General features: G+C 36.7%; 1 protein-coding gene across 1 annotated transcript; it reads left to right on the plus strand.

Moving 5' to 3' along the window:
* Window positions 1-8152: 8152 nt before the first annotated feature.
* LURAP1L (leucine rich adaptor protein 1 like) lies at window positions 8153-54897 on the plus strand. The gene is made up of 2 exons (XM_061199058.1): window positions 8153-9150; window positions 54156-54897. Exons 1-2 carry the CDS (start codon window positions 8839-8841, stop codon window positions 54528-54530), a joined length of 687 nt encoding a protein of 228 aa, XP_061055041.1. The 5' UTR covers window positions 8153-8838; the 3' UTR covers window positions 54531-54897.
* The last annotated feature ends 17192 nt before the right edge of the window (window positions 54898-72089 follow it).

The following is a 72089-nucleotide window of genomic DNA, read 5'->3' on the forward strand; positions in this document are numbered from 1 at the left end:
ACAAGTTTGCCATGAGGTAGCCAGAGAGTGATCATATTATTGGCATTGTATAGAGTTAGGGTTTTAATATTCAGTATTAACAAAGGCTAATTAGAAAATTCCCCCGGATTCCCCTTCAAAAATATTCCACTTAATTTCTTTCTTTAGGGTTAAAAAAACCCTACTTGTTTTAAAATGTATGCATAAATATTTAAGAATAAAATAGAAGGCACTAAAAAGAAATTTTAAAAACAATGTTCTGAGGGTTTTTTTATAATAATTATAGTTAATAAAAATAGAAAAGCACAGAGATTAAATGAAAACTCCCATCATCTTACCACACAGCGATACTTTTGATAAATTCGATAAATTTGCATACACATTTTATATGACTTTTATATACATCTAATATGTGAATGTATGTATGTGTATATACATATATGCGTGGCAGCTTTTGCTTGCTTGGTTGTTTTTCTTTGGGATTTTGTATTGAACATATTTATAAATAAATCTCTCCACATATTGCTGATTACTTTTTAGAAATAAATTCCTAGAAAATGAATTGCTGAGTCCAATGGTTTGCCTGATTTAAAACCTTGAACACCGGCTCACTCAAAATGTTATCAATTTACATGTACATCAACAGTATATTTAATTCATCCCAGATATAGTCACAACTCGAGTGTTTTGAAATCTGAGATGGTAAGTAAACAAACAAACAAATACTTTGCCTTCTGTTTTTCTTGTAAAGCAGTTGTAACAACTTGCTTACGAGAAATCAAAACTTGTCTTTTCAGAATCCCGTTATCCCCCTAAATCATCTCCAGCACAAAACCAAATTTCAGAAGATGAGAATGAGAATGAGAGGTGTTTCTGCTCCCAATTTGTACACGGCTGTCTGATGAAACCGGCTGCCGTTGCAGCAGAGTGACCTTCACTGCAGGGAACTGTTAGGTTTGCGCTTGTCAGAAGCGCTCTCTGGCTCCCTCTATCTCTCCCCCCACCTCCGACACCCATCCTTTTTTCCTCCTCCTCTCCCTCCCTCTCTTTCTTTCTGAGACCATATCTTGTCCTATGGCACCTCAGATATTTATGATCACATTTTTCCACTGACCCCTAAGGATCAGCATTGACGCAAACTCAATTCAAATATGAAGTGTTTCTGGTACAGCATACTGAAATTTACCTATCGATAGAATTGAGCAATGTTCTTAAATCAAACCTTGACGTGTTTGAACTACCAAAGTATAGCCTAAGGTAATACGTCAAAGGTTATGGAACGGAGGGTCAGCTACTGCAAAACCAGCTACAACACGTGGGTTGGGTATAGCAAGAGCACAAAAAGAAGAGATGGAGCAATGGCCGTCTCATCTGCCTTTTATCTTCTGGAATGGCAGTGTGCCTTGGGCTTTTTCTTTCCCCTGTGAATTTGCCTTGCCCTTGGCATTTGCCACATCAGACTGGAAAAGAGCAGTCGCTCTTGTCAAAAGGTCATAAAACCTTCTGCCCAGTGCTGATTATTGCACAAGCTTTCCTACAGCACCCTTTCATGATTGCTCTGCTCATCCATTTCCATTATTTCTTGTAGAGCTATCTCCCTTTGAATGAAAGGATTAATTCCCACATCTATTCAGATCTGGGCTCCACCGAGTACCAGATTCGGTCTCAAATACTGGCCCCTTGCTGGAGGAGGGAGTGATAATTCACACGAAACCAAAGGTGGAGAACAGGAACCTCCTAATGTCCCTTAATGATGCACTGTAAATGAATCTCCCATGAATGCACTTATTTTTTTCTAATCTATTTCACTTTTTAACTCTACCTCATTTGGAATTTGAGTTTCCCCAATAACATAGGAAGCAACTCAGTGTTGACTTCTTAAAAATATATGTGTAGCAGTGGAACCCCTTCACAGTTGTGAAAGAGGGCTAATGCCCATCTTTTAAAGAAATGGAAACAATAGGAGTTTAGGAGTAAACTATAACTTAGGGCAAATCCCAGCTCTTCCACTTATGCTAATGAAACATTAGGTGAGTAGTTTCACCTCTTGGAGCTTCAAATTAATCTTATGAGAGCAGGGTTAATAAAATTTGCTTCTCTGGGTTGTTATGAGGATTAAATGATACAAAATATGTAAAGAATCTGTCATAAAATAATGTTTAATATATAACACCTACCCCTTTAGCCAGTGCTTTTTCAGAGTTTCCTCCACTTTATTTTATCACTGTGATTCGTGCTACTCTGATTTAAAAGTGCTTTTCTACTTCAAAAAATGTTCTTGTTGATTCATCAGATGGGCATTATAACCAGTAACTATCTGCCTGAATATTCTGAGGACATAATTACAGTATTTATCTTTTATATAAGGTGCATATACTCAGTATGTCTCATTATGGTCACAAAAGTATTCTCATTGAATCATACATACTTCTGAAAGAAAAGCACATTCTCTCTCTGACTCTCCATGCAGCAAGCTTACTTAATAGCTTAAGAAGGCTAAATTTCAACTGTTGAGTAATGCTCTTAAGTCCTAAGACTAAGATCTGCAATTCTGCTACGGGGAGTTCTTGAGATTTCACTCCCAAATAATACTAACTAATTTATGTGTGTCTTTACATATAATCCTTATGATCTTTTCAAAATTAAAAAATGCATAAAACTTTTATTTCTCTTCCTCCCAAGACTTTTGAAAGGCATTTCTGCCTTTCCTTCTGTACCTATGATGCTAAGAATAAGGAGAAACTAGAAGCCTAAAATACGGACAGGAATTGAGATATTCATAGGACATTACCAGAAGTGGGCATTGATCCTGAAGCCATGACATTCAGGTGGGAATTCTATGGCGTGTGCCAAATCTACAGGTCAAAGCTCTTGTGGAAAATCATAGTTCTCTGTAAACTTCTTGGACACCATCCTCTCTGTGAGCATTCACCATTGCTTTTTTCTACCCTGATTGGGGTTCTAGTTCAATATGCTTAGCTTCTGTGTTCCATAAAATCAATACTTCAAATAAAATCTGTCAAATAATTTTCAAATCAATTCATAAGTTTGCCTCTAAGCTAGGACATAGAAACAGGATATTTCTTTAGGCCTTTTATTTTTATTTTTAATGTTTATACTATATACTGTTAGAGCCCACCTCAAATTCAATTTTAGAAATTGTCAAGGTATTTGGTGAAAGATATCAAAAGTGGATTTATGAATTATGTCCAAGATTATGTAGCTGGATTTCAAGATAGGGATGTTTCTGTGATCAAAGTTTTCTAGTCTATGAAAGCATACTTTAAAAAATAAAGCTAATAGCTGTTATTAACTAACTCAGAGGTGATTATTAATAAAGGAATAAATACATTTTTACTGATTAGAAAAGAGACTGTTAACTATTTCTTTTCTGTGGCTTTAAGCCTTCAAGGTGACCTCCATACATCACTGCCAAATATAAAAAAGTACCAAATAAAAAGAAGATTCCAGTTCTTTCGTATTATTCACAGCCTCATGTCTGAAGTGGACCTGCAAGACCTACTTCATTCCACAGTGTTATGGGTTGAATTGTGTCCCCCCAAAAGATATGTTGAAATCCTAACCCTATCATACCTCAGACTGTGACTTTATTTGGGGATGCAGTTGTTGCAGTTTTAATTTGCTAAGTTAAGATATACCAGAATAGGATGGGTCCCTAACCCAAAATGACTGACATCCTTCTAAGAAGAAAGAAATTTAGACACAGACACAGAAGGAAGACAGCCATGTGATGATGGAGGCAGAGACTGGAGCTATGCTACCACAAACCAAGGAATGCCTGGGGCTACCAGGAGCTGGAAGAGGTGAGGAAGGATCATTCCCTAAAGTCTCCAGAGGGAGTATGGCCCTGTCAGCATCTTGATTTTGGACTTCTCATCTCCAGAACTGTAAGACAATACATTTATTTTGTTATAAGCCACTCCATTTGTGTTACTTTGTTATGGCAGCCCCAGGAAACTAACACAAACAGTTTTATGAGACCCCTCATCTTCCTACTTTGACTTTGGGACTCACTTCCCCAATTATCACTTTACCCAACCCTTAGACTTAAAGCTGAACTGCTTTCTCTGGCTTTGAGTTTTTATCTCTTTTCTTAACTAGAATGAATGATCACCCCCCAAGATTTTATGAAACAGAGGTACACTGGAGCCAGCCCATACCAGTTTACAGCAGCCAATTGTTAAATTTTTAGGAATTTTGTAAGCCAACTGCTAAACACAGCCATTATTTTAAAAATTACATTGTGTAAGTTTTAAATTAGGTAAATTATACTAAGACAAATGTAATAAATATCAAAACTCATCACTTCCTAATTGTTTGACTACTTTTTACTATAATCTGTGCTCTTGAGGCTATTTACGTCAAATTTATCTGTTTGGTGGAAACAGTTGGGGAAAAATGTGCTACAGCTCATTTTTTCCCAACTTACATTGGTAGCTTGAAATTAGCCATGGTGGGAATACTTACACCATGAAAACTGTCAAAAGCCACAAGCCAGTTATTTTTATACTTTCCAAGAGTTAATTGTAAACATTGACCAGCACTCCACCAAAATAACCTTTAAGTCCAGTCAATAAGCCAAACTAGGATGACTATAGAGGAAAAGCTCGTGGTTAGCTTTATTAAAGATATCTCTTTTCTGGGCCCTGCTATGCACCTCTCAGTAGAAATTCAGAGCTCAGGACAGCAAGTAAAAGGAAATAAAGGACTCTATTACAAACAATGAAGACAGAGAGATTTGACAGGGATTATGAAGAGGGGATAAGGCAGACTTAGATGCTGGTGACCTATTTTTAGTATTGTCTAGAAAATCTCTCAGGAAAGTGTTTAGCTCTGATTATAAATATTAATTAGACTCCAATCAGAGAACTATTTAAAGGATCTGTGCTCCTTAGGGAAAGATATTTCAGATAGATAGATAGATAGATAGATAGATAGATAGATAGATAGATATAGGGATATATATGGCATACACATGTATAAGTTGTTCAAGTTGGTAATAAACCAGATGATTTTTCTTAGTAAAACAGACCCAACCAAGCTACAAAATTATAGTTGAATTAAATGACTCTATAGACAGGCAGGGTAAAATCTTCATAGCTTTAGCAGATATGTAATTCCACTACGTATGGATAGGATCAACAGTCTTTAGTTTTGCTATGACACCTTCCTTGTTAAACACGTCATCAGCTGAACAAAAATATTTAATAGGCACAGCACCTCTACACATTTAAAACAAAGATTTAAAGAACCTGATACCCATTACATAGTTACTTCCTAAAATTCTTAAAGGTAACTTGAGGCTGTTAACTGTTTGATATTACTCTGCACTGCGGGGAGTGGAATCTCAGGCTAGAGACTCTGCCCTAATCCTTGAACTCTGTGCCAGCGAGAGTTGGGAATGCTGCAAACTTTCAATCAGTGCCAGAGAGAAGGTAGAAGGTCTTTTTTTTTTTCTTTTCACCTCAAGGCCGGCAGCAGATTCTGGAGTGGCATTACTCACACCATACAAAGTCTTGCTGAGTCTCCTTTTGCTCTAAACACTGTCTCATACCAGGAAGTGTTCTAAGGGTGGAATGTGTGAAGCTTGCATCACATCACTCTGTTTTTGTGACTGAGGCATTCTTTTAAAACCTGTCATCTGAGTCCAACAATGCTCCCACTTCATTAGCTACCAGATTTTTTTTTTTTTTTAATGATAAATAAGAGTCTCTCTTTCCTTCTTTGTGAACACAATCCAACTGGGGAAGAAACCCAGGCTCTTAAAGTTCTCCATAGTTTAATACCCATTCTTAGATTCCTTAGGCATTCTAAATGGAAAAAAGGCAAATCCAGCTCATACATAAGGCAGTCAGAAAAGGACGCGTATAATAAGGTAGTCTGGGTCTAGAAAATTATATCACAAACACAAATAATAGAGTAACAACTTTTATGATTTTACTTTTCAGTATATTAGGCTTGGGGAAACAAGCTGAGTTTAGGTTGTTGCTGGAAGATGCTATCAATTAAGGAAACAAAAGGTGGCTGGAGAGGGACAAGAAAAGCAGAAGCAGGAAGGAAGCACTGCTGAGAGAGAGGGACCAGATAAATATAAAGAATTGCTCTGCAGAGTTTTTCCCCTCCTATTTCTTTCTCTGTTCTCCCCATGGGCCCTCTTTTTTGCTGATGACCTCACTTCCTCCCCAGGCCTGTTACTGCAGTTCTTGTCAACTAAACCCTCAAATCAACGTATAATATAGGGCTAACAGCAATTAGTTAAACCTCTCACACATTTTTTTTCATCACAGAAAAATCTTGAAGACAAACAAAATATTCTCAAGACCCAAAAGTAAAAAAGATCCTTATTTTTGAACATTTTGGGCAAGGAATTTTCTCACATCAGACAACATAAAGCAGTAATGACAGGGTTAACCAGTCTATTAGAGGCCTAATAAGATTACTGTCATTCTAATATGTTTTGAAAATTATCATTTTGGCATTCAAAACATCTCTATTTTAAACTAAAATGTCATAAAGCATTAAGTTGAGAAATTTTAAAAGGCTTATCATAACTAAGCTTTTCTTAAAAAGCTCACATTTGTTTTATATTGCACCAGCACAAAATATTAATTTACATACAGATCATGTTTTTACTTTTGGAGATGTTTTCTCTGCAGAAATCTAAAATGAAAAAAATAGTTTTCTATTTTTGAATTATCTTCGGTATCAAATACAATTTTACTGTCTGTGACTCACAGCAAAGGAGGTGTTCCTTTTTTGTACAGTTACACTGACGATAATTTGACAATAAACTATTTTTATGGACCAAGTTCAAGTTAGATAATGTGTTTGCACGCTACTCTTCTCAGCCAGCCCTATGCTGAACTTTGTAAGGACTTTATGACAAAAAACAAAACAAACAAACAAACAAAAACAAAGCAAAAACCTCTTTACTGAAATTCAGGCTTTCCATAATTACATGTTAGAGTGCAATTCTTATCCAATGAGCTTGTGGTTTTCCAAATTTAGGGCAGAGCATGTAGTTTTATCAGTGAGTTGAGATTTAGTTTTGTTTTCCTTTGATTCCATAAATGGTTGTTCCAACTCTAAAATGAGCCACTTAATTTACAACTATTTTCTTCATTTCTTTTTAAGAGAAGAAATAACATACAATTTCTGACATGTTGACAAAAGAACTTCAGCAACTTTCTCCCTGACATGAAATATTTCACTCAGAAGGCCTGTTTCCTATCTATCCTTAGGCTTCCTGGATGAGGCTCAGCTAAAAATGTACTCTGAGATGTATTTGCCCATGTGCTTATAAGTGTAAAACCTGAGTGATGTCTCTGGGAAGGACCAAGAACACAAATACTTATTTGTCCCAGAAAGAGAGGGGTCCCTATTTTGAAATATCTTAATGGAACCCGAAATATTAGAGCTTACTAGATTGAAAATAGTACCCTCTACTTTAAGATTCTTAACACGAATTCAATGTTGAATCAAACCTATAATCCATATAGCTCATAATAACTTCCTTGGTAGAAGTATCTCAGATCAATAGATGGCAGGCTTTGGGTTTCTTTGAAATAGTTGAAAAATATAAATTATCAAAGATAACTTTTCACTAGTTTTACCTTAATTATGGAGAGAGAATATTGAGTATAAGTATCTCAGCAACTTTCTCCTTTTAAAATCCACCACTATTCTCAGTAGTCATATAGATTATTCTGGCTATTTAATTTTTCACATCTGCTTGTGGTGACAATGTAACATTTGGTAAGACAATTAGCTTTGGTTGCACATTCTCACTGAACTTTTGGTGAAATTGTTATGCTGTATATTAGTACAAAATTATTAGGAAAGGCTTCTAAAGCTAAATTTTTGTCATTTAGGAAGATGGGGGGTAGGGAATGACACTACATTTAAAGTCATTCTTCTGCCTCTTTTGTTACCAGTCCTAAAAGTTGTAGCTATCCGGCAATGTCGCTGGGAAAACTGAAAATCTAATCCCCGTATTAGGTACTCCCAACTAAAACAGGATGTTGAAACTACTACTGGCAGCAGGGGTAGGAAATTTTCTGTTGCTCTTCTTGCCTGTGTTTTACGGTACAGGGGTTGGCCCTGGTTTGGTCCACCTGCCAGCCGAGCTTAAAGTTTCCGAGGCTTGGGGGAACACAATGACTTGGATCTAACAGCTTAAATCGGAAGAAGGGAATTTGTGCTGCATCGAGGAAGCCGTTAAACTGCTAAGCGAACTCGCTTTTTTATGCGTCTATGCACACGACCGACCTCCTCTATCACTGACTAGAAATAATTTCTGACAATCCAGGATATTCCGAAAGCTTGGAGACATATGGCTGGAAAATGAAACTACCCTGGAGTGTGGCCACATCATTATTTTGTGTCGCATGGTACCAGATGCGCAGTTGGTGAATGGCGCTGGGATGTGAACGGACAGTTTAACAATGTGAATTTTTTCCCCCGTAGAGCTAAGACAGACTTCATTTCCCTCTTGTCTTTCGGTCTCTAGTACTTGGAATTTCCCCCTCTCTGCAATATCAATTAACTCAACTTTGCAGTGAGGTAGCCAAAAAGGAAGAGGATGAAGAGGGCTCTATAATCTTAATAAGTGTCGAGGGAGTCACTGCGCCCCGGGAACCGCGGCGGCGACCCGCCCATCCTGCGCGGATTTCGGGGCTGATACCGCGCGGGCGGTTATGGAGCGGACCGTGAGCTTGATCCGCCGAGGATAGAGACCTGGGCTCGGTAGGGGTGTGCTGATCTTCAGGCAGACTTGGAGTCCCCTGCTGCCTCTCATCCGTAGCGTTTTATAACCATTTTCATCGTTCTTCAAAAGTCATGGACGACGGCCCGCTGCCCGACCTCCGAGACATCGAGCTGAAGCTAGGGCGCAAAGTGCCCGAGAGCCTAGTGCGCTCGCTCCGTGGGGAGGAGCCGGTGCCCCAGGAAAGGGACAGAGACCCCGCCGGGGGGAGCAGCGGCGGCGGCGGTGGCGGAGTCTGCAGTAGCAGCAGCAGCAGCTGCAGTTTCCCTCTCTCCCTGTCATCCTCCTCTTCGTCCTCCCCAACCTCTGGCTCCCCACCACCTAGCCATTCCAGTAGCGCCCTGGAGAGGCTGGAAACCAAGCTTCACCTCCTCAGGCAAGAGATGGTGAGTGTGGTTCTCCAGCTGCGGGAGTGGGAGCCCGCGCAGAAGCACCGGGGGAGATCGGAAGATGCGGTCGGGGGCAGAGAGGGCGGCCGGGGCGGCAGAGCTGAGCCATGGGTGCGTGGGAAACACGGGGAGGGGAGCGCGCAGCGGGTGCGCATCTGGAGGCAGCAGCCGGGAAGCTTGTTTACCCGAGACTTTGCTCGGTCACGGTTTGCTAAGACAGCAGAGCCTGCCCTGCTCTGTGTACTTTCTGACGCCCGTCCACTCCCTGCTCCCGGCTCTGACCATTGAGATGCCAGTCCGCAGCCTCCCAGGCACAAGCCCGCCGAGGGGGTCTGCAGTTACTGCACGCATCTGGAGCCTGCTGTGCGCCGTTTACACTTTCAGTTCAAAAGGTGGCTCGGTCCGCTGCACTTACTGCAAAAATACTTCCTGGTTTGCCGAAAGGTGGCGCGGCGGGGTCCCTGCAGCCCTTCTTCCTGGCTCACTCCTCTTCCACCACTACCGCCCCGCCCCTTGGTGCAGCAGCCGAGCAGTTCCTAGGCCACTGTTGAGCTGATTCTCCACAGCTGGTTCTGAAAACAATGGCCCACTCGTCCTTGATGTCCTTATGAATAGCTTGTCTCATGGTTGATCCAAAAGAGCAGGTGATCCCCAGGCCCAGGGATTTGCTAATGACCACTTGCTACCCTCCCCCGTCAGTCCTCAATCTGCAATTGTTTTCTGTGCTGTTTGCAAATGTTAGCCTAAGAATAGGACAATGGGACTAGGAAGGGTCCGAGAATACTTGTTATTCCGGATGTACTTAGAGGGAGACACTTATTTACTTACCATGAACTCAGGCAAGTCACTTAACCTCTGTGGACCTTGGTTTATTCGTACAATGAACTGCTTGGAGGAAATGATTCCTTCCTTAATCCTTTTAAGAAGATGACCACAAAACAACAGCATTTTCCACCAGCTTGGAAAGGAGGAAAGTTACATCTGGGGCCTCAGCCACTTCTACATAAATGACCCTATCTACTGGGGCTTTGCATGAAAAAGAAGTAACCGGTGGTGTTACTTTAGCTCCACTCTTTTTGCAGTTGGAACACTGGGAGGAATAAATTCCAAGCATAAAGTAATCTTGGCAAATATACTAGTGCAAAAAGCCATTCTTCAGAGATCATGTCCTATGCTCAGAATTTTTACCACACTATCAACACAAGGGCTCTAAAAACCTCTCTCAAGATCTTTTAAGCTGGTCTACTTAAGAACTTTAGTTTTTATGTCTCAAGAACGCATTTTCTTCCCAGTTTGAATGCAAATATATAGAGACAGACATATATAGGTCTATGTATGTGTGTGTATATATATGTGTGTGTATTCATACACCATGTGTAATGCAAATGATTTTATTACTCTATTCATGTTTCACTAAATATACACACACACCACAGGTTATACATGTTAGTTATTCAACAAGTATTGACTAAGCGTTGACTATACCTGGTAATTAACTGGGTGCTCAAAATACAAAACAAAAAGTTCAAGGAGCCTATTTAGGGCTCTCAACTCTCTTGCACTCATTTGCCATTTATTATTTGTAGTATATCAAGCCAAGTGTGCTGAAGAATTTGGTAGGGTAAAAAAAATCTGGTTATTTTCAACAAAAGACATTTTCTAGCCTTGTCTATTTTTCTTAATGAAAATGTCACAGAGTTAATAAAAATCTGTTTCCCCAAGCCAGATCTTGTTATGTATAATGATTATGGTATATAAATAAATACATTTTAAAAAAGCAAGCAGAAACAACAACAACAGGAGGGGCAGATTATTAAACTGACTATTCATTATATTTTCTACGTGAAGCATAGTTATCTATGAACCTAGGAGAATTTATGCCAGAACAGATGTTTTGTGTTCAACTCTGTACTCTAATAAAGGTCTCCTTTATTGAGCAAACGATAACATTGGCTATGGGAGTTTAGAGGGAAGGGATCGAAAACAGGTATATTCCCCTGCCAATGAGACAGTTTTCCCCCATTTTACATAACTCTTATGGGTACTAAAAACCCCAGCTTCAGCATAATTGCAAAGCAACAGATTTGTTTTTATGCAGACTTGGCAGTTTAGTTATAAACATGGAACAGATGCAGTTGTGCAGTTCTTCCTGTCTCCTGGCATCCCCATGTCGAGAAGTTGGGCGATGCCCCTGTGAGTTTTATGTTCTTTTCTGCTCTCTTCTACGAGCATTGAGTCAGCCTCCTTGATCTTATGCTTGACCACACATTTCATGCTCATTACTTTGAGTTGTTCACAGATTTTTCTTTTGGATGGTCTGGAGTTATCAGGCTTCGTTCGGTCCTGCCCTCAGAACTCCTTCCTAAGAAACACCTTAGCCATGTACAGGATTTTCTAGAGACTTCCAGGAATTAAGCCTTCCTTCTTTGCCTATTAGGATGGATGTACTTACCACTGACACAAGGCACCATAGACTTGCAGGGACAGAGTCTCAACACTTAAACTTCTTTACATGCACCTGATCTTCTCATTGTCTCTCTCATCTCCTTTTATGGTTTTATGAATCATTTCCTTAACTCTTATCTGTAAATATTACAATCAATGCTCTTGAAGTCTGTAAGATGCAGGTGGAAAGGAAGCAAGATGAAAGAGATTGAAGTTGGGGGTGGGCGGGGGACTGTTTCTGTGGCCAGACTTCTTCACCTTGAAACCCTTATTAATAACATAAATAGCACGATACGTAATAAAGGGTGTGGGAAGGAAAATATTGGAAAAGAAAATTTGCAGGCATATATTTGATACAGTAGGCAAATTCAAAGTAACCATTCAGGATGTTCTGGAGAGGGAGCACATTTTCCCAATGTGTAAAATATTTTTTATTTTTAATTTAAAGATAAGGAAATTTGACAATAAGCAAATGCAGGGATACACATAGGAAGTTTACAATGAAATCAGAAATAGATGTCAGACTTCTGGTACAAAGTCTGCCCAATTATATTTGTTCACTACTTTTCAATTCACAGTGTTTTACTATCTGTCATATTATTTGAGCATAAGGTCATACTGGGAAAGAAGTATTTTCATCCACATTTTGCGAATGAGATCATTGTGGCTTAGAGATGGTTGAGAAATCAGGCCAAGGTCACATAGCTAATTAGTCAACAGAATCACAATTTGAACTCATATCATCTGACTCCATGTACTGTGCTTTTCCCCCATTCTCGTCTGCATCCCAATAATTTCTCTTCAAAATACAGAATAGTTTTTATAAATCTGTGGTAAGTCAGCAATCCCTAGAGTACTAAGGGACCAACAAAAAGAAGCCATCAGGATGCATGTCAAGGGTTGTTTCAGATATGGGTTCATTCAATAATCAGCAAATATTTATTGAGTGCCAGCAATGTACCAGGCCAGCCTGGAGACCTTGGGAATATAGTACAAAATGGCTCCTTTAAAAAGTCAGTCTTCGGAAGAGGTCCTGTCCTATGTTTGGACTTTTCATTCCACTGTCTATGCAGCCTCTTTTTGCAAAATTTTCTTAAGAATAAGACTTTAAGCATTACTTATCAAATACTGCTCTAAGTTTTAGAATGCCTCATAACATCTGAAATATTTTTCCAGTAAATGTAAATAATCTCTGTCAAAGTCAATGTTTACCATTTAGTAATACATTTTATACTGCACTTTTCTTTTACAAGATGCTCAAAGGATTTTAGTGCTATCTCAATAATCTCATACCTCTAGTTTAAGAGTGAAAATTATTTTCATCGATTTACTCTGGAAAAAGTTTGAAATGCATAAGATTATAAAGGCAATCACTAAGAAATCAGAGCCTGGAATTAGAAGGGATCTAATGGACCCTCCCAAGTTTGCCTTCCTAGATAATTACTGTTCAGTCATCAAAGTATAGTTTGAAATGAAGTATATACTACCTATTGATGCCGTATTCCAGATTTTAGTCAATTCTGTGTCACGCTGGAATGGTTAATGCAGTGCCGTTATGAATAACTAATTTGAAGATATTGTGTCCTGATCCCATATTTTTAGCAACTACATATTTGCACAGCAGCTCTGTAATAGTGAGAGATAAACAATTTCAAGCTCGTTACTTGTCTTACTATTAAAGCATTCAAATACCCCACCTGATTCCTCAACTCTTGCTTTAATAAAGTTTTCTAGGCAATACATAGGGCTAGACACAAACACACATAAATGATACCAGAAGAACATGAATCAAAATGTCAAAATTTTTGAGGATACACTTGTACTTGGTTTTTATCAATATTTTCTCTTATTGATCTTTTCCATGTACCCCCACCCCCATATTAAATGGCTTGCCTATTTTGTAATAAAAAAATTATTTTATATTTCCTCAAAAAGAGATCATAATTTCATTACATTAACTTCACAACTGCTTTGGAAATGATTCAGAGTAGGCTAGGAGCTTTCTATCATTTGTTCCATAATACTTTCAATAGTATTTTTACTATTTTATCATTTAGGTTTTTTTTAATTGAACAAAACTTTAAGGAAAACCCTTAGGTATATAATTGAGAAGCCGTAAAGTGGAAGGCGTCTTCCTTGATGAGTTCACAAGATAGCTGAAAAGATAAAATGGGGATATAATTTTGCCAGAGAAAGATTACAAACCAGCACATCAGCACGTACAGGATGCCATAGTGGAAATCAGACATAAGTGTTGAGATTAAAAGATAAAGCTGAGGAGATTTGTCATGGCAAATGTGCCTTGTACAAGGAATTAAAAGTGCTGATAACTATGCAAATTAAGGGCCTAATATTAGTGATAAAGATATCAAGGAGATGAGAAAATGTGATTCTTAAACAGTGGCTTCTTCTGTCATTTTGCACATGGAATGTTATTATACTTACTCAATCTAATAAATCTTGTTGATACATGTTTCCTTACATAGTGGCTAAAAATTGACAGCAATGCAGACAAAGGTAGTAACTTTACTTTGCTTGAAACACATAGATAGAATTCAGAAGATTTATACACAACTTGAAAACAGTGACATATCCAAAAACTGATGAGCCTTGCCCTGTCCCTAGGAATGTACGTTGAATGGAAAGAATTACCTTCCATTCCATTCAAGTTATACAACCATATTGCTCTGATCTTGAGAGACCACAAATTTTATGAGAATTTTTTAACTTTTCGTAAAAGATTATGTTTACTTCCTTGGTAGCATAAAAACACACAGTTTACTTTCCATTTTATAGCGATGAGCCATAATTAAAACACTTTCTCACATATTAAGACTTTTGTTTTTGAAGATACTACTTCTGAAACTGGGATTCGTGGCTGGAGTCTCTGGGGTCCCTGAGAATTTGTTACTTTTTTCTTTTCTTTTTTTTGGTTTTTCTTTGAAGAGCATTCCTTTTTGGTTGTCTTTAAAGCTTGTTCGTTCACTACTCAAGTGGTAGACCTCTGGTTTGGGGGAAATCAGCTTTGGAATCAGACAAGCTGGGATTCCAGTCAAACCTAGAGCAAGTCAGGGTACAAAGAAACCACAGGGCCCACCAGGTTGCCAAGACTCCAAACCCTACCCTTACAGAGACTTTTAGTCCATCCTCCCTGGTGGGAGGGCCTGTCCAGCTCTCAGCGGCCTTCCTACTAGTCTTGGCTCTTTCACTCACTGGCACATGGCATCGAGCAAGTTATATAACACTCTAGGACTTGGCTTTCTGTTAACACAGTGATAAAAGCATCTCTAGTAAGGCATCACAAGAATCCAATGAAATAATACAAGAACATCAACTATTATCAATGCAGTCAAAAGCAGTAAGGATGATGACAGTAATAGGTATTATGTCAGTTACATGGCTGTTCTGTTGATCTTACACAAGTAGTCCTAGATGAGACTAATGAACGTGCAGGCATCTCCTCTACCAGACTGACTCTCATAGCACTTCCCGTGTCATCAGATCTTCTGCAGAGACTACCTTTCCATGCAAATGCAAAAAAGAAACATGTGCAGCCTTTCCCCAGCTTCAGTACAAGCAGAGTATAGTAGCACAGATTAAGGAATTGTAGAACCTAATCTCTGGTAGTTTAGGAAGTCTGAGGAATTGAGACTGGTATTTGGTTACTTATAGTGAGACTTTTCTATGTACAAGGTACTGTGTTAGTTTAAGACATATGTATTATCCCGTTGAAACCTTACAATAATCTTAACTAAACATATTTTTCACAACAATTTTTATAGATAAAGCACTGAGGTTTACTGTTAATGCTCAAGACTACTGAGAGAGTAAAGGAATGAGCTAGGTTGAGGTCACAATCTGACCTTTAAACCATGACTGCTGCTACATTTCATCCTTTAGACTCTAAAGTTTAGAGAACACTGCTGCTCATGTTGACACCCAGGAGAAAAATGTATATATCTGATCTTCTTCCAGAATTTAAAAACATTAAATATGGTAAACTATGTGGTTATTTACCAGAAGCCCTTCAAGGAGGAACAAGAACTAAAGATATCTGTCTTAGGAACATGCAACATTTGGATGAATACATTCAAAAGTCACCTGGTTTCCAGCAGTTGTACCCTTTCTTTTTGTCTCCATCACCCACATCTTCATAAATACTTCTTCCCACTCCACAAGAGCTGCTGGTGAAGAATTCCCTGACCTGACCAGTTCAAGGTTCCCAGCTCAGTAGTGGAGCTCAGCGGTGTTCAGGACTTGGAGCTTAAAAAGCTTGCTATTGGTAGCATTTTAGTTCCCTGAGACATCCTGTTCAGAATAAAGCTTGGGTCTTAGATAACTCACTAGAAAGTAGTAGAAACTGGGAATCCTGACCCCTGCCAGGACTTCCCGGCTGCGTGCTTGAAACACCTTGATCCAAAGAGTGCTCGGTGTAAACTATCCATAGAATTCATAAGGAAAAGATTATATTTTCAAACATATTTCAAAAGTCTCAGTCTTAGACTTTAAAATAAAACCCAAATAACTCTCCTTTTTAAGAAGGGGCTAAACATTGTGCTGGATGTTTATATATAGCTATTATGTTCATTGTACAGATAAGGAAACTATGGCTTACAGGGGTTAAATAATTTGACTAGGTCACCGTAAGTGGTTTCCCAGCCATTCATTCAAACAAGAACCACTGGCAATCTGCTGGATCCAAATTACTCCCAAACCGTACTATATCTCAGCACCATGAAGTGTGCCTATTTATTGTGAATGAATATTTCTACAGTGATTTCATCCCACAACTACCAGTGGATCTTTTGGTATTCTTTTAAAAATGTTATTGTTTCCTTTTTAAAATTAAATATATGCTCTCATTAGAAAACTTCCAGAAACATGATATAAAAAGAAACAAAAGTCCCTTTTTACCTACTCCCAATACATCTTCCCCATATTACTCTTTACCCCAAAAGAAACCACTGCTGACAGTTTGGTGTGAATCCTCTCAGGTCTTTTTCTACGTCTTTGCCTGCATATATAGGCACATATACATTTACATAATTTTAAAATGTCTGGATTTCATTTTTCTTATTTTACATAATAATATTTTATTATGTCACCTGACATTTATTGGATGATTACAATATGTCAGTTGGCACTGTAAACAGTTTTCATGTATTATGTCATTTCATTCTCACTCCTCACCCACTTGTGAGGTAAGCACTGTGGGTCGTTAGGTAATATAAACAGATTCCTGATAGAGTTTAAGAAATGTTTAGTTAATATTTACTTATTCTGTCAATTCTCTTATATGAACCTCAGCTAGTTACTAATTAAAATGAAAAGGTCATTACTTTGCTTTTTATAATAAATGATTATCCAAATATTCAATAGTTCTTTTAGAATCAAATTCCATCCATAGAAATCTGACTTAATCAGAACACTTCAATTCCTCTATTGAAGAAATAACCAAGTCTTCAAATTGGAATGTACTTCTCCTCCAGCACATACCATTTTAACATAACCTTCTTGTTGAGGTTTTTTTTTTCATTTTTGATAATAATAATATCAGTAAAACCTCTAAAAGTTGGATCAGAATGCTAACATGGCACAAGATGATCCATACCACATGGAGAAGGCAGAATGGCCACCAAGAAACTATGGCTCAAAACCATCTTAGGTTTGTTCAGACGTTGGAAGGCTCATGATGACAAAACAGATTCTGCTCCTAGAGATCTGGCATAATCAGAACACTGGATTCTTTAGTTGAAGATATAATTAATATCCTTCAAATCGACTCATAACAAAGTGATGTATAAAACTGGAACTAGGGACTTCCCTGGTGGGACAGTGGTTGAGAATCTGCCTGCCAGTGCAGGGGACACGGGTTTGATCCCTGGTCCGGGAAGATCCCACATGCCACGGAGCAACTAAGCCCGTGTGCCACAACTACTGAGCCTGCTCTCTACAGCACTCGAGCCAGAACTACTGAGCCCAAGTGCCGCAACTACTGAAGCCCGTGTGCCTAGAGCCCGTGCTCCGCAACAAGAGAAGCCACCGCAAAGAGAAGCCCGCGCACTGCAGCAAAGAGTAGCCCCTCTCCGCTGCAACTAGAGAAAGCCCGCATGCAGCAATGAAGACCCAACACAGCCAAAATAAATAAATAAATAAATTTATTTAAAAAACCCAAAAAGCTGGAACTATAATATATTACTAATTTGCCCTCTCCCTGAAGGCCCATTTTATGGACAGTTGGAAGACTGGTGAAGCAAAGGATCAGCACAATAGTGAGATAGGAATTTGGTGGTGTCCTGGCACTACTGGACCCAGCGCTGCATTTGGCATCTCCAGGACAGCCATTTCCCTTAACTGTCTTGGTTGGGTCTGCCAGCATGTCCACTGCTGTTCAGCCTGTATTCTAACTGACACATCTTATTCTTCAAAATGTTGATCCCATCAATCAGGAGTTGGTCATATTGGACGTCTTTAGGGTGAGTTTTCAATCTTGATCTCTGATGTCTTATTATTGATTTCAGATTTTCAGAGGATAATCAATTTCCCTCATTTCTAAGTGCTAGGGGGCACATCACATTGCCATGTATGCCCCCTCTACTATCAGCATCCCATTGCTGTTGTAGAATAATTTTTAATTTTTAAAAAACATTCTGGATAATATGGCTTATTTTTATGTAAAAAATGATCAGATTATCCATTTGTAATTAAAATTACGGAATGTTCTTTTTTTCTCTGTATTTTAAATTAGGATGCCTGAAGTGAGCCAGATGTAAGTCTTCGACTTTCCGTATATTTGGGAGCAGAACAAAATTGTTGCTATATTAGTACCCACCTCAGGAAACACATAGAAAGGTTTTAACACCAGCACCCCAAACAGTGAGATATATGTCACAACTCAGGGATTGATAGCCCAGGATATGATTATAATAGTTTCTCTGATTTTTTATTTATTTATTTATTTATTGCAAAAGACATTTAACTAAATTTACGTTGATTTTGTTGTTTTGGTGCCGACCAAACAAAGCTTGAGACCAAAACTGAGAAGGAAAGTCCTTCCTCATGGTGATAAAGTACAACTTTCACAGCTGCTCAATTCACAGAACTACCTGTAGTTCTGTTGCTGAGAATTTCATCATAAAGAGCTACTACTAGCTCTTTATTGGTGTGATGTTAATTTTGTTTCCAGGTCTTCCCTTAATTTCATAAAATGTTTACATTATTATAATTGAAGTGATACATGCTGTTATTAAAACATGCAAATAGTACAAAAGGATCTAAAATGGAAAATGAAGGTTCCCCACATCCCCTTTCCCAATTTCCAATCCCTAGAGACAACTACTATGAATAATATTCTATGTATCCTCCTAGAAATTTTCTGAATATATGTAAGTATACCTATAGTTTCTTATATACCTTTAGCTGTAATTATAGACATATATTTGTGGAGGCATATGTGTGTGTATAATTTTAAAATTGAGACTCTCAGGAGCTCATGTTGCAGCTAGTTTTCTAGATTCAGTAAATACTCTGGTATTGAATATGTATCTAGAGCTTCAAAACACAACTTACAGTGCTCCCACTTTGGATGGATTACTGGCAAAGGACAGCAGTTAGAGTCTATTTGTATAAAAACATACTGCAGTTGGTGAGGCAAAAAGACAGAGTCAATAATCTCTAGAAATAGAAAAGACCATTGTAGAACCCTAGGGTGGGAAAGAACGTTAGAGGTTCCTTGGTGCTTTTAGACCAATTCCCCACTGGCATCCTCACCCATTGATCATCCATCATTTGATGAATTTCTTCAGTGATGGGGACTTCACTGGCTCCCAAGGCAGACCATGCCATTTTCAGACACTTCTATTCATTATACTTGTTAACTGGCAATTCCAGTTGTTCATCAAAAAGACAAAACTATAACCATTCAACAAGAGGCAAAAAAAAAAAATGCTCCAGCCTGTTGCCTACAAGCCGTGAGTTTATAACTTAAGATGGATGCTCTATCAGGTGTAAAATACAATGAAAGCTCAGTGAGTTTCTCCTAGTTTGATATGTACATGACTAAAATAAAAGCCTTTCTTGCCTTTCTTGCAAAATGAAAAAAAGAACAGCAATGCCATGTATTGGCAAGGATGGGGAGAAGTGGGCACTCTCCTGCACTGCTGCCGGAAGTGTATATTCAAAGCACCGTTTTTAGTGGTAAACCTGACACTGTATTTAAAAGAGGGGGGACTTCCCTGGCGGTCCAGTGGTTAAGACTCCGCGCTTCCACTGTAGGGGGATGGGGTTCGATCCCTGGTCAGGGAACTAGGATCCTGCATGCCACAGCTCAGCCAAAAATAAATAAATAAAAATTAAAAAGGGAAAAAAAAGATACTCGACACAGCAATTCTGGTATCAGTAATACTTAAGATAAATATAAAAATTTACCCTAAGAAAATAATTATGAATTTGTACAAAAATATAGTTTGTGTGTACCTTTGGTATTATGTCTGATTGAAAAAAAATGGAATAATCTAAATGACCAATAATGGTAGGTAGGCTATTTATCTGCATATGATAGAAATTTGTGTAGCTATTAAAATTATATTGTAAGATTATTTATGGAAGACAGAAAATGGTTATAGATATTTACATACATGCTTAGAACAAAAGGCTGGAATCAAATACTACTGTTAACATTATAGGGTATCATTGGATGGTGGGGTTATGAATGACATTTTAAATTTTTTCTGTTGTGCTCTGTTGTTCTATTTACTTTATCTTCACTAAGTATACATTGTACTTTGATAAGAAAAAGTACAAATAGGCAGAATTTTAGAAAATAAAATAGTATGGGCTTTAGAATAGGTAAAGGTGAATTCAAGGAATCACAGCCCTGCCTTTTACCAGCTATGTGTCTTTAAGCACATAATGAGTTTAATATACATAAAGTAGCTGGGAGTCTGCCTACTAAACAGTAAGCACTCATTAAGCATTAGCTTTTTGGTCTTTCTCATTTGATTAATGGCTTAACTATTTCATACTTATAGGAAAAGATGAGATTAGAAGTTGTCCTATTATCTTTCTCTTCTGTCCTTTTATTGTATTTCATAGAAGAAGGGGGAGGGGCATGGCTACATGTAAAATAACTTCTTGTCCTTGACAAACTACATCTGGGTTGCTAAATTTGGCATTGAGCATCCCAGCACAGAAGCAACACCAGGAATGATTAGTGCCCAAGTAAGAAATGACCACTTCAACTCTGGCGAGTCCTTTCTGTTGAATAAGGTGAATTAAAAACCAGCTGACCCCTCAGGATCTTAGAGTGGCTGATGCTAATCATGGGCAAGACCACCACAAGAAGGTAATGGATTGGACATCTACTCTCAGAAACATTTACCAAGCGTTCCACAGTCTCCTCCTATGAGCCTTATGCCTCCTGCCAGAAACATATGGGTAGAAAATATTAAGACTCTGATATATGTTCACATAGGTTTTAAGAGAGAAAAGTAGTCACTGCTCAGAATACAGAAAAGGATAAGAAATAACTGATTACAGACAAAGCCCTTTTTTGGATTTCATGGGTAAGAATCTGAAACCATACTCCAGCCTTCTACCATCTTACAAGGTGATGATAACACAGTAGTGCAAAAAATAATACACAGAGCCACCAATTTAATCACTTAGATCAGTGATTTTATACTCACACTATAAAACTTAATGATTTAATGGTATTTTAAATATCGTTCATTGACACAGTCTTTCCGCAGTAAAAGCACATGATTATTTAAGATATATTTATAAGTCTCTGGGGCTACAGATTTCCACAAGGTGAAAGTCTGACAAAATCCTATGTACATGACTTCGTTTGTCACTTTATTATTGGGCCAAATTTTCAGCTGTATATTTCAACTTGGTTAATAAAACTGCTGTCTTTTTCTCCCTCCCTATAATCACCCTGAGGGCAGAAGCTATGATTAATCAATGCTGTGTTTCTCTAACACCCAATCATTTAGGGACTCAGCATTTGTTTAATGTGTAAATTAAAGTACACCTTAGTCCTGGTTCGAATTTTGGGGTTTGGAATGCATTAGCAATGTTGCTTTTTCGGACAGGAACATAGAACCCCAATCCCTCCTCTGCTTCCCACTGGCCACTTCCAGTCACCTGGAGTTTAGGTTCTTGGTTAAGAAAGACTAAAACATTTTTCTTCCTATTACCTGTTATTGTGACATTTGACTTAGAAAGAGAGAGGGAGAGAAGAAGAAGAAGAAGCGGGGGCGGGGGGGGGGGGGGAAGGGAGGAAGGAAAAGAGAAGAGAAGAGAAGAGAAGAGAAAGGAACCTTTCTTCTGCTGTGAAGTGATACAGCAGAATTTCTTCTTGGTTGCAGGACCTACTCTATCCTCAGATATGGTCAGTTTCAGAAACCATTGCTGTCAGGGGTACTGGCAACACATAGAAATGGAAGAGTTGTTTTGCTTCTCTGTTAGGTGCACAAAGAAAATGCACATTTTATTGATAGTTTTTGCCATCCTCTTTTCCTACTCAGGAATGAGGTTTTGAAGTTCCAGAGTGAAAAGAAAGAACTTACAAGAAAAAGAGACATCATTTATAATTGTGTACCTATTGATATATGGTACAGTCTATGTGGTTTGGGTTGAAAATAAATAATAGTCTATTTTGGCAGCCTACGTTAGTACCCAGATAGCATTGATTGTTTGGGCATTACTTCTCTGACTATCCTTAGCACATCCTCAGTATAGACTTGGGAACTTAGGACTACAATGTCACTTGGGCACACTGTATCTGACGTGTTTGAGACAGTTAGCAAACTTGCAGTGAACCTCATCAGTGATGACCAGATGGATAAGTTAGATTGACAGAATGAGAAAAGCTAGGTTTCTTGAGTATTCATGATAAGATTCTAGAACTGGAGACAGTTTCAAGGAATCAACCTATTTTTCTGTTTTTAATTAGTAACTAGATTTGAAAGATGAAAAATGGCTATCAAATATTCTAGTATTGCTACTAAAGCAGCAACTGCATGGGTTTCCTTCTGAATATTTTTGTCCTTACATGAACTTTTACATACTATTCACTTTCCCAAAGGCATTGGTTTTACCACCTTGCAAGAAGCTATACTACATGGACTTTTGCTGCTTTTAATCTTCATATTTCTTATTTATATTATCTGCAGGAAAAATTTACAAATATGTGGAGAAATATTTTTTAAAAACTTTTTTTAATATTTAAATATTAAATATTTAAATATTTAAATACTTTTAAAAAATATTTTTAAAAATTATTTTAAAATAATTTTGGACTTTACATAAAAGCTACAAAAACAGTACCAAACATCACTATATACCCCACCCAGACTCTCCCACATGTTACCTTTACCTTCTCATTCTCTCCCCTCCCCCTCCTCTCTCTCTCTCTTCCCCCCAAACACACACACTTTTCCTTAAACATTCTTCAACTTAAAAGTTGCAGACATGATATTACTTTACCTCTAGATATAATACTTCAGTGAGCATTTCTCAAAAACAAGAACAATTACAAATGTTGTCCTTCCTCTCTCCTATATACAGTACAGTCATAATTAATGACTTACATCATTTTTTCCTGCTGAGTTTAGACCTGTCCTAAGAATATTTTTCAACAGAGCACTACAGGTGGCCACCTTGCATCAATCAGAAGCCTACCTCAGGCCAGCATTCAGTTAAATAATACAAGTGGGCCTACCTGAAGCATAGTAGGGGCAATTAGAAGAACATGCCCTCAATTTCCCACCTTCCTATTGACTTAATGTCAGAAATCCTGTTCTCACAAAATCATCTTTTGAGCCAGAGCTTGTGATCCATATGAAAAAAATGAAAGAGTAACTGGGAGATTTTGGACCGTGGGTGGTATTCAGTAAATGCACTTTGAACGTTGGCTACACTAACAACACTATCACCGTCTACCATTTAAGCTGTATGGGGGTAAGGATGCTGGGAGCCAGTTTTGTTAATTGAGGAAGAAGAGAGAAGAGGACACAGGAAAATGAAATATCTTTTAGCATTTTTGTCTAAGAAAAGATTTCTCCTAGGAGTCATTATTTTGTACTGTACACAATAGTTTACAAAGCATTTTCTCATATGCTACCTTCTTTCCTCAGTCCTGGGGTTATGAGGTTACAACAATTAGACAATGAATATAACATCTGCAGCATATGCTGTTATACCATGTTTACAGCATGTATTTGCTAGAATATAGTATTTGTCCAGTAAATGTGACCAATAATAATAGGCTTCCGCCTGATATTATACTTGCTTGGCCAAGGAAGTACTAAACCAAGCTATGCTATGACTGTCACTATGTGCTACATTAAATTTAGTTCTTAAAATTCAGACAAACTCCTTTTGGGGATTATATTGAATAGTAAAATCCATTTGTTGAATTAACTCTTGAAAATTATCCACTTGTTTTTCCTTTAATCTGGCTATGTTCCGAGTTTGCCAGGAACTATGGCCCTGACAAGCCTGATGAAATGAAACAGAATTTTAACTTTTATATTGTGTTTCTTAATTTTGAGTTTATTAGTTCAATTTCTAAATTTGTTTTGTGTTTGCTTTATAAAGTAATACTTGTTCCAATTATTCCTTATTTGAAAGTTTTTAAAAGTTAGTTTGGGAACGCCAGAATAAATATGCGAGAAGAAAGTCAGGATAACGAAAAGATGAGATTTAGGGTCTTCTCTCTATGTGTGTTTCTGTCAGTGGGGAAAAATGAACTAGAATATGACAAGGATTATTTTGGTAGACATTGGACTCATGATGATGAGCCCACATGTTTTTTATGGGCACCAAACTTACATAGGGACTTAGAAATGGATCTTGAAATTTCCCCCACTCAGTCCAGTTCCCCTCCCTCCAACCACCATCCTTCAGTAGCCTGGGAAATTATACAAATATCTGCCATGTCTACCAACATGCATCCTACTTCAAGATAATCTGGTACCATAGGGAAATGCAATCTGGATTCTCCTTATCAGTATGCTTAATGTAAAATGAAACTATTTTCTTAGATGTCCATATTGGTATGATTTCTTTGGGTTATCATTTGAGTTGATTTTTATCAGCATAGTATTGTCCATGACTTTGATCTGTACTTTGGAGTGGAGTTTGATGAACATCCTGTGTGTCCTGCTAACCATTTTTTGGACTTGTTCAGTTACTCACTGGCAGTAATTTTTAATTGCCCTCCTTTCCAACCATGTTACGATTTACATTTATAAGTGGGATTAAAAGAGACCAATTTCATAGAAGATGGGAAACTTGTTCAGTGAAGCAACTGACTACTTCTACACTGTTGCAGTTGAAGTCTCATATGGATTCATACATGATAAGATCAGGAATTTTGAGATCTTAATGGTTGTCATGTATTATATTAACGTGTACTATAACTTTAAAGGGAAGTTAAGAAGACACAGTGAAAACATTTCTTTAAACAGTATTCCTCCCAGGCACAAACAAAGCAATCTTTTTAGTGAACCATAACTTTACTTGGCACTAGATGTGGAAAATCAACATGATTTGAAGGGTGGTGCCAGCACAAAATGGAATTCCCCAAACATTTTGATTTAATTAATAAACGAAATGTGTTCAGAATACTGTCATTAGCAGTCAATAAATAAAAAAACAAGGCTAAAGTCACAAATGCATACTACTTTTTGTGTTGGAGACTTTTAAATAATCACAGCACCACCATATTATCTTATTGGCATTAATAAGCAAGTGGGTTAAAATGATTATTGTTAGAGTCTGTAATACTTTTATTTAAAACCACTAACCATTAATTAAGTCTCCTAGGAGAACTATCAAATGATCACATTGCTGAGTTGGACGTGGAGATACGGAGACAGAGTGATTTACAGTAGATTAAGACAAGCCCAGATTTCCCACTTTCCAAACTGATTGTTCAGGATGCCGTGGAACAGCCAATACAAATAGAGGAGATGCATTTCTATTTACACTTTAATTCCAAAAGTCCACACATCATTACTGGGACTGCTCAGTAATTTCCTAACATTAAGTGTTGTGTTATTTTTGTTTGCTTTCAGTCTTAAGACAAACTGATTCTATTTGGATTTCACCCAATATTCTTTAAGGAGGAATGCACTGTTCCTTTTTATTTTTTTACATCTTTGATTTGATTTTGTGTCAATAGGATCAAATAATTTGAAAATTTTATCTACATGAAACCCAGTGCCTTTTTGTAAGCAAAATTTGGTGCTACTCAAAGGCACTAATGCTTCTGAGAACAAATAAAATAAGTTAAGTACATACTAAGAATGTCAAATTGATTCACGCACTTGGAAATGAGTCAAACAAGAATCTATTTTCCATCTCTTGACCTTACACATGAAATTAATTTTGCCCCAGCCAAAAATCTTAGTTGTTCCAATTAAACACTGATGATGCATATCTATAGTAAATATACATATTTCCAAATCCTCACTCCTTGTTGGGCCTTAAAGACAGATGGAAACTCTCAGTTGCACACCATTTAACTATGTAAATGTCCACCCTGGACACTGTTCCCCATCTCTGCTTATAGAAATGTTTCTATAATAGAAATCAAGTAAATACAACACATTTTAAAGCATCAACTATATCCCACTCTTGTATAAACCCCAGAAGAAATACAAATGAATTTGAAGACATGAATTTCACGGAACTTGCAAATCAATCAGGTAAGTAAGGCATGAGGTTACTACTAAAACAATAGCAATATTTAACTTCCATAGTATTGAAAATTCTGATCTAATACCAAAGGCTCAAGATCCATAATAAAATGCAATTTTTATTTGAAACAAATTATATCATAACCATTTAATACTGTGCCTAGGCGCTTGTCTTTTACATCATAATGTATAACCTCACCTCAGCTCCTGAAATGTGCTATGTATATACTCTTGTCTCTGGACATTTGTACGTGCCATTCCTTTTGCCTGGCTCTTTCTTCCTCTCCCACCCTTATCCCTCACACCTCATCCAGTTAACTCTGACTTTTTATCCTTCAAGTCATACCATTGATAATATTGTATTTTGTTTTGTTTTCTATGTCCCTCATTAAGACTATAAGTTCTCTCATAGCTAGAACCTTGTTCAATTATTTCATTTCTAGAATTTAGCAGACTGTAAGAGCTCAGTATTGGAGGAATAAATGAATAAAGCTCTCTAAAAAGTTATTACAGAGGAGGGTAACAGTAGGTTGAAGTAACAGCTTGAGCAAGTTTGGGGTTATAAGCATTGACTGCCTAGGCAACAGTAATGATTGTGAGAGTGATTGAAGTAGATGGGAAGGTTATGTTGGAGCTAATGAAAAGAAGATTGGAATGGTAAAATATTCCCAATGAATAGAAAATACTATTCTAAGAAGTTTGAATACAATTTGATAGGCAATAAGGACCAACAGTAGTTGTTATTTTAGAGAATTTATATAATGAAAGCTGTGTTATATTTTTTAATACTTACTCTATTTTTTTCTTATAGTTGTCTTCTTGAGAACTAAATGGTTTCCATGTGTTTTATATTATGGGATCCTTAAAGTATGCTGTCCTTTTGAAATACTCATTAACAATAAAGCATGCTGTTTATTACTGAGGAATGAAAGTACGCAACAGAATAAAAAATGACAAAAATATTTTTGAAACAAGGAAAGAGAAAAGATTATATTCATTCAAGATACAAATATGTCAAAATTGTTTGTTTTCTTCCTACTAGATATAATTTCATAAGTACACAGATTTTATGACTATGTGTCCTCAATAAATTTAAGTTGCCTTTATTAGTATGTTGACGTTTTCTAAACAACAACAAAAAATTATGTTTTAATCATCCAAATGACATTTACCTGCGAACAGCTATTTATACAATTCTCTATGTTTAGGATTGTTTGATTTATTTTGAAATTAAGGGTTTTTCTGATTAAAATGTAATATACTTCCCTGATACATACTTCAGAGAGTACATAAAATATAAGGAAAGGAGGGAGGGACCAAAAAAATATGATTACATTACCCTGAAGCCACTGTTGTAACATTTTTATCTTATTAAAGTATTTTTCTTCTGTAATTTTTCCTTTGCATTGTTGAAGTTATAATACATACCTTATATCTTACTTTTTTGTAGATCCTGGTTTTTTGTTCAACATCGTATCATAAACCTTTTCCTATATGATTTTTCTAAATTTAATTTGTATTGCCTGAAAAATATTCAATTTTGTGTGCATTTCTCTAATATTGGATAGTTAACTTGCTTCTTGTATTTTTGTTGATGATGTAACATTTCAGATTATTTCCCTAATAATTCCTAGGCAGGGAGAATAAATGTCATTCCTTTTGCAACATGATTTTCCAACTCTTGATTCCTTTTTCTCTTGTCAGACTGAATATTGAGTAGTTTGTTTTTTTAAAGGGTGCATGAATCCTGTTTTCTTATCTCTTGCAAAGGAGAAAAGAAGCAGGTAAGCACAAGGGCTTCAGAGCCTGATAGATCTCAGTCTGAATCCCAACTCCATCACTTATTAATTGTGTGACGCTGACAAGTTACAGGTCCTTTCTGAGGTACAGTTTGAAGATAATAATATCTATCATTTAAAGTTTTGTAAAGATTAGGTGAAATATATATATATATACTCATCATAGTGCTTGGAACTAGTGCTTTATTAAAGACTAGCCATTATTTTGTATGCTATTATTATTGTTGGAATTCTTTGTTGTCACTATGGAAGTTACCTTGAGTTAATTAAAAATTTCTGTGTGGGATTACAAAACAATAAGACAAAAATCAAAACAGCGAATACTTTATCAAAACAAAAACCTCCACTACCTTTAAAATGCATTGCTACCAGGATTCCTCCTACTTCTGACATCAACACAGGGCTTCACTTACGGTACCTATGCTTATTTCCCAGAATTCAATATACAACCTCCAGCTGCTCTTTATCTGAGAAGTAAATTCTGATCATTGCAAAACCGGCCTAGAAAGATGCTATTACTATTATTGAAGAGTGGCAATGGGAATCACTCTGATTAGTTTATAAAAGCTGTACATACAGACTGTTAGGAGGGAGCAATGTCAAGTTTTAGTTGATTGCAAGAATTACATTTCTGAATCAGGAGATAGACAGTGGGAAAAGAAAATAGGCTTTTTTCTACTTTTAGAGGAACCTAGGCACATCACCGATTATGTTTTAAATTGCATCCACCAGGATTTTAATTAGCAGACAATAATCTCAAACTCTAGTGATATTTGAGTGAAAGTTTGAGCTGTTATTATGGTAGTTTTGTCTTCTATTCTGTATTATAAGATAAGCTTTCAAGTTTTAAATTCAGAAAATTCTTCAAGGATTTTATTTCAGTTGGAATTATATATTTTCTTTAATAGAGAGAGAGCAAATCAACCCAAAATAGAGCCTTATTTAGAAAATTCACACCCAAGGAAAAATATATGATTTGGCATCATCTTTGCCAATTATATGGCAAACACTTGTATAAAATCAGCTATTATTTACTATAACATGTGTGAATATAAACACTTTGGGTTTTTTTATCATCTGAGTTGACGAATGGTATTTATGGAGCCAACTCCATAGATGATGGACTATCTCTTAAAAATGAACAGTAGTTTAGATGCAAGCATCCCATCTTGGGGTATCTCTGTATTGTTTTATAGGTATTAAGTCAAAGTTTTTTCATAAGCATCATTCTCATTTCAAATTTATAAAAAACGGCACATATAATTATAAAACTATAAATGCTTCATAGACGAAATTTTCAGTGTAATGTTAGGATAAGGCATCATCTGAGTAAAAATAGTACAATTTGGTATTATTACGAAGCCGGGTGTCTGGACATGTCCTGATGAATTCATCATGTGCCATCTGTTCAAATATTTCTTGCCACCAGCAACCATTTTTTTTGCCAGTAGCTATTGTAGGTTTCTACCTATATTTGTTTGGCTCTTTCTATTATGGATTTTTCTACATGGTTATGGACAATACTATGACATAAAACATACTGGAAAACTCTAAGTCCTATATGTTAATAGGACATTTTAAAACTATAGGAAAATTAGGACCCAATTAAGACTGCATTGCCTTGATTGTTTTTTTTTTTTCCATCCTTCTCACCTTATGTGATAAGAATTAAGAAAAGTGAACCATCCTATTCCCAGCAGCTCTTTTTAAATGTGGTGACCCATCTGTTGCCATATGCCAGGCATCTGTGTTTATCACCCTCATCTGTGGTCCTTCAAAGCTAAAAGTGATGAATTAACATTGAATTTATGCTAATTTTTACTGCAAGAGAACAGCTATTTGCAAACCATTTAAGCTGGCAGCAGTGATTTTCAGGTGTAAGAGAATATAAAAGGATAAGAATAGAAATCAGCAATGTATTTTTATTCTCAGCTACCTTTTTGAATAGGTGTACAACTTTTAGGTAATTGTAATACCTGCATGGCTCCATTCTTCAAGAGCAAAATGTGAGAAGTGATTCTTGCTTGTAAAATATCTGTTGAATTTAGATCAAAGTAAATATGACATTAAATGTAATAGGGTCGAACTGTTCATGAATGCTTATTCAGGTCAGTGCCTGTTTAATCCAAGTAGTAGAATTGTTTCTTTTTTGAAAAGATGATTCATTTTTATCCAATCCTAAACTATCATCAGAAAGTGTTGATGGACTATTAAAGGCTAATACTACTCTGATCAGAACATAATGTAATATTTCTCAACTTCTTAGTATTGTGGAAATATCAGTGAATTGGAACCAGAAGATAGAGGTGTCAGTACTATTTCTGCAACTCAGTGGTGATACAATTTGGGGCAAGTCATCAATCTTGAGTCCACGTATAAGTCTCATAGCATATGGTAACCTGACTTGATTATTAACTGTGGTTTCTTTTACCACTAGCAATCTGAGATTCTTATGCCCGTCTTTAAGGTATATACTTTTTGGTTGCATGGAATTAATCATGTATGCATTCATCAATTCATCTAATTTTTCAATGTATACATGTAATTCTGAAGTACAATAGATATCAATGATATTAGATATTTAGATTGAAATAGCACTGACTTTAAAAATGAAAATAAAAATGTCTTAACTAATGTGTATTATGCAGATTTTCTATCCTGAAGCCAATGTATAAATAATCTTTTTGAGCAAGGGAACAACCAAATTTTTATTGGAAACATATTCAGTCAGCTTCATTGACCTGCTCAATTACCTTGAATTTCAGCATCCTCAAATGCGGCAGACATTGTTTTAAAAATTCAGGTCATTTTAAAAGTAAAGGAGGTAACTGAAATTTTTTATCGTGGTAAAAAACACGTAACATAAAATTTGCCGTCTTAAGGGTAAAGTACAGAGGTGTTAAGTTCATGTACCTTGTTCATCTTGGAAAACAGAAACTCTACACTCATTGAACAACTCCCCTCTTCCCCCTTCCCCCAGCCCCTAGCAACTACCATTTTACTTTTTGCTTCTAAGAGTTTGACTACTTTAAATACCTCATGTAAGTTAAAATTATGCAGTACGGTTGACCCTTGATCAACAGGGGTTTGAACTGCATAGGTCCACTTATACATGGGTTTTTTTCCAATAAATACCAGAGTACTATGCCATCTGCAGTTGGTTGAATCTGCAGATATGGAACCATGGATAAAGAGGGTCAACTATGGGACTTGAGCACCCTCTGATTTTGGTATCCTTAGTGGGTCGTGGAACCAATCCCCAGTGGATATAGAGGGACAACTGTATTTGTGTTTTTCTGCCTTGCTTGTTTCACTTAGCATAATGCCCTCAAGATTTATCCATGTTGTAGCCAATGACAGAATTTCCTTTTTTTTAAATGGCTGAATAATATTACACTGTATGTGTATCACATACACACATTTCACACATCACATTTTTTTTATCCATTCGTCTCTTGTTGGACATTTAGGTTGATTCCACCTCTTGGCTATTGTGAATACAGGTATCCCACATTTTTCAAAAGTTTGCTTTATGCCACTTCGCTTTTACAAAAGACCTACACTAGTACTGTACCTGTTTTTGCTAACCAAAGACATATGGAAAGGGTTTTTCCTTTTACAAAAAAAGGTAATTGCTTCTACCATTTATGACATTTCAGCTTAGGAAAGGTTTCATAGGAATGTTCTACTTTTGGATAACTGAGGAAAGCTGTAATGCTGCAATGAACATAAGTCATTCTTTGAGATTCTATTTTCAATTCTGTTGGATATATACCCAGAAGTGGGATTGCTGGATCACGTGGTAATCCTGTTTTTAATTTTTTTGAGGACCTGCCGTACTGTTTTCCATAATAACCACCATTTTACATTCCTAGCAATAGTGCCAAGGGTTCCAGTTCTCCACATCCTCACCCACACTTCTTCACATCCTCACCCACACTTCTTATTGAGTGATTTTTTTGGATAGTGGCCATCCTAACAAGTCTGAAATGATACTTCATTGTGGTTTTGATTAACATTTCCCTGAGGATTAGTGATATTGGGCATCTTTTCATATGATTATTTGTCATTTGTATATCTTCTTTGGAGAAATGTCTGTTCAAGTCCTTTACCTATTTTAAATCCCATTATTTGCTTTTTTGTTTTTATGCTGCAGGAGTTCTTTGTGTGCTCTGGATATTAACCCCTTTTCAGATATGTGGTTTACAGATATACTCCCATTCCATAGGTTTCCTTTTCATTCTGTTGATTGTTTCCTTTGCTCCACAGAAGTTTTAAAGTTTGACGTAGTCCCATTTGTCTATTTTTTGCTTTTGTTGTCTGATCTTTTGGTGTCATATCCAAAAAACAAAACAAAACAAAACATTGCCAATCCAATGCCATGAAGCCTTTCCCTTAGGTTTTCTTCTAGGAGTTTTATACTTTTGAGTCTCATGTTTAAGGGTTTAATCAGTTTTGAGTTAATTTTTGTAAATAGTTTAAGGTAAGAATTCAACTTCATTCTTTTGTATGCATATATCCAGTTTTTCCAACACCATTTGTTGAAGAGCCTATCCTTCCTGCATTGTGTAGCCTTGGCACCCTTGTTAAAGATAATGTGACCACATACAGAAGGTTTTATTTCTGGCTCTCTATTCTGTTCCATTTGCCTCTATGCCTGTCTTTATGCCAGTACCATACTATTTTGATTACTGTAGCTTTGTAACATGTTTTGACTTCAGGAAAAGTGAGGTTTCCAGCTTTTTTTTTTTTCTTTCTGAAGATTGTTTTGGCTGTTTAGGGTCCTTTGAGATTCCATGTGAATCTTAGGATTTTTTTCTATTTCTGCAAACAATGACACTGGGATTTTTATAGGGATTGCACTGAATCTGCAGATCACTTAGGGTAGTATGAACATTTTAACACTATTAAATCTTCCAATTCATAAATACAGAATGTCTTCCCATTTATTTGTTTCCTCTTTAATTTATTTCAGCAACATTTTGTAGTTTTCAGCATACAAGTCTTTCACTCTCTTGGTTAAGTTTATTCCAATGTATTTTCTTCTTTTTGATGCTTTTATAATGGAATTATTTTCTTAATTTCCTTTTCAGATTGTTCATTGTTACTGTATAGAAATGCAACTGATTTTTGTATGCTGATTTTATATCCTGCAACTTTGCTGAATTTGTTTGTTCTAACAGTTTTGTCTGTGTGTGTGTGTGTGTGTATGATTTAGGGTTTTCTAGATATAAGATTAATTCATCTATGACCAGAGATATTTTACTTCTTCATTTCTGACTTGAATGCCTTTTATTTATTTCTCTTACCTAACTGTTCTGTCTAGTACTTCCAGTACTGTTGAATAGAAGTGGTGAGAGAGGGCATTCTTGCCTTGTCCTTGACCTGAAAGGTAAAGCTTTCAGCTTTTCACCATTGGGTATGATGTTAGATGTGGGCTTTTAATACGTATCTTTTATTTTGTTGAGGTAATTTCCTTCTATTCCTAGTCTGTTGAGTGTTCTTATCAGGAAAGGATGCCAAATTTTGTCAAATGCTTTTTCTGCATCAATTGAGATGATCATGTGTTTTTTGTCCTTCAGTCTGTTAGTGTGGTATATTTGATTGATTTTCCTATGTTGAATCATCTTTGCATTCCAGGAATAAATCCTACTTGGTCATAGCATATAATCCTTTTTTTTTTAATTCTATCTGCTAGTACTTTGTTGAGGATTTTTGCATCAGTGTTAACCAGGGCTATCCATCTACAGTTTTCTTATTGTATGGTATCTTTGACTTTGGTATCAGGGTAATGCTGCCTCATAAAATGACTTAGGAAGTACTCCCTCCTCTTCAAGTCTTTGGAAGAGTTTGAAAAGGATTGTTCTTAATTCTTCTTTAAATGTTTGGTAGAATTCTCCAGTGAAGCTGTCTGTTTCTGGTCTTTTCCTTGTAGGGAGGTTTTTGACTGATGATTCAACCTTCCTACTAATTATAGGTATAGGGGAGAAAAAAGTTTTCCTTGACCCTCTTAGGCCCCCAGCTGGGTCTGAAAATTAAACTGACAAAGACATAGTAACAGGAGAAAAGCATACAAATTTTTTTATTTAATATAAAGTTTATGTGACATAGGAGCCTGCATAAGGAAATGAAGACATGAAGAAATGATTAAAACTGAGTATTTTTATGTTAGGTTTGCTGAAAAGTGGACAATCATGGAGAAATATCATAGGTCGAAGAGTATGAGCTCAGTATAATAAACTGGAGGAAACTTAGCAAGGCCTGTTGGTTCAGATTCTTTTCAGCGTACCCTTGCCTTTGAAGATAAGGATGCTTCTTTCCTCTGAAGATAGGGAAGGCATCTCTCACCTGAGAGTTTCAGGACCTGTTTCAGGAGAAGAGTGGGGAAAGGTGGTCAGAGTGACCTTCCTGCTTCTTCTGTCTTCTCAAGCTCCTTCAGCTTAAGATATTCAGTATACCAAGGTTCCTTTTTTGGAGGTAGCCTGTTATGAATGTCATCATAGGCCTGTTTAGGCTTTATTTATATATGATTCAGTCTTGGTAGGTTTTATGTTTCCAGAAATGTATCCATTTCAACTAGGTTATCCAATTTGTTGGTGTATAATTGTTCACAGTAGTCTCTTATAACCCTTTTTAGTTCTTCTCTGGCATCAGTTTTAATGCTTCCTATTATTTCTGATTTTTGTTATTTAAGCCTGCTCTCTTTTTTCCTTAGTTAGTTTAGCTAAGGGTTTGTCAATTTTGTTAATCTTTTAAAAAAGCAACTCAGTTTCATTGATTTATTTTTTATCACTTTTCTATTTTCTATTCTGTTTATGTTCTAATTTTTTTTAATTTCCTTCTTTCTGCTAATTTTGAGTTTAGTTTGTTCTCCTTTTTATAGTTCCTTTAAGTTCCTTTAAGTGTAAAGTCAGATTGTTGATTTGTGATTTTTTTTTTCTTTTCCCAATGTAGGCATTTACTGCTATAAAGTCCAGGAGTTAACTAAGTTTTATTGAACACCATTGGGCCAGGCTCTATGTATGTGTATACATTATTCCATGCAATTCTTCCAACCATACTAATATAGTAATCCAGTAGGTAACATATGCCATCTTCTGGATGAAAACATTGGTATAGAGAAAATACTAAGTAACATGTCTCATTGACCAAAATCTAAGAGCTAATTAGTAGAATAATTGTATTTTATCCCTGATCTTTCAAGATCCAAACCCAAGTTCTTTCTAGGATACCAGTCTGCCTGGGACACCATTTTCCTACACTGTTTAAGTTTGGAACTTCATAAAGATGTAGCAAAGAAATGCCCAAATATACTGAGTCAAAAAGGAAAAAACAAAAAAAATCTATTGTTCCTTAGTTTATTTAGAGAAAACAGTTAGGTAAAGTGTTTCTGTAAAGTGATATTACCAATGTATGAGCAAGAATCTGTTAAGATTATCTGAATGTCGAATAACTTCGTAATTTTCACAGTGAAAAAGAAGTAGTATCTGGATGGTAGTCTTTTCTTGACAAGCTTAAACAGAAACTGATACCTCTTAATTTTGACTAAGCATAAAGTTAAGGTGTAAAAGCAACTGAAAATATTTAGGGCTTTTACATAATGATACGGATCAAATTCTTAGCCTTGGTACAAAAATATTTTCCCATGAGTTGCATAAGCTGAGAATGAGATCTCCTAATTATGATAATCATATTGCAATTCCACATAGTACCTTTTATCCAAGAACATCTAACCACTCCACAAGCTATAACGAATTGAGTCTAGCTGCATCTCTCTGAAGTAGCATGAGATATTATTTTGAAAGTGGTTAAGTATATTAAAGATGGCTAAAGCTGTCAAGAAAGGTGCTCAGAATGAAATGAATCAGGAATCACCATGGATCTTAGGAATCTATATCCTTGTTCCACAGAATGGAGCACCAGGCTATTTGTTTTTCTTCTTAAGGAAAACGAGATTCTCAAATCATCATTCATTTAAAGAAATTATTACTACATTAACTTCTTAAACTGCTATAAGGATACAATTTAAAAAGGAAATCTTGCCTTAAGAACTTTTTAAAATGCACTCATTTAAAACATAAAGTGAGTTTAGCAATTAAGTTGAAAGGCATGTAACAAATTTCTTTTGTGTTCATTAAAAAAAAAAAAAAAAGGCAGCATAAACATAGACTTCAGAGAAATTTAAGTATGTCCCTAAATAGGAAGTCAAAACTCAAGAGGAAGAACATATTTGTCATGAGAATTTTAAGAACAGTAAGACTGCGTTTATGGGGAGGAAATGGGAGATCAGAATAAGAATTTGGAGTCAAGACCTCTGGGCCTTTCTGTGTCATATGCTTGAAAAGCATTTCACCCACATCTTTGCTCCTGATTAAAAAATGGAAAACAGCCTTGCTTCACATGTACAAATAGACTTTTTTTGAATTCTCAGCCCGATTCCTCCTAAGAGAGAATCTATCACTTTGGATTCAGGAGCGTGAAGTAGTAGGTTATTTACAGTTTGGCAAAACTCTAGAAAAAGATGCACAAGATAAAGGTGGCCTGGTGTCAGTCTAAGCTCTAGTCCTTAGCTAACTTCCCTACACAGCCAAAGTGTTTTCTTTAATATCTTTTGTTGTTGCAATTAGCAAAATTTTGTCCACGCTGAAAATAGGCCTGAGATACTAATGAAGCCCCCTGAAGCTCTTTTGAGGGCAGCTTAGGGTCAGTAACCCACAGCATAGCAGTGTGGTGATATTCTGATCAAGAGCTTCTGTTTAGGACAATATGGTGAGCTTTTCTACAGCATGGACTCTCACAGCATTTCTTACCCTTGCTCAGCACTCCAGACTCTCCATAACATGCCTCCAAATTACATTCTCACCTTCACCTCCAAAAACATTCTTGATCCTCGGCACCTCTGGTTGGCTTGCCACTTCCCTGATCAGGAAGTGAACTTTTACATCTCTAGTCTTTGCCTATTTTCTTCATTACAGGCTCAAATTATAATGTCCTTCTTGACATAAGCCACCCATATTCATCTCTCTCTATCCAAATCCATCTTGCTCGTCATTATGCAACTGACATAGGTCTTCTTTTCCCAAAGAAAATTAATCCATACTTATTCTCTGTTACATTACCATATACATATGGACCAGTTTTTTTTCTCCCTCACCCGTTTCTTCATTCAGCATACCTTTGTTGATTTGCCACGTATTGAATACTAATAATCCCAGTCAGAAACTAGGATTAATGGATAGGATAGACCCATTGCACTGGAGGAGTCCCTGCTTACCACTTCTTTGTCATTTGTCTTTGCATTTGACTGTTATCACTATATCTGTTTCTGCCATGTCTTGAAAAATTCTCTGCCTTGAAAGATCCCTTAATCATGTGTAAACTCTTTCTACCAATGCAGTCATCTCCCAGAATCAAACTCTGGGATCATTCCAACAGTGTTCTATTGGAGACATGGGGGAAATTTCACTTTTCTTTGCAAACTGTATACTGATCATATACTATTAATGTGATATTTTGGAGAATCAAGACATTTTAGGGCTGGAAGGAATATTAAAGATAATCTCCAATATTCTTACCTAACAATAGGAAAATGTAGGCATGGGAAGATTAGGTGACTTATTACAAGTCATAGGTTAAGTTACTAATGGAACCAAAACTAGAATCAAAGTTTTAGGTTTCCTTGTTATTCTCAGCAAACTACCCCATCAATGGGTAATTGAGTCACAAGACATCATTGCTATAAATAAATAACAAGTCAGCCATCACCTCTGTTTTAAAAGCATTGTATGCTATTTCTTCCAGAAATAGATCAGTGTAGATATAAACATGACAAACTACATCACATTCAAAGAAGAGCAAACTCTTACACATCCAGGTGAAATCATCTAATTAGAGTAAAATTCTAGGAGAATACTAAATTGGAAAAATGAATATAGTTTTTGATGCAATGTCATTTAAAGGGCTAAATAATTTCATTTAAAATAAATCAAACACAGTAATTTTTCAAAATGGTATCATGCAAAGGGGCAGTTTAAACACTTTAATTTCTAAAAGACTAAAGATAGAAGCATATAAGTTTAGTGATTGATAATCTTCGGTGCCAGAGGCATCATTAAGCTATCTGCAGAAAATGGAAAGGGCTCAATAAGATTATGAGCACTGGATCATCACAGTACTAGATATATGCTGAATCACAGATAATCAGAGAGAGAAAGCCATTGGAAATAAAGAACACAGGAGTGTCCAGTCATCTGCTGTGGCTGCTGTCTAGCAAACGGGTGCCTTTGCAGAGACCTTAAAGACTAGCTTGGGTGTAAAAGCTACATAAAAAATTTACCCCTGAATTTGGGGTCTTATCTTGGGAAGGTAAAATTAAAAGGGTTAAAGTATTATTAGAATAGATTTAGTTGTTTGATTAAAACACAAGCATATGTGCCTGGAAATAATGAATGGTCACAGTTTGGAGTTAAGAATACAACACAATTTTTAAGTAACTCTTTAAGTAACTTTTTTTTTTTTTTTTAATCAAGGACATGCCAAAGTCAACACAAAGAATGGAAACTTTTCAGGTTAGATAAGGAATCTCTGCTATCTGGGCAGATTACACAGAAGAATAACCTTTTACTACCTCTTGTTAAGAGCAAACTAAATTCTTCTACACCAATTTTTCATTCCAACAGAGGGGAAAAAAAAAACAAACAAGTTCTAGCTTTGCATTAAAAATAGTAGCAATTTATCCACAAACTCCTTTATAAAATTATCTCCTAACGTATTGTCTAAATATCTTTGATAACTAAACTGTTTAATATTTAATGAAATTTGTTGTTATTCATTGTTTTAAACCTATTTTTTTCTTCTAATAAAGATTTAGATTTAAAAAATTTTATCTCCTAATTAATCCATCAAAGCTGAGCAAATTTTACCAACATTTTTACACATTTTATTGCTTTTTTTCCAGAATCATTCTTTGTAGATATGATAATTCAAGGCAAATATAGTTTGGGTTTGTTGGCATATTTACTCAGTTTCTATTTCAATTCAAGCTCTGTTCTTTACTATCTCCTTTCACATTCTGGAACAAACCGTTTTAACTGAGAACAAAAATACTCTCCTCTTTGATAAGCAAAAACATTTAGTTATAGTTCTTTGCCATGTTTATTTCTAGTTTAATCTCAACAACCCATATAAGCCATAATTTTTAATCAAACTTACTATTCGTTCAGAGAAAAACTGGAATGTAATCACTGTCTGTCATACATAAGCATTTTAGGAGACCAGCAAAGCTTACACAACTACATTGTAAGGTCTCCACAGCCAAAGGCATACCTTTAACACTTTTGTAGATGGAAAAATATGTTCATTAAAATGACCCAAAGATATAGTCACTTTATTACTGTTAAAATTAAAAGCAAAGATATACATAACAATTGGTGTCCCATGTTTCAATATTCTATTTTCCTTAGAAATTACAGATATCTATAGAGTTTTAGTTATTAACTTGATTTATATTAAAGTTCTAAAATTAATAAATATCTTGCAAATTATGTTTAAACTGACACAGTACAGAACATAATTACAGTTGAATCAAAAAGATTAAGAGTTATAACGCAATATAGTTGAATACGTAATTGCATGTTTTCTTAATCTCAGTATATGGAAGAAACGTTAGCCTATCTCACAGTAAACCAGTATAAGAAATTTAGGAATTTAGTATTAACTGGTCTCTTCATTAGAAAATAAATCCAAATCTTAAAAAATAAAATAAAATTGTATGTTTAGTCTCCATACTGAAAAAAGCAAGGAAAAGGTATTCTGTGATTTATAACCTAAAATTACCAAACCAATTCATGTCTAAAGATTCACTTTGATGCTCCTGCGATAACATCGTGAGGAATTTTTTTTTCCTTAAAATGTCAGTACATTCAATATACTAGAGTTCGATTTTTTTATTTTCTTGAAATTCTGGGAATATTAAAATTTTGCAAGTATTTATTGTCTCTAATTAGAAAATTCTCTTTTTTCCTAAGAGACTTTATAATTTATTAGTATACTCTAGAAGTAGGGAAATATTTCATTTTCTTATCAATGAGCAGTAAAAGGTTTTTCTCAACTAAATAGCTACCAACAGGACTTGAAACTTTAGTTCTACCACCCCAGGCACAGGACACTAGAAAATGCAAAGCACACATTCTCAAAGAGTTACTCTACTAATCAATGGAAATAGTATTTTGTACATGGATTTGAGCACACCAAAAGACAAACAAACAGTATAGAACGACTAACCATATTCCTTGTCATCTCTCACCCAACAGAGAATAGATTCCCATCATCCTAATAGAGATCCCCAAGTGAACACATCATGAAACCAGATTGCCAATTAGAGCTACCCCAAATGGGGAATAATTTATAGATTATATGACCTTGAGTGGCCTAGTGGTTCGGTACACAAGTCCCTGGAATTGGCTATTTCACACATATTTTTTATACAGGAGAGTTCAGTACCCAGTTGTGGAAGTGGATATTACCTAAACAGTAAGTTAAGCAAAACTATTAGCCAAAAATCCAAAACAATAACAACAAAGCAAACAAACCAGAGTAAAAAGCACCAAGTCAGAAGAAAACTGAGAGTCAGAGAAGATAAAGTTCAATTGCTATTTGTGATTTCACTCCAGAGGCCACTTCCTGGGCAACTCTGTTTAACTAGTTCCAGTAGGTGAGCACACTAGGCATCTTGATGGCAACCTCTAACCCTATCAAAGTGTAATTATTAAGTAGTTGGAAACATGGCTCTCGTACAAACAGAGGGAGCACGTGTTGAAGATTTATTTAGCTCATTTAATGAGAGAAGCATCAAGATGATATAGCTGGTCCAAAAGAGAGGAATAGTTTATATATTTTCTCAGGAAAGACATGTGAAATAATTCGGTTAGAGACAAAACTGTTTAATGTCGAGCAGGACAATAAAACCATAACTTTGAGATTTATTTTTTTTCACTGGACAGAAATCATTTTCATGTCTTCCAAACACAAATCTACAAGTCAACTTACAACTTCATAAATCTGGGCCAAATTAGTAGTAAATTATGGGTCACACAAAGGTATCTCCCCTTAGATAGTTAAATTATGCTTTGGTAGGCCTCTTAGGTTATGCTCCAGCACATCACTGAAGAGACATTTAAACTTGAGCTCACTGATCCTTTCCTTGGCTGTGTCCAGTCTACTGATACATTCACCAAAAGCATTCTTCATTTATATTTTAGTGTTTTTGATTTATAGCATTTCCTTTTGATCCTTTCTGCAAATTATCTCTCTGCTCACATTACCCACCTGTCCTTGCATGTTGCCTACTTTCTTCATTAGATCCCTTAGCATATTAATCATAGTTATTTTAAATTCCCAGTCTAAGAATTCCAAAATGTGTGCCATATCTGAGTCTGGTTCTGATGCTTGCTCTGTCTCTTCAGACTTTTTTGAGTTTTAGCATGTCTTATAATTCCTGGCTGAAAGCTGTATATGATATAAAAGGAACTGGGATAAGTAGGGCTTTGATGTGAGGTTTTATATTTATCTGACTAAGAGTTAGATTGTGTTTACTGTATGCTGTAGCTGTAGGTATCAGAGAATAATATTTCCTCTGGGATCTTTTTTATGTCTATTCTGTTGTCTTTGGGTTTTCCTAGAGACTCCTCAAATAGAGCCTGAGGCCTGTAGTACTTTTAGCTGTAATCCCTTTTCTTATGCAGGAGCCCTATCGGTGCGATGTTAGGTGTAGGGAAGGAGAGGCATTCTGTAGTCCGTGATTAGGTCTCAGTCTTTTCGTGAGCCTGAATTGGGCACTCCCCTTCCCCCAGGTTAGTTAGGCTTTGGTAAAACCCCAGTCAGTGAGGCTCTGGTAAAACAGTGTCCCTCGACAGCAGGCCTTGTGAAGGAGAACAGAGAGCTCTGGGCATATTTGGGAGTACTCACTTTCCCCCTGTCTGTGCCAGCAGCATCGGGGATAGTGAGAACCTGGTGGGGCTGCAGGAGGTAAAACTCATGAAAGTGTGGGGCTCCCCCTGAAGTTTTTAACTCTCAAGCTAGTCCACACTGAATCTCCAGCACTCATCAATTAACAACTTTAAGTCTTCCTACTGATAATTGGCTCCAGATGGGCCTTCTCCTTCTGGGCATCTGTTTTCGGGAAGCTATGATCCTCCGTAACCACCTCTTTGTCTCCTGGGGGCAGCAGTTTACCCTGTGACCTCAAGTCTCTGAGGGATCTAAGAAAAGTTGTTGATTTTCAGTTTAAGTTTCTTTCTTGTTGGGAAGATAGGAGTGATAACTTCCAAGCTCTTTATATGTCAGATTGGAACCACAATGAGAATAATAATCAGCTTCACAGATTTGTTGTGATAATGCCATTAAATGTATTAGATAAGTTAATATTTAAGGCATGGCATATAAGTAGCAGTTAATAAATGGCAGATATGTTTATTAATATTCCTAAAGCTGTTTGTTTTTTTTTTTTTTTAAATGAGACAAAATCACTAGATAAAAAAAGTCAGTGTATGATCAGTGAATGTTGGAATATGGCAGGTGTTTCTCACTGGCTGCTCTTCAGGGTGTGAGATCACTGCTCCAACTTGTGTCATCTGGAGAGCCCCGCCCAAATTTTCCCAAATGAAAATATTTAGTCAGTGTTTAGGCATCATATGAAAAAGAAAAGAAAACTAATCTTCATCATAAAGTGACATATTCCAAATATTACCAAATTATCAACATTAGATAAAAAAATGAATGGTTCTTAAAAAATGCCAGTGCCTCAGTTACATTTCCTATGCAAAAGGACCATTCTACAGAAGGCCCTTTCTAAAGAAAATGGGTTAATATATGAAATACAAAGTCGGGCTCATAGGAGGCACTCAATAAATACAGGTTTCATCCTTAACCTAATCTCCTCCTTCCTTTCCCCTAGTGAGGCCAAATTAAAGTGAATTCTTCAAATTAAATGAAGAATTTTGAAAAGCAAGAGTGTAATTTAGTGGATTTGTCAATATTGGAAATTCAAAGATATTAGTATAGTTAATCTTAATGTATTCTAATTTCTTAAACTATATCTGAATGTTATTATTTACATTTATTATCTTATACCCTCCATTTTATGACCATCAAATTATAGGGAGTATTATTTATAAGTGATATCTATTGAAAGCATCATCTGTGTCACTGAATACCAGAGATATCATTTGTCATTTCTCCTTGAGGGTAATAAACCATCTTTTCTTAGGGAGAAGAAAGGTGGTCCTATGGGAGATGCAGATGGTGCCTCAAAGAAGACCTTGAGTCCCTTGAACATTTCTTGTCTCCATCAATAAATTTAACTACTTACTTAATTTTTTACCTTTTTCAAACTATAAAACAATGTATCAATAGTGTAGCATTCCACAGACATGGCGGTCCAGCATCTATCATCCAAAATTATCCACAAGTAGAAAGACATCTAGATCCTTGCTACTCATAGTGTAGCCCATATACCAACAGCATTGGTGTATTAGCTATCCCCACTGCATAACAAATACTCCAAAACTTAACAAGGTAAACAACAAACGTGTTATCTCACAGCTTCTATGAGTCAGAAGTCTGGGCACAGATAAACTGAGTGACTCTGGATTAGGGTCTCTTCCAAGTCTGCAATCAGCACGTCAGTTGGGGCTGCTGTCACTTCAAGGCTCTATTCAGGGAGCATCTGCTTCCAAGCTCACTCACATAGCCAGTAGCACTTGGCAGGCCTAGCGCCTTGCTAGCTGCTGTCCTGAGATATCAGTTCCTTATCGTGGAGATCTCACAATAGGACAGTTCACAGCCTGGCAGATGGCTCTCCTCAGAGAGAGTGGGAGAGTATACCCAAGACAGAAAGCACAGTCTTTTTGTAACCTTTTCTCAGAAGTGACATCCCATCATCTTTGCCATATTCTATTCCTGAGAAACTAGTCAATAGGTCCAGTCTGCACTCAAGGGCAGGGAACTACACAAGGATGTAGATCCCAGGAGAGAGGGGGTTTATTGGGAGATATCTTAGAGGCTGCCCACCTGTATTGGCATCCACTGGGAACTTGTTAGAAATGCAGGAGCACAGAACTAGTGAAGAGAATCTGAATTTTAACAAGATTCCAAGGTGATCCATATGTCAAGAAGCACTGCTCTAAGCAGCAAAGGCCATGTGCTTTCTTCTGTTGCAGAGGCTGCTTCCTCACTTAATTTTACTCACTGGTTAATGTTACTTTCTAACAATTGCAAAGATTAATTTTCCTTGCAACTCAGTTCTCTCATACTCAACAAATAGGAAAAAATGTAGGGTTCCTGTAGGACTACTGGGCTGCAGAGAGCATATTAGAAAGAGTTGAGGGACTGAGGAAGAAAAAGGGAGTAAAAGGACTGTGCCAAACAGATCTAATATCAATATCCAGTAATTACTGAAAGAGAAGATTGAGCATTTGTACAAGGAGGGATGTTCAGGACCATGGGAAAAAAGCACTAATGTCCTATTCCCTCAACAGCCCCTAAGTGCATTGCTGAATAATTCTGAATTAGAAATACTCTGTTTATGGTGGTGACCTCTTACTACTTGATTCTGCTTGGGTCTACTTCCTTCTGTTTACCAAGATAGAGAAGTTCACAGCATATTTTAGAAATTATAATATAGAAATGCAAATACTTAAGTGAGTTTTAGACATCTTGATTATTCCCGTTCCAAATATATTTGATATCTCAGTGATGCTTAAAGAACAATCTACATTCAGTATTTGAAACCTTTCCATAAAAAAAAACACTAATAACTTTGGTATAAATATTTTATATCTCCCTCAAATTCTTCTTAGGGGAAAAGATAAAATTCCATTGAGCTTTTAATCCTCTATTAAAAAATGGCCTAAGGGGAAAAATGAAAATCTCTAATCTACTTATCACAAACGCAGAAGATTAGGGAAAGCCTCTATTCTGTACCTTCAGTGGTAGACTGGAGCGGACTCCTACTGGGGTGTGGGAGATGTTTGTTAAATTTTTAGGAGTTTTATATACTAGTTTTTAACCACAGTCACAATTAAAACTTAAAGTATGTATATAAACCTACAAATTAATAATTTATATGAAAAAACAAAGGTAACAAATACTCAAAATCATCACTTTGTAATTATTTTCTACATTTTACGATTAATTTTTTTTTTAGGTTATTTAAAACATTTGTTGTATCTACAGGGTTTTCACACTACATAATGCTGTGCTACTGAGCATCTCTTACCAACCCTGTTTAGTGACATCACATTGGTAGCTTGAAACTGGCCATGGTAGGAGTATTTACAGCACAGAAATTGGAAAATGCTATAAATCAGAACTTGACTTAATTTTGTTGATTGTCCTCAAGACAGGGAAATGTTAATACTACAGATTCAGCTTAAAAGTGTGTCATGTCCTTAGCTATTACATTATCAATAGCACAAAAAAAATTGGTAAATACTCTTCATGCAGTCAAAAACTATTATCCAGTTCAGCAAAATTGCTCCCATCACTGACAAACCAGTAAAGTTCAGACGTAACTCGTGCTAAGGCTGAAACAGGCTTCAGTTTAATGAATATAATTTGTACTAGGGTGAAAATTACTTTAACAACAGATCACGTATCAGATTTAAGGATGAAAAATTATTTAGAAAAGAGTTAGTGGATTGGGATCAATTCTGTTTGTTAAATTATGGTTGAAACTGAAACCACAAGTTGCTGTACATACAAGAATTCAACAAAAATGAACAAAAGCAGTCTCTGAGAATCAATTAGTTACAGTATATGGAATTTATAATAAAAGGTACTGCATATTTTAGTGTTATTTGTGAAGAGTGTGCTACACCCCTTTTGTATCAGAACAGTTTCCACTACATGCATGTATGCATGTTTGTGTGTGTGTACGTGTGTGCATAGTTTTGCCAGGGAGCCAATTATTCAACATCTGCCAGCACACCACCCTGCCTCCTTCCCTCCCAAGGGAAACATGGCCACTACAAATCACGGAGGGGTGCATTACCATATCCTAGTCTTCCATGTAAAAATATCATTTTAAGTTCTAAATTAAAAAAATGCACATGCAGAGAGAACATGTATTATAAGTTAGTGGAAACACTTCTTGGCTGGTCCGTGTTCTGCTACAAATGTGGGGAGTCCATGATTTAGTGACATCATTCCAGACGAACTTCAGCTCAGGTGATTTACAGTCTCTTACATTAGCCAAAATTACACTTTGCATATACATATTAAAAGCTCTCAGGAAAACAATTTTCACTGTACTAGGATATGGAAAAGGAATTGACGTCATAGGCATCTAAGTATCAACTGGACCTAAGACCTGACCGAATAAGGCTGAAAAGCTCTCTGTCTTACTTTGGTAATCAGAGGACTCACCAGCAGACACTATACAGATCTCATGAGCAGGCCTGGTGGCAGGAATTTATGTTCAAGATTCAGGGGAGTCACATGTGCCCCTTTCAAATAAACCAGATGCAGCATTCTAATTTATCAGAACAACATCAATCGGTCAGCTGTGCTGATGATAGTATTTTTATGTAGTAATTTAGTCTTTGGGAAAATTACTCTTCTGTGACCTTTTAAGAAAAAAGTGAACTGTTTTAGTTAATGTTCAATTCCACATAAAAACAACTCAAATGGAGGAAGATAAAGCCGACTGATGTAAAAATGGAATCCTTTGTTGCCCAATTCAAAACAAATTCTGTTGTAAACTTTGAACTGGCTAAGAAAGCAGAGGAAAGCTTTGGCAGAATAACACTGACTTGTAAATGCTACAGGCTCTTCTTCTAAAGCATTCTAAACCAAAAGCAGTGGGTGCAAATATTGTAGAGTGTCTTCTCAGACTGTAAAGAGACAGCGATATCCTTATGGGTCCTCTGAGAGAACAGTTAGAGGAGTGCTTTAGAATTAAAGCTATTAATAAAACTGCTGGAAATTTCAAGGATGAGTAGGCAGAAAATCTTCTGTATTCATCAAACTGAGGATGAGGATTTGGCAAATTTGAAGAGGGAGCAAATTTAGACACGAGGAGGTTATATAAAGGGAACATCCAGATAAACTGGGATAAACTACTGGAAAAACAATATTCTAAGCACCTTTACAGCAGCTCTTTAAATGAGTACACATAGATGCTTTTGTTTTTGTTTTTTGTATATTTAGAAATAAATATGGCTAGAAAAGAGGCCTCCCACTAACTACAAATTTGAAAAAATGCTGATTGGTTTCTTCTACTTAGACACTAGGATTAGGGCATCACATTAAAAGGTAAATCTTATTTATTTTCCTTTCTTCATGTGCATGATTATGAACTTGCTTGCAAAGTAGTCTTTCTTCTAATTCATATAACAGCTTTCTGGACTTTTGGGATTTGGGTCATGGATACTGTGGATTTTATAGTAGGGATTTATAACTGGGAGATGGCTTGCTTTTATCTGATTAGTCAATTCCCATAAATAAAAGGATAAAAATGGTGCAGGAGAGCTTTGTGAGAGAGACGAACACACGGCGCTGTGCAAGCCTGCATGATGACAAGGTGGAGTGAGCAATGTCCCTATTTGGCAGATCCATCCAGCAGCTCATGCGCACATTTCAGTTAATAAATAGACCTATTAAAGATGATATGTATGTTTATCTTGGAAAAGACACAAATAGGATTTTTAGTGAAACTCAAAGGGCAAGAGCTAAAATTACTATTACCACACAATTTGATAAGGTTATTAAAATTCACAGAGAGCTCAAACTTTAGCCATGAGTTTTTTACTAGCTAAGTAATTTGCCGGAGATGGAGCAGCAAATTGATTGGTCTGTCTCCTGTAGAGCTTGCATGGTTCTCTAGTAGTGGAAACAATTTTGTAATCAAATGGCCACAGGAATGACAAACAATCAGAGACTATGTTAGAATGAAGAGCAATCCTGAGACAATCTGATCTACAGAATCTTCTTAGCAAATAACATTTTCAATGAAACCTCAATATAAAAAGCAGACAAGGGCTTCCCTGGTGGCGCAGTGGTTGAGAATCTGCCTGCTAATGCAGGGGACACGGGTTCGAGCCCTTGTCTGGGAAGATCCCACATGCCGCGGAGCAACTAGGCCCGTGAGCCACAACTACTGAGCCTGCGCGTCGGGAGCCTGTGCTCCGCAACAAGAGAGGCCGCGGTAGTGAGAGGCCCGCGCACCGCGATGAAGAGTGGCCCCCGCTTGCCGCAGCTAGAGGAAGCCCTCACACAGAAACGAAGACCCAACACAGCCAAAAAAATAAATAAATAAATAAATAATAATTAAAGGTGCTAATAATTTAAAAAAAAAAAACTATAAAAAGCAGACAAAAGTGATAGGTGGATTCCTCAGTTGAATTAAATCTTCATTATTGGGCAGAAATTAGTCTTTGTTCACAGACTGCTTTCCTACATTCACTGGATCCTGTGGCTCACTGGAGCGCAGAATAAACCCCCAGGATTCTTCTTCATGTATACGGAAGTTGTATATGCCAAGCCACCTTGCCCAAAGGTCAACAGGTAGACGGTGGCAGTGGCAGGCCAGAGCCCTGTCCTGTGTTCCTCACACCATCACCAAAGAAGTCAACTTAGTTGGCAACTCCCTGATTAAATGAAAATGTGACCACCTTCTCTCTTTCTTGGATTCCACTGAGCTAATTCATAGCCTTTGTATTCTTGCAGTATTAAAATGATAGTCTGGACAAAAACATAGATCCGGAAAAGTTTATTATTAAGAATATTTGCAAGATCTTTTCTGACCCACCTCCTAGAGTAATGAAAATAAAAACAAAAATAAACAAATGGGTCCTAATGAAACTTAAAAGCTTTTGCACAGCAAAGGAAACCATAAACAACATGAAAAAACAACCCTCAGAATGGGAGAAAATATTTGCAAACAAAGCAGCAGACAAAGGATTAATCTCCAAAATATACAAACAGCTCATGGAGCTCAATATCAAAAAAACGAACAACCCAATTAAAAATTGGGCAGAAGACCTAAATAGACATTTCACCAAAGATATACAGATGGCCAAGAGGCACATGAAAAGATGCTCAACATCACTAATTATTAGAGAAATGCAAATCAAAACTACAATGAGGTATCACCTTACACCGGTCAGAATGGCCATCATCACAAAATCTACAAACGATAAACGCTGGAGAGGGTGTGGAGAAAAGGGAATCCTCTTGCACTGTTGGTGGGAATGTAAATTGATACAACCACTATGGAGAACAGTATGGAGGTTCCTTAAAAAACTAAAACTAGAACTACCATATGACCCAGCAATCCCAAAGTACTGGGCATATACCCTGAGAAAACCATAAGTCAAAAGGACACATATACCCTAATGTTCATTGCAGCACTATTTACAATAGCCAGGACATGGAAACAACCTAAATGTCCAACAACAGATGAATGGATAAAGAAGATGTGGTACATATATACAATGGAATATTACTCAGCCATAAAAAGGAATGAAATTGGGTCATTTGTAGAGATGTGGATGGACCTCGAGTCTGTCATACAGAGTAAAGTAAGCCAGAAAGAGAAAAACAAATATCGTATACTAACGCATATATGTGGAATCTAGAAAAATGGTACAGATGAACCTATTTGTAGGGCAGGAATAGAGACATAGATGTAGAGAACGGACATGTGGACACAGAGGGGTAAGGGGAGGGTGGGACGAATTGGGAGATTAGGTTTGACATAAGTACACTACCATGTGTAAAATAGATAGCAGTGGGAACCTGCTATATAGCACAGGGAGCTCTGCTCGCTGCTCTGTGATGACTTAGCTGGGTGGGATGGGGTGGTGGATGGGAGGGAGGTCCAAGAGGGAGGGGATATAGGTATACATATAGCTGATTCACTTCATTGTATAGCAGAAACTAACACAACATTCTAAAGCGATTTGACTCCAATAAAAAAAATAAAAGAATATTTGCTCTTTCAAGACCCCCCATTACAATTTCTACCCTAGACCCAGTTCATTGCTTGTTCAAAAATGACATGAAATTTTAGGCTTCATTCAGTCCAGAGTTGAGAGACCTGTTAGGCTACAATCCTAAAGCATGAGAGACTTATGAAGTACAAAGGTGGACGGCATTGCAATAACTGTAATGGCCAGAGTGGACAAGTGAAGAGGAAAAGAGGAAAGGACATTGACATCTGTTTGGATCAATGAATGAAAACCTTACCAAAAAAATGTTTTTGGTAATGTCCTATTTGTTTGTTCCCTTTAACTTTTTTCACCAAGTGTTCACAGAACAACTGTGCTGTGCTGGTATCAGTTATTACCTTGGAACAAACAGAGTAACGTTTGGAGCGTGATTCACCCCATGAAGTCCACTTCCTTTCAGAGATACTATCTTGTGATCTGTACATTTAAGCTAGGAATAACCTTGCCCCAGTCATTCAGTGTTTGAATTCTGTGAATGAATGGGAATGGGATTTCATGCTGGATTTGCTTCAATGCTGCAAAGCTCTTTCCTGAAGTTACCTTATTCTTTCCCTTCAAGTATCATATCACAGCAAAACCCAAGGGAGGGGCATTCCTGACAGATGGTTCAACCTGAAGCCATCATTCAGCCCTTGGACAAATACTAATTGTATACCTACTATGTGTCAAGCACTCTTGTAGGTCTTGGGCACAGAGTGGTGAACAGGACAGACCAAGTTCCCTTCACTGTGATGCTTACAAGCTCATGTGGGATACAGAAAATAATAAGTAAACAATAATAAGCAGGATGATTTCCACTAGTTGTAAGTATTATGAGGGAACATAAAAACATAGAAATGTTGTGTACAACTAAGCATGGGGATTGGATACCATGATTGATCAGGAAGGGGCTCTCCACGGAGGGGTCACTTAACCTCAGACAATGAGGAGGGCCTCCCAACTCCCAATATCCTCAGAGTAAAGCCCTGGGATCTTATATGACCTCAAGTGAGAAAACCACACATATTTCTGCCCAAGGGGCAAGTCTACTGTCTTTTTAATGGATGGCCAGACTTCCTAAGGACTGACATAGTAACAGTGAGGAAAGGCAGGGCAGCTATTGGAGACAGAAGCCACACTGTGATTTAGTCTTGTGGTGAATTGTTCCTACTTTGAACGTTCATCAGCAGTAGCATAATCGCACCTTAGTTCCAGGAGAAAGCAGTGTGAAGTGGCCTGGAGCGCCAGGTAATGGGCAGGAAGCCGTGTGAATCAGATGGCCCAGGGCTCCCACGGTGGGAAGCTGTTTACTCTCTCCCCAGGAGGACACAGGGTTAGACACAGTTAAGTCTGTAATCATTATCAGCCAGATCAACACGTTCTAAGTGACTTGCTTTCGTCATTTTTCCCCTAACAGTGGTTCAATGGCCTGTGAATGTTTGCTTTCAGAAGAAAAGATTTTTTTTTTAATTTAAATAAATCATTCATGGTCAAAGGAAGCTTTTGTTACTTCAGCGTCTACTCCCCTCTCATTCATATTGCTCAACAAAACTGAACAATTTTTACGTGATGCAGCCACTGTGTAGCTCAGACAAAAACTGCTGGAAAAAACTATCCTAAGTATGTTTTAACCCCCAGTTGACACAGTTGCTGGGAATGTGTATTATTATTGTCTCAAGAGCTGAACTTTCTCAGATCCTAAAATTATGACTATTTCCAAAAAAAAAAAAGCAATCCATGCTTAAGACAGACCTTAAGAGATGGACGAAATGTAAGACACGGCTTCTTTAAGGAACTGAAAGCTTACCTGAAGAACCAGTGAGAAGACACAATAATAGGTAGCAACATAAGTGTACAAAATTAAGGTATACTGTTAGATACAAACTAAAAGGACGCAGAGGTTAAGCGGGCCAGCAGAAGAGGCTAGAATCAGCAAGTGGTGCTTGATGGAAGAAGTAGGACTTCAAGAATGGGGAGGATCTGGAGAACAAGAGAGTATTTCAAGTGAGGGGAGTAACAGGGAACACGCCCAGAGCTGGGCACGCGCAGAACATTTTCACAGGACAGCATGGGCACGTGAACAAATGCAGCTGTGGTTCATTTGCGGGGCTGTCGGGAAATGGTCACACTTATATTGCACCATGCCTACAATGGGCACAGCAAGTTTTATCAGCTACAGATGCCTAACTGAAGAATTTTGTAAGACTTCGGCTCCTATTTATTTTCTAGGCTCCTCAGTGGATGTAAGCAAATTGTGGATGATCTGTAAATATTTGTTGTATCGCTTGTAATTTGAACAGTATCTTGATGACTCACGGAGTATGGGGAGTATTTGAATATGAAGATTGCCAAAAAACATCCTTCCCCCACACAACATTACTGCAAGGTCATTGAGACAACACCACAAATAGAAAAGCATCTCAAGACTTACTAAGTTCTGCTCATGAATACGTCAGAGAGAAATGATTTTCATTGCTGACCCCCTATGTATTTTTGGTGCATTTCTCAGAGAAGATAAAGTAGTCACGCAAGTTACTTTATTTAATATCCTAGCAAAATTAAGGGTTTTTAAACTGTACTTCATACTTTTTATATTTATACATACATACGTATGTGTGTGCATATACATGCACACACACACTTCAACCTATAATCTTACATCTTTGAAGTCACTGTAGAAATTCCATCTGTCCCAATATCTGTTTATCATATTCACTCAATCCAAAGTTCCCCTTCAGTTATAGATTAACTCCTACCCAGGAAATATTTTTACAATATGAATGCATACATTTGAAGACAATAGGCTTCTTTCTCCCTTATGGCTTGAGTCACTCACGACTGAGTGCCTTTGAGAATTCTAGAAACCCACAAATCTGAATTAGTCCTGGGTCTTAAAGAGAGAATTAGCAAAGTCCAGCCTCTTGGGTTAAAGACCCCAACAGAAGAAACTGGAATCCCTTTCAAACCATAACGAGTGTGACTAGGCCCTCTGGTGGCCAAACTTGTCTCTGCCTCCCCGTCCAGGCCCTGACATTTGTGTAGGAGCCTTATTTCTTCAGTTCCAACAAGAACAAGGGCTATCATGAGACTTCTTGCAGCCTCCCTTTCCCCACCTTCCCCAGAACCACCACACCCTTCATGTTAACATATATTCCCATTGACCTGTAGGGCCTACAAAGAAATTCTGCTTTGTGGCTGAGAAGACAGATTTCTCTGAAGTAACTTAAAACCATCAAAAAGACTATACACCTAGAAAGCCCTTTGGGGAGTTCTAGAACCTTCCCCGAGTCTCATATCCAATTTTGACTGGGACTGCCCTTGACAAATTTGAAGCAAATAATCAGATCTACAGAAAACATCTGTATATTCATTGTGTAGAGTGGATTGGCCTTGTGTATCAGCACACTTTTGGATTCAGGGAATATTAAAACACTTTGGTTCTTCTTAAAAATAAAAGCATTATTCAGCATTATATATTTGTCCATATAGTCATAAAAAGTACAGACCTTTTCAGTTTCTTCATCTATAAAATGGGGATAAAAATAATAATACCTATGGCACAGGGTTACTGTTATAATATAATGAGTGTTGAGGTTTTGTAATGGTGCTTGCCACATCATCACTCAAAAAATAGGAGCTGCTGCAATGACGATGATGATTCCTTAATTTATACACACTCCTCTTCTCCCCACCTCTCAATATCCACACACATATTCTCAGTTAACATGGATAAACTATTAAACTGGCCAGAGAGAGAATAAGTTTCTTGACAGAATCTGACATTCAATAGGTTATTTCCAGGCAGCTTGGTTAGGGTCAGGGATGCAGTTGGAGTTTTTTTGTGCTTTTGGAGCCTGATTGGGGCTGACAGGAAGTGAGTTCTTTGATTAAGACTCCTACCATTTGTCAGCCGTTTTCAAAAAGATCCTGCACTCAAGTGAATTTGTATTTTATTCTATGAATTTAAAATCATGGACTGCAGAAGACAGAATTTAAATGCCTTTTGGGTCTTTCAAGAACATAGTATAACCGGCAGGTCTCTCCTCTCTCCCTGTCCTCCGTAGGTTAACCTCAGAGCCACAGACGGCAGGCTCATGCGCCAGTTGCTCCTCATCAATGAGAGCATTGAGTCCATCAAGTGGATGATTGAAGAGAAAGCCACCATCACCAGCCGAGGCAGCAGTCTCAGCGGCAGCCTGTGCAGCTTACTGGAGAGTCAGAGCACCTCCTTATATGGCAGCTACAACAGCCTCCAGGATGGCAGCGACGGGCTGGATGGCATCTCCGTGGGGAGCTACCTGGACACTTTGGCGGATGATGTCCCAGGCCATCAGACCCCGTCAGACTTGGACCAGTTCAGTGACAACTCAGTCATAGGGGACTCACACGCACTGCACAAGCGTCCCAAATTGGATTCTGAATACTACTGCTTTGGCTAATGACCCTGTTTTTTGCATGGGATTGGTGTGCAATTAACTTGTATTTATTCTTCTTCTCCGCTGCTATATTTTTGGTGTGATTTTTTAAAATATGACACCCTTTTAAAAAGAAGCTTATTTTGAACGGCTTGATGGTATTTCTGTTGCTCCTAGTATTTCTCACCTGGACTGATTTATCTTTGTCTCTCTTATGTCTCTATTTTTATTTATTACAGTGATTTTTCTCCCTTCTTTCACAGTGGCACAAATAAGGTAGGGGGAAAAGAATAAGCAATAATTATGTTTTTGCTTCTGTTTTCAGAGCAAGGGGTCAGGGATTACAAGATAAACTCTGCTAAATTTTACAATAAACCAAAGTCTGATAGTAGCTAATTTTGTTGCTTGTATTCTTAAATGTTTCAAAGATTCATTTTCCAGAAGACGCTGAGGTTTATTACTGTTTGTATGTTAGGTTGAACAAAATGCTTGGGACAAAGCTAGGCATTATTTCTAGGCCACAATGTCCTAGCGTGAAATCAACAATACTGTTAGTCACACACTTCTCATGACAATCATTTGGAAGCCCCAACTCTATGCAATCTGTTCAGTTAAATTTGCTGTTCATAGATCAGCATTTTGTCATCAGTGATTCTAACTCAAGCTGTAGACTAAGTTGTGTAATTATATATATGATTCTCCCAAATTTCAAAGAATAATTGAGATTAGGTATGGAGGTGATTAGAGGTTAAGGTGTCCTAAATTTAATTGTATTTTGAGATTTTGTTGATGCTTACTGCCTGCATTTTACAATTCTAGGATATATAAAGACATAGATGCATACAATGGATGGATGGATGGATGGATGGATGGATGGATGGATGGATGGATGGGTGGGTGGGTGGATAGAGTGGGAAGTAGAATCACTCTTCCCTGAAGAAGTCTAATAGTCTAATAGATCCTTTCATCCTGGGATGGGTAAATAATCTCTTAATTTTCTGAAATGACATCTGAAAATATCACTCGTACTGAACATTTAGTTTTGATGTAATGTTATTAATCCCCTACATTTCTTTTACCTTGATGATTCCTAGTGAGTGAATCTTATTGAGATTTCAAACTGTTCTTTGTAATGATATAGGTTTCTGCACTAAACACTTGACAATATGAATCAAAAAGTCTTTCTACTTGTAACTTTAAAATGCCTATACTCAAGAAATGATTTCCCCCAGATTTCCTTTGTTATTATACGTATTGCATACTTGTCAAATTTGTTCTTTCCAGGTTATATATTATTCAATTTCCAATTAATATAGACCCTGTAGGTTTTTTACAGTAGTCCTTTTTTCATAAATTGCTGATAAAATCCTCATCAACAACAATCTCATGATGTCAGGATTGTCTCCCTTCTGTGTTTGAGGAAAATGAAACACACAGAAAGTAGGTAACTGGGTCAAATCTCCCAGTAAGTGTCAAAGCTGGGACTTAAACATGAGCCTGTCTTATTCTAACAGTAAAACTTGGTACCTATAGTAGTTAAATAATAACGTATGGATGAGAAAGCAAACTTAACCCCTGACAAAAATAAAGTGACCAATCATTTTCCTTCCAAATCAGTAGGACATACATTTTTGAATATGAGCTTTTTGAGCCCTTTCCTGAAATCACGTGTCCAGTCAGTGATGTGCTTACAGGTAAATCAGGGAGTTGGCCACATGCCAGCTATTCCTCATATATTTCCCCCTTTCTACTTACTTTCATTTTAAACTTAGTAAAGGCTGGTGGGTTGGCTATTTTATTTGTTTGGTTTTAATCTGGAATTAAGCCAAGCAATTTTTAGCACAGATTTTTTTTTTTTTACCATATTAAAATCCAAGAGCATGCATTATGATCTAGGAGATAAAACATCCTTAGAACCAAGACTGAAGAATTTCAAACAGAGGGTAATGACATATGTAACTGTATGTCTATAGCATTGCAAGGAGAACATTTCCAGCAAGAGAGAAGTGAGCAGACAGCAGGACTATAGGAGGCATCGAGGCTAAATTCTAACCTCTTCAAAACCTGAGATTTGTCTAGAATAAGCCAGGCACAGGAAAGATGATTTCTGTCCTCAGATCACTGTTTCAGATTGTAAATTCAATCTGGCCAATTTCTTTCACACCCTCCTTTTACCAATCAGCTTCCCCTGCTATCTGTCTATCCTACACCCTCTATAAGTTTCCTCCCTATAGAAAGGAAATGAACAAGCATGAGTATAATATGAGTGAAATGTGTAGAATAGTTTTCATTTATGCATCTTATTTTAAGGGACCTATAATGAACATTGGAAGAACACTTGAGAACTTTTTTTTGGCTCTATAAATTTCACTGTTGTACGTGCTTTACAGTTATTCCTATTTTTTTGTAAAAGATACCAAATATAGAGTCTATAATTTAGACATATGGAGTAACATATAAGCCAACAATGTTTTGATAGTTGATTTTACTAAGAGGAGGGGAATATGCAACTAAACAACACTAATTATTGACCTATTCATTGGTCTCAAGAGAATGAATGCATTTTCAACTAAAGAATTCCCATAACAAACCTATGACCTGGAGCATTTGATATTTGATCTCTGTCAGTACCACGAGGAAATGGGGTAAAAAGTTAAAGTGCCTTCAGCCTATTCTGCCTGCACTGAGTTGTGTTCTCCCAGAAAAATGGAATTTTCCTCAGTTACAGTAACCTCTCCGTCTTATGGACTTGTCTGTTTTATACTGGGAAGAAGATAAGATAATTGGAGGTAAGGAATTTAGACAATTTAAAGCTATTACATTTTTGGAGTTTTGAAAATAAAGGAACTCAAGATAACCAACTTAAAAGTCTTAACTTCAAAGAAACTTCAGTATTTATACTATGTCAGCCCCAAATTGCATAGCATCAAGTTCTAGGTATTTGCCAACCTTTAGAAATGCAATATGATCCTTTGCTGCCGGGTGAATTGTAAAGACACTTGGAGCTCCACGAATAATGTCAATCAGGCATTTTGATCCCTGATCCCATCAAAATACAATCACCACCATGATGCCCAAATAAATGGTTATTTTGAGGTCCTCATCTCATTGATTTCTCTGCAGCAGTTGACACATTTGATCACTGCTTTCTTGAAAGACTGTCTTCATTTGGCTTCCAGGACATCCCTCTCTCTTGGATTCCCTCATTCCCCACTGCCTGCTTGTTTGCATAACTCTGTTGAGGCTTCTCTTCATACTCCTGACCTCCACACACAAGAGTGTCTCTTGGCTCAATTCTGGCACCACTTCTTTTCGGAAATTATTCCCCTGGGGATTTCATCCAGTTCCACAGCTTTAAATGTCATCTACATGCTAAGATTCCTCAAAGTATATCTCTAGGCTCAGTCTCTCCCCTGCACTCTAGCCTTCTGCATCTATCTGACCCAATGGCATCTCTACTTGATGTCTGATAAGCATCTCAATCTAAACATAACCAAAATTGAAATTTTGCTCTTGTTCCGTAATCTTCCCCAGTTTGGTAAAGGATGGCTCTAATTATCAAACGCTCAGCCCAAATCCTTGAAGTCATTTCTTAAGTGCTCTCTCTCACACCACATCCACCATATCCAATCTGTCATGTAAATCATGTGTTCTTACCTTAGAAATATATCCAGTATGAGCTGTAGATTTTCACAGGACCCCTGTTACCACTCTAATCAAGTCAGTGTCACTTCTTCCTGGGACTATTTCAATAGCCCTGTCTTGTTTCCTGGCTTCCACCCTTACCTTCCCACAGTTAATATTCAACATAGCAAACAGTAATCTTTTAAGAAACGAGTCAGATTTTTTGCCAGCCTCTGTACCAACCCTTTAATGTACTTCCATCTCTAAGCATAACCCAACTCTCTAGCACAGACTACAAAATCCTATGCAATCTGTCATCTTTCCACCTGTCTGACTTCATCTCATACCATTCTCCACCCTCTCTCATTGTGAGCCTCATTTACATCCTTACTATTCTTTAAAAATCTCAAAGTCTGTGCAAGTCCTTACCTCAGAATCTTTGCACTTCTCATTTCCTCTTTCTGAAATGTTCCTCTCCTGAATGTTCATAAGTTTTGATTCCCCAGTTCCTTTTGGTCTCCAACCAAATGGCAAGAGGACTCCTTACATAGCACACCTGGAACATGCTGCCCTTACCCTGGTTTATTTCTCCTCATATCATCACTTGATACATAATTTTTGCATGTACTCTCTGCTTCCCCACACAAGAATGCAAGGTCTTTGAGAACAAGAACTGTGTTTTGTCCACCACCATATGCTTCCAGACTCCTAGTAATCCCCAAGACACACACACACACACACACACATACATCAGTCAGCTCTGGGGCTGCAGTATGTATGACCAGTCCTATGAATCACCTGGATAAAGTGAGGACTCAACAAGTATTTATCAAATGAATGAATGAATGAGGGAATGGGTGACTGAGTAGCTGCATGAACAGGCAGACACATCCTTAGAGACTGCTTCCTAATCCAGGATGCTGAGTGCTCCCCAAGAAAGTCATTTGGGACTTTCCTACTGAGTGCTCCATGACAGAGCCACACCCTCTGATTTTCCTTAAAGTGTCTTATAGTAGACACAAAATACATTATTTTTTGACTAAAGCAATTATTAGTTTTCTGAGTGCCTTCTAGGTACCAGGCAATAACTGTGCTAGGATCAGGTGATGAAAAATGGAGGAAGGTACCAACCATGCCCTCCAGGAACTCATTTGTGTAGCATGTTCTTTGGTAGGAAAAAATAATGGCCCACCCCCTCCATCCCCCAAAGATGTCATATCCTAATTCCTGGAACCTGTGAATGCCTTCCATGGCAAAAGTAACTTTACAGATGTGATTAAGGTAAGGATCTTGAGATGGGAAGATGTCCCTAGATTATCTGGGTGGGTACAATGTATTTATGAGGGTCCTTATAAGGCAGAGGCAGTACTGTCAGAGACAGGTGTGATATGTTACACTGCTGGCTGTGAAAGAGGAGAAAGAGCAGTGAGAAAAGAAATGCAAGAAGCTCCTAGAAGCTGAAAAAGGCAAAGGAATAAATAGCCCCTAGAACCCTATTGGCACCTTGATTTTAGCCAAGTAAGACCTGTTTTGGACTTCTGACCTCCAGAATTGTAAGACAATAAATCAGTGTTGTTTTAAGCCACTAAGTCTGTAGTAATTTGTTAAAGCAACAATAGGAAACTGATACAGATTTTGGTAACTGGAAGTGGGATGCTGCTGTAACAAATACCCAAAAATGTGGAAGTGGCTTGGAATTGAATAAAGGATAGATACTGGATGAATTTTGAGAAGCATGATAGAAAAAGCCAAGACTGCTTTGAATAGACTGCTAGGAGAAATACGGATTTTAATGACTCTGCTAGTAAAGACTCGGAAGTAAGATGAACAGTAGAGAAAAAGCTATATTGTCTTAGTGGAAAATTAAATCATCATAATCTGACCCTTGCAAGAAAGGACAGTAAAAGCATTGCTAGTAAGGGCTCAGAAGGAAATGAGAAACATTACAGGAAACTGGCAGAAAGAGAATTCTCATTATGTAGCGGCAGAAAGTTTAGCAGATTGTGTCCTACAGTTATATGGAAAGCAGAACTTGTAAGTGGTGAACTTGGATATTTTTTCTGAAGAGATTCCCAAGAAAAGTGTTGAAGATGTGGCTTGGTTTCTTCTTGCTTCTTATGGTAAAATGCAAGAGGAAAGAGATAAGGAAGGGGGGAAGAGCTTAATCAAAAGGGAACTGGGACTTGATGAAAGAGGAAATTCTTAGCTATCTAGATTGCAAAAGACACTACAATTAGGAGATTCACTGTTGAGAAAGAGTGTTCTGGTGGGAAAACCAAGAGTGTGTCTGGACAACCTTTTTCTAATGCCTCAGAAGAATCCAAAGGTCAGAGTATTCAGTCACAGTGAGGATTCTTTGAAGAGATCAGGCATGTGACTCATGGATCCCCTCAACCATGCCAGCAGAAGCCAAAAACAGAGATGGAATTCTCTAAGAAAGGCCTGTGGAGGGGCTTCTTATTTAAGGTATTGAATTCCTGTGACATACACAGGAGACTCATAATGTCCTTGATAATTTTATACCAGCAAAACCATTGCCATCTTGGACTGAAAGGGATAGAGAAGTCAAAATGAAAGAGCTGTAGGAACCCCAAAATTCCATAGGGAGGAGACAGGCTGATAAAGCTATTCAGCTGCAAATACATGCTACCCTTGGTGGAAAAGGGAGGATGGCTCCAAGGGTGGAACCTCAACCTCAGAGGGAGGAGTCATAAGCCCAGAGGACAGAGCTGACGACCAAAGAGGATATTCTCAGGCCTTGAAACCTAATGTTCATGTCTCAGCTGCATTTTAAAATTGCTCGAGAATGGTGACCCCTATTTTTCTTTCCCTTCTTTTTCCCCCTTTTTTGAATTGAAATGTCTCTGACTGTTATTCCATACCTGCCCCACCACTGTATTTTGGGAGCAAATAATTTGTTTCTTGAGTTTCACAGGTTTGCACATGGAGAAGAATTGTGCCTTGGGAATGGATTATACCCAAGCCACACCCATATCTGATTTAGATGATTTAGCTGAAGAAATGTGGGACTTTTGAGGTGACCAGATGCTGTGTTGAGTTGAGGCATTTGGGAATGTTGAGATGGAGTGAATGTAATTTACATATGAGATGGACACACACTGCAGGGGGCCAGAGAGCAAACTTTGTTATGCAGTGTAATGACCCCCGCCAAAGCTGTCTACCTCCTCATCTTCAAAACCTGTGAATATGTTACTTAACTAATACAATGCCTCTACCTAAGTCTTTCTCTGCTGTAGTTCTGTGCTTTTTTTATTACCCAAGAAGAAAGTAGATACCTCAACAAGAAAGTTCTGGGCTAAATTATAAGAGAGGGTACAATAGGATTTGGCCAGCTACCCAGAATTTTCACAAATCATGTTTTAAGACAATTCATGTGGGACCAAACTCCCATTCCTTTTGACTTCATGAATAAATATGATGAGTGCTATAAATATGCTTGGACTCCTAACAGCTAAAGTGACACCACTTGAAACCTCCACTCTGGGAAGAAGCCCTAAAAGTCAGATCTTCCTAAGAAGCACTTAGGACATTTTGGGGGGGTGACTTGAACCATATTACATGAACCGGTCAGCTTGTGCTCTGTAATCTCCCTACCACACTGGTTAAACGGGAGATCAGCCATCTTTTAAAACTGGGTTTTTAATTTCAACAAGATAATTTTCATTTGCTTATTTCCTCAGTGATTGTTATGACTCATTCAGAGTTACCCTTCGTCTTGAAGTGTTTGTCATTTGATGGCCATTTGTTTGAAGAGCGGTTGAGCTTCAAATACATTTTCTGTACTGTCAGATGGATATTATAACAATACTTATAATTATTAGTTTCAATAAAATGCATTTGTAGCCAATAATGCTGCCTCCATTTCTCCATATTTTAAATACCACCTGAACCACAGCCAAAAAATTTTTTAAATCTCTAAAATGTTTTTAGTTTTTTGTCTTGCTTATATAAGAGCTTATAATCTAAGGCGGAATGAAGACAATTACAATACAGTATGACAGTTGCTGAATAAGAAGCATGGTCTAACGTGGAAAGTGGTATTGTTGGATTAATGTAAAATCTGTAAAATATATCCTTGGGAAATATCAAAAGTATATCTTAGGGAGATTTATTTTATTCGTTTTCTCATTACTAAGGGAGACATAGTATAATTCAATTATCTCTGCATAAATCTTTCCACTTTTAAATCGTGTTTAATCCTGGACCATTTTCCAAGAGAACTATTTAAGATAATGCTAATAAATTGGTGGTTTGGAGTTTGTCAATAGATTCCTTGCTAACACAGCATCTATTTGTTACTTGTTCCAAGGGGATAGGTTTATTGAACAGAATCAGAATAAAAACTAAAGAGAATGAGAATACCTATTTCCATGAGTACTACCAGATACTGAATACCAGAAACTGCATCTCATGGAATTGAGAATATTCTTCTGCTGAGGGTTGTCTAATGACCATGGGTACAGTAGCAAATCCATGCTATTTCGAACCCAGCTAAATCTCTAAATAAATTACTGAAGTTCATTCAAATAGTAATGGTCAGATCTAAGATTCTAACTTAAGCATTACAGACTCCAAAATTTACAGCGTGCAGATTATAGCGCAAAAATATTATGCTTAACTCAAAGTACCCTTTCTTGGCCTGAGATGTACCAAAATAAGATTTGTCTGCATATAGTTATATTTATAGCTAACATGTATTGTTATGGTCCAATATCATGCTATCTATGTTTTGCAAAGCAGAAGAAGGATTTCTCAGAGTAAGTATGGAAATATAATAGTGGTATGAAGGAAGGAGAGAAAAGGAATTAGATTTGCACAGGGTTTTAATTCCTTGCACAGCAAGATATAGTTTCTGTTTGGATTTGGTTGACTGGTACATCCATCTCACACTATTTCTTTGCAACCACAGTTACCATTGCTTAAATGTTTAGTAGAGCATTCCCATAAATGCTAAACAACACTCTTTCAAATCTTGTCACCTATTATTCTGGATTATTGTGTAGCATGCTTAACCTAAGGCCTGGTCAAGCCAAACCAGAGCCAGTGCTGGGATCATACGACATCCACCTGTATTTATGAGTGCTAGTTAAATTCCAAACATTGCCTCAAGTTGGCATTCCTTCAAGTCATTAACATCATGCCTGTTTGTCCGATGTGGGAGAAAGAATTGTCAAAGCCTGCGTTATTTCATTCTTTACTAATGAGGGATCATGTACCAATAGAGAAATGCTTCATTCTTGATGTTTTTAGATTATTCTCAGAGTAATTTACTACAATTATTTTTACCTCAGCCAAATCCACCTATAAATCAAATATAGTTTTAGCTATTAACTCCGCATTTTTTCCCTCTCATGCAAAGGAATATATGTGAGAAGTCAGAAGACCTCCTACTCCTTTATAGCTGATGCATTCCAGCTCCTTATCACTTTCCCTCCCCTCAAAGCATTATCTTTGTGTTTTTTTTACTGAAGATTCTTTGCAAATTTACTAGTGATGACTCTCTCAAACCATCTGAAAATTTTGTCCCTCACAAAAAATGAACTGAGGTGACTATATTCTTCTGGACCCTCAAAGATCTGATATTTTTTTAATTCAGAGATTATATGATGATGGATCTTGAAGGGCTGCTAGAGGGCATGAAGAATAATCTATCATTTTGCAAATAAGAAAAATGAAGCATTCTTGGGCAGCTTGTACCACATGATAGACAGTGTGGCCAAGTTGTCTTTCTGAATTATGTTTTAGAAAATGATCTGATCTACACTTGCTGCAAAGAATGAATGGCTTAAGGTTTTTTGAGGCAAAACAAACAAAAATAATGAATTCTACTTAAAATACGAATAATGTAATACAAAAAAGAGAAAAGAAAGACATTTAAGAAGCAAAATGGCACAGTCACTAACCTACAATTAAGGGGTGGTATAAAGTGAAAAGACTGGTTTCAGAGTGTTTCCCTTCTGCCAATTACTAGATGTATGAACTTTGAAATAACTAACTTTACTTCTCTGTGCTTCAGTTTTCTCATTTTTAAAATGGGCATAATGAAATCTGCTTCAGAATTGTTTGGAAAGGGCTTGAAATATGACCTAGCACACAGAAATGCTTGATAACTTATGTTATTACCATTACAATAACTAGTTAAGAAAAGGAATCTCTTTATAATGAAGAAAGAAGAAATTAAGGATGACCTATTAATGGGCATATAATATAGGTACATATACTGTTGTATGACCAATCCAATAATCATTCCCAACTAACTTCTCTAATGACGACCCCTCCTGCAGAAGTTAAATAACCACCCTTGTAGCTAGGCATGGCCATGGGACAAAATTTTGGCCAATAAGTTGTGAGCAGAAATCTGACAAGTGTTTCTGGAAACCCTTTTGCTGACTTTCAGTTGTTTATATAAACCATTCCTGAACTCAGAACATTTTGAGCTTCTCACATCCTTATTTCCTATGGCAATTGTAAAACTCTTGCAAGAAAATGCATTAAAAGTGCAACTTGCATGTTAGGACTGTTAACACAAAATGCCAGCGGTGAATTAGACAAACTGAACACAGTTGTTTTTCTTTTGTCCTCAGGGTCACAGTAATACAGCTAATAATTCTGGGTTTTTTTTTTTTTTAAAGCAAAACAAGCTTTTGACTTTATAATACATGCTCTAGAGTAAGAGTCAAGTCTTCAGAATGATGAAAAGGTGCTAAATTCAGATTCTGTTTTTTTCAAATTTAGTTTTTGGAAACCAATCAAGGTACACAGAGAATTATTTAGACATCAATATTTTCTGAAACACTGTTAATTTGCTGTCTCAAATTTCACTTGGAGCTATGTTTAAAAAAATGGAAAAGGAATATTTATATGTCACTTTTTTTCTTTTAGCTCCCTTACAGATTTAGTAACAGAAAACTCATGATTTATTTTGGTAGATTTATTATAGAATGAAAAACAAAGCCAATATTAATATGAACAGAGTTTAAAATGTAACTATACCTGACCCACTTTTCCTACTAGGTTTGTCCTATCAATCAATGAGAAAACAATAGTTGGCAAAATGATGGCTAGTGATACCGTTTAGAGTCACATGTACCACTTATCATAGAGTACATTTTAATTCAGTGGGAGTTCAATGATTTATTTTTTAAAAATCTATCATGACTCTACATTCTTCCACATGTTTACTACGTATAGAACTTTGGAACATTAAAATTCTTGTGGATTTTCACATTTTTGTGGAGGCTTGTGTTCCTAAGAAGGAAAGTCTATCCTATTTCACATTATACTTAGATTCCCTTTGAAGAAGTAACTATAAAACACTTTTTATGTATAACTTCCCTTTAGTTATAGTTATTCTATAGTTATATACTCTTAACATATTCCACCTAAGAGCTTTCTATTGCAGAATAATTCCCTTACCTTAGCACTCATACCTACAGTTTTATCTGCCCATGTTAGCTTTGCAATGTAAGAGCACTCTTCCTTCCCAATGGGAGGATTAAAAAGACGAGAACTACCATAAAGATCTAAGGGATAAACCAGATAATAACATCATCACTGAAGATTTTTTTAATAATCAAAGCCAATAGTAAAGCCAATAATAAAAATTTGCAAAGCCACAAATCATGCTCAACAGCCAAAGTCAAAGGACCAGGGAGATAATCACAAAAAAACCATGTTAGAGAGCAAATCAGGATACAAAGCTAAAAGTGTTAAATCTTGGCAAAGGAAACCAGGGAAAGAGGTTAGGGTTCAAACGGGGAAAAGGAGTAAACTCTCATCCGCTATCCAAAACACTGGGCAGTTCTAAAGACCAGCAAAAGCATGGCTCATGAGTGAGTCAAGCTACATAAATGAAGCAGGGAAAGGCCACACCCACTATTCTCACCTTGAACACTGGTCTGCCTATTCTCTGAGTATACCTTGAGAATACTATATCCATGTCTTTGCTTTTCCTTCCCCATGCTCAAGAATGCTTTTCTCTTTGTTCTCTGTCCATCCAAATCCATTCATCTTTGCAGATCTATCTTCTCCAGGTAGCAGTCAGCTTTACTGCAGTATTTACTGACTGTACCACGTGCTTTGGAACTTAAGAATTTGCTATAATATGATGTGAGTATATGTGTATATGAGCATATATATGTATAAGTAATTTGATGGTAGAACCATAAATTTTTAGCTCCTCATTGCCTATGTTACATATTTCATAATATTCATTCTCAGTATATGTTCAACAGATATTTCTACAAGTAAATTAGTTGAATTTTTATTCGTAAGCCCTACCAAATAAATAAAATTTCAGTCATTAAAATCAGTAGAAAAATTATTCATACCATCAACATATTACCGTTATTTAAATTTTCTTCAATAGATGGTAAAAAAAATATAAGAAGAGAAATAAAAGGTATCAAAGAAAGAAACAATGGGAAGTTTTATAAATACTAAATTTAAATTCAGAACAGATTCAAAATTCAAAATGGATTAAAGACTTAAATTTAAGACCTGAAACCATAAAACTTCTAGAAGAAAACATAGGGAGTAAGTTCTTTAACATCTGTCTTAGTAATACTTTTTTGCCTGTATCTCACCAGGCAAGGGAAACAAAAGCAAAAATATTGGACTATATCAAACTAAAAAGCTTTTCCACAGCAAAGAAAACTATCAGCAAAATCAAATGGCCACCGACTGATGGGAGAAGATATTTGCAAACTATATAACTGATAAGGGGTTAGTATCCAAAATACACAAAGAATGTATACAACTCAACATCAAAAAAACAACACTATTAAAAAATGGAGAGGATCTGAAGAGAAATTTTCCCAAAGAAGACATACAGATGGACAACAGGCACATGAAAAGATATTCAACATCACTAATCATCAGGGAAATGCAAATCAAAACCACAGTGAGATATCATCTCACATCTGTCAGAATGACTATTATCAAAAAGACAACAAATAACAAGTGTTGGTGAGGATGTGGAGAAAAGGGCACCCTCCTGCACTATTGTTAGAAATGTAAATTGGTGCAGCCACTATGGAAAATAATATGGAGATTCTTCAAACAATTAAAAATAGAACTACCATATGGTCTAGCAAGTCTACTCCTGGGTATTTAATTGAAGAAAACAAAAACACTAATTAGAAAAGATATATGCACCCTATGTTCACTGCAGCATTATTTACAATAGCCAAGATAGGGAAGCAGCCCAAGTGCCCATCAATAGATGAATGGATAAAGAAGATGTCATATATTTATACAATGGAATATTAGCCATAAAAAGAATGAAATCTTACCACTTATGACAACATGGACAGACCAAGAGGGCATTATGCTAAGTGAATAAGTGAGAGAAAGACAAATACTGTATGATTTTACTTACACATGGAATCTAAAAAACAAAACAAATGAACAAACGTAACAAACCAGAAACAGAGTTATAGATACAGAGAACAAATTGGTGGTTCCAAAGGGGAAGGGGGTAGGGGGAGGGAAGAAATAGGTCAAGGAGATTAAGAGGTACAAACTCCCAAGTTGCAAAATAAATGAGTCATGGGTATGAAATGTACAGTGTGGGTAATATAGTCAATAACTATGTCATATCTTTGTATGGTGACATATAGTAACTAGACTTATCATAGTGATCATTTTGAAATGTACAGAAATATAAAATCACATTGTTTTGTAACAGGAACTAACACAGTGTTGTAGGTCAATTATATTTCAAAAACAAATTAACAGATAAAGAGATCAGATTTGTGGTTACCAGGCGTCAGGGGCTGGGGGAGGGGGAATCAGATGAAGGCAGTCAAAAGGTACAAACTTTCAGTTATAAGACAAGTACTAGGGGTGTAATGTACCATATGACAAATATAATTAAATGTGGTTTATGTTATATATGAAAGCTGTTGAGAGTAAATCCTAAGAGTTCTCATCACAAGAAAAAATTTTTTCTATTTCTTTAATTTTGCATCTATATGAGATGATGGATGTTCACTAAAGTTACTGTGACAACCATTTCATGATGTTGGTATGTCATTATGCTGTACATGTTAAACTTACACAGTGCTTTATGTCAATTGTATCCAAATAAAACTGGAAGAAAGAACTATGAAAACAGAAATAAAAGGTATCAAAGAAAGAAACAATGGGAAGTTATATAATATTGTGATTAGAAAAGCCAAAGCTACCAAATAAAATTTTTAATTAATAAATAAGTTAATAAAAGGAATGACTAGATCAATAGTTTTTAAATATATCATTTTGTTATATGCCAGAGTCATTTCAGAGATGTGCCAGGAGATATCATTCACAATAAGAATATATAAAGTAATTAACAGTAATTCTAATGAGAAATTATTTGACCTACTGAAAAAAACTATGAACCTTTCAGAAAGACAATATAAAAGTTGAAAGAATGGAAAGATATTATAAATGTGTAAATTATTTCCAATTAATTTGCATTTATGGAACTAAATAAGCAGGTGATATAGACTGCTGTAGAAGAAAAAAACAAACAGGATAAGAATTAAATCAAGTAGGGAAGACTGGGCAAAAATATGAGAGAATATATTCATCAAGGAAGAAATTCCCTACCAGATAATAAACCTCTTTGGATCTATAATAATTAAAACAGTGTATTGCTGGTACCAAAAAAAAAATCTGGAAGAAAATAGATAAAATTACACATAAAGATTTAATATTTACAAAAAGAAGCATCTGAAAATAATGGGAAAACAGTTTATTTAATCAGTAACACTGAGATAACATGTTAGGAATTTGAAGACAAAAATATCTTTTAGAGCTACAACTTATAGTATAAACCAAATTAATCCCATGTGCATTAGAGTGTCAGTTTTTAAAATAACCATAAGAGAGCTAGAGAAGAAAACATTTTAAATTTCAAACATATTGGATAAAAATCAGATATTAAAACAATAAAAAATGTATATGTAAAAGCTGCAACTCTGAAATTTAGAAAAAAGATAAATAGATTGAGAAAACTAATTGCAGCAAATAGAATAAAAAGAATATAACTACAGAAAGTAGCTCTATTGGGAAGCTCTTTTCAATTATTTATTATTGTTTGGTGCTTGTGATCTTTATTTATGATTCATTTGAAATTATTTCAAATGAAATTATTCTATAAAGCAAGACGAATTGAAAATTCCATAGTTCCAGAAAAACTAGATAAGATAACCGGTTATTATTGAAACCTAAGATTTACAATGTTTTCTTTCATGCTCTGAGATTGTCACAAAAGAATATCTTATCTCTAGCCATGAAAAGACTTTTAAAAACACTAGTCAAAAGCTATCAGCACTAAGAATTATTTTTCTGTCTGCACTAAGAATGATTGAATCTTTTTAACTTAGTGCCAAACACACTGTAGATACTCAATAAGTACACATTATATTATTTATACCATAAAAATATCCCACTTACAAGTCATTTTCCGGAAAGCCTTTTGAAGTTGTTTGGTTAGTTTAAAAACAAGTTTATAATTTGATTTTGTATAATATGACTTTGTAATTTGTAATAATAATGCTTTTTTACTCCTTAGACTGGCACAATTACCATTTCGATTTGTACATTATTCACGTGTGGCTCTGCTTGGTTTCAGAATTAAACTCTAAGTTAAGTGGCTCTCACTGAACCTGCACTCAGGGTAGAATGTCTACGTCTGGCTGTTTATGCTTTCTTTCTTTCTTTCTTCTCTTAACTTACCAAGTTAACTGCCATTTTAGTCTAAATCAAATTCTCACAAAAGAACTGAAAACCTCCTTTTAACCCCGAGCGTCTAGTAGAATTTCTTGAACTTGTAAAGAGAAAAATATGCTTCTATACAAATAAAAGAAACGATAGGAAGCTGATTTCTGTGTGGTTTTATGAATTAAAATATTATCCTATTTTAAGATTTCTGACAAAACACACGATATACAACTAATCTATTCTGGGTCAACACTCACACCTTTGGAAGAACAGCAAGAGAATGTGGGAAGATGAGAAACAGTTTTTGTGAAAACAAATCTAATCTTTCAAGTGGTCATTCACTCAACAAACACATTTATGATGTGCTCTAACTGAGGTGGGTGCTGTGTTGGAGGTTAAGCTAACAAGGAAAAAGCATAATTTGATTTTGAACAGTTCACAGTCACATAACAATGATAAAGTATGATAAGTGCTGTAAGAATGTGACAGAACTCACAATAATAAAAAATACAGGTATTTGTCTTTCTCTCCACCTTCTAAGGATTATCATTTGTAAGCAAGGCCTGATTACATGGCTATTGTTTTTCTAAGAAGAGTCATGGCTGGAGCTGCAACACTGGTGAGCCCAAAGAGGCACTGACTAGCTTTGAGGTTAAGATACAAGTATCTGGGAAAAAAAATTTAAGAATTGGTGAGAAGACTGGAGGACTGGTGACAATGACGGAAGGGAGACATTAGAAAAGAATAGTCAACTTGCGATGCAATAGAGAAGTAGAGAAAAACTAAGAGAGGAAGAAGCTGTCATAAAGGGTAGATCATTAACTGGTAAAGAAAGAGGCAATCTATTTCAGGAAGTACTACTGGGTTCTATGTGGTGCAGCTGTTACGTAGCTAGTCAGACATGAGCGGGTCCTGCCCCATCCTGGATGGGTTATCCCCCACTTGTACACGTGATCAGAACACACCCAGAGATCCTCCCTCTGTGGTCAAGGACCACTACTAGGTTTCCAGCCTATGAGGACCAAGCAAGATAAAACTGCCAGCACAGGCTGATACAGGCACACCAAGACTTAAAAGGTGACTCAAGGTAACCTGGGGTTCATTATGCCATATTTGTAATAAATTAGCATTGCGGCTTTTGCTCTCCCCACACCCATCCCTATGGGTTTCACTTGGCTGCTTATGTGTTAGCACCTGCGCACTAGGAGAAACATTACATAACCTAAGCTGTCAAACAACTTGTCAGTCAAATGATGCAAGACACAGGGAGGGACCACCACTCTAAAAAACCCAACCCTACCCCATTGCAGGGCTGCTTCTGGTTTCCAGACAGCCTGCTCTCATCCTTTCTCCAGAGTGTAGTTACACTTCTGCTTAATAAAACTCTTGCTACTTAAAACTACTCTCTGCCTCTCAACTGAATTCTTTCCCTTGAGAGGGCAAGAACCAAGGAAATTGTCATTCCGTCAGTAACACAATTCCTCCTCTGTGATATCAAAAATCCTTCCATAACAATGAAGGTTACTCTCCAATCCTTTTTTAGAAGGATTTTTTAGAAGGGTTTGAGAACTTCTCCGGGAGCATCTACATTTGAGATTGGACTTAAGGTTAGCTGAGTAGTTCAAGATGGCCTACAACATTTGCTTGGAAGTTATGTTTGAAGTGTTATGGGATAAGAGAAGAAAAAGCTGCCTTATTCTGAAAATAGATGAGTGATGTTTGGAAAAGACTTCATAAATGTAGTCTTTGAACAAAAACTTAAAGATGTCAAAAAAGGAGAACATGTGTAAAGGAAGGCTGATGAATTTCCAGTTTAAATGTAATGGGTGAAATTTGGGAAATCGGACATGACAAGACTAATGATGGCATGCAATAGGCAGTAAATAACATCATCTAAATTTTAGTACCTAAAAAAGCAGGAACCACTGTATTCTGATAAGAATCTCTAGATTTAACTGCCAGATTAAAGGAAATCTATGAAGAGTATGTTAAGGCACATGAAAGTGAAATCACCCAAAACCAGTATATGGACATTCTATAAAACAAAAGGCCAGGCTTCTCTAAAACAAAAGAAAGAGGGAGAATTGTCAAAGAAAAAAAAAAAAAAAGACTTAAGAAAAATAAGAGCCAAATACAATATGTGGACCTTGTTAAAGCTAAATTGACACAAACCAATGGGAAAAAAAGTTTTATTTGAGAAAATTAAGGAAATTTGCGTGTGAGAGAATA

The sequence above is a fragment of the Eubalaena glacialis genome, chromosome 9, assembly GCF_028564815.1.
Source record: "Eubalaena glacialis isolate mEubGla1 chromosome 9, mEubGla1.1.hap2.+ XY, whole genome shotgun sequence".
Taxonomy (NCBI): domain Eukaryota; kingdom Metazoa; phylum Chordata; class Mammalia; order Artiodactyla; family Balaenidae; genus Eubalaena; species Eubalaena glacialis.

What these genes read in the sequence shown, in the direction of transcription:
- LURAP1L (XM_061199058.1), top strand. Translation starts at nt 8,839, where the DNA reads ATGGACGACGGCCCGCTGCCCGACCTCCGAGACATCGAGCTGAAGCTA. An exon ending in ACCTCCTCAGGCAAGAGATG is followed by an intron (nt 9,151 to 54,155) that starts GTGAGTGTGGTT and finishes TGTCCTCCGTAG; the next exon opens with GTTAACCTCAGAGCCACAGA.